General features: G+C 37.9%; 1 protein-coding gene across 1 annotated transcript; it reads left to right on the forward strand.

Annotated features, from left to right (window-relative positions):
- The first annotated feature begins 21,431 nt into the window (after window positions 1-21,431).
- Window positions 21,432-26,083, forward strand: LRRN1 (leucine rich repeat neuronal 1). Its single transcript, XM_007076619.3, has 2 exons — window positions 21,432-21,462; window positions 23,495-26,083. The coding sequence occupies exon 2, from the start codon at window positions 23,772-23,774 to the stop codon at window positions 25,920-25,922; it is 2,151 nt and encodes a 716-aa protein (XP_007076681.1). The 5' UTR covers window positions 21,432-21,462; window positions 23,495-23,771; the 3' UTR covers window positions 25,923-26,083.
- The last annotated feature ends 46,006 nt before the right edge of the window (window positions 26,084-72,089 follow it).

A 72,089-nucleotide genomic window follows, 5' to 3' on the forward strand; every position in this document is an offset into this window, starting at 1 on the left:
TGAAGTTGGGCCTGTCTGACTCTGAACCTGCACTGTTAAAGCACTGGGCTGTGTTTCTTCATCTTTATTTGCAACTATAAAACAAAAGGATTGGATTGGACTAGCTCTCATAGCCCATTTGGCCCTAAAAAGTCTGTAATTCCATTATTAAAGTAGAGTTTCTATAAAATAAAACATGATGTATTTTATTATTTAAGTTTCTTTTTAATTTTTTTTTTACATTTATTTATTTTTGAGAGACATAGAGACAGAGCACAAGTGGGGGAGGGGCAGAGAGAGAAGGAGACACAGAATCCAAAGCAGGCTCCAGTCTCTGAGCTGTCAGTATAGAGCCCTGACGCAGGGCTCAAACTCACAAACCGTGAGATCATGACCTGAGCCGAGACGTTCAACCAACTGAGCCACCCAGGTGCCCCCATTTTATTATTTAAGTTTTGAGTCAACTTTGGTATTTTTCTTTGGCCAATCACTGAATTATTCTTTAAAATTATATTGGTGTTATTAACAGCATATTTTAAAGTCATATTTAAGGTAAAAAAAAAATTTAATGAGCCGAAATACCTAAAGATTGCATTCTCCTAACCATTACCATCACATTGCGTATTGTTATATAATCAGTGTCTGAATTTAGAGGGTTTCTGAAAACCGAAAAGCATCTTTTTGTTACACGGAAAAAAGACAGAAGTAAAATGATTAATTTTGAGGAAAGTTACTGTCTTGGATATTTGCAGATTGCTGAATCTTATGAAAAGTATTGAATGATTTTTTACAAGAGCTTAAAACTGCTAGCAATAATGAAAACTATTTAAGATTTGCTTCTAAAGAGTGTTTTGCTTTAAGGGATCTTTCTGACATGCAGGTGATACATCAGAACAATGTGAGTCACTACCATAAGGGTTATAGGATGTATAGCCCAAAGCAGGGCAAAGAGAGTGGATAACTAGACAGAACTTAGAGTTGAGAGGAATTACTTCCAAAACTGCATCTTAGCTCTGTGGTCTGGAGTCATTTCAGTGAACCTCAGTATCTTCATCTGTAAAATGGAAATAATAACAGACCCTGCCTTACAGAATCACTGGACTTATTCAATGAAATCATGCATATATAGCCTTTTGCACAGTTCCTGGACCCCAAGGTAAGTAAACAGTAGTAATGGGTAGGAGTGGTATTATATTGAAATCTAACATTTCTGACTAAATGGTGTAGGCATTCCAAGGATCCTTACTCAGAGGCAAGTGAACGGACTTTAAGAGACAACAAGATTCAGACCAGATGTTTGGAAAGTCAGTAGTTCATAAGTAGTCTACCTTTGTGGTAGACCCCAAGAGAGATTTACATTTGCCCAGACATTCAAGAAATCTTATATCAGCTTATGTGCTTTAGAAGAAAAGGCAGACAGATGAATACATTAGAGACTTTTTTGTTTGTTTCCAAATTATGTTCTATATCCACTCTCTTTTCTCACTTTGAAAATATTATAATGCCCCAAAGTCATAATTCATATAATCACATTTTCTAACCAGAAAGAACAGATTCAGTTCAGAGCTACCATTCTCCAAAGAGGAACTGAATTCAAGACATTGCCAGAACTAACAGACCCATAAGCTTCAACTCTGCAGGATCCAGTGTTATATGATAGTGTTGGGGGCACATAAAACTCTTAAAACAATGGCTAGCATCTTGTAAGTGCTCGATAAATCATGCTGCTACCATTGATATTATTGATTTTTGGTATCATCATCTACATAACATCACTTTCTTGCTTCTTGACCAAACTGCAAGGCTCCTGTTTGGGACAAGATGAGAACCCAATGCGGCATAACCAAGAGTCCTCTTGGCTGCTGGGTTAGTACAAAGCAAGAAAAAATCACCAGGCAAGCCAAATCAGGTAACCCTTAAGGAGACCCCTGGTAGGCTGACAACAGGGACAGGTTGCTATGACTTAGCCTCTACCCTGTTACAGCTAGCAAATTGTCATATGCACTTGAAGGACAAAGTTGAGAGTATGCATTAACTGCCTCATTATTCTTTGAATGCTTTGGGAGCTGGAAATAATAATTTTAACAAAGAACCTCACGTTCACTGTCTTGTTTAACCTTCCTCATCAAAGTTTCCCAATTGATAGGTGACTGCATTTAGGGGTAACTGAAGATATCTGTACTCTTACTTCTGGGGGATAGCTAGAACCACCACCTCACTAGTTACCTCCGGCAACCCTTGTATGCCAATAAATAGCATGTTTTTAGTGTGCTTAGAGGAGTACACAGCAACTCTGGGAGGTATTATCCCCACTTTAAAAGAGAAAAACAAACAAAAAAACCCTGAGACAAGGAATTGACCCAATACCTTAAAACTAGAAAGTATATAGGACCAGGTACTCACTCTGGTTTTCCCCCAGGCTAAGTTCGTCACACTGGCCTTGATTTTCACACGTTTGCTTGTCCTCACTTCAAGTATATACTTTAGGATTATTTATTTTCACTCTTTAATAACACCATCAACAGCAGCTCCTTGAGGGAAAAGACTCTGACTTACTTAGACTTGGATCCCTGGCACCTATAAGAGCACTTGGCACATGGAAAATGCACTTAGCAAATAGTCCATGAATGAAAGAGGAAAGGGATTTCCATATATCTATTTCACTTTGTCATACTGCTTTTTCTAAAAATTTTTTACAAAATTACTTCCTATGCAGTTTGGTAGAAACGAGTAGACTATAAACCAGTATTCTATCAGAGATGTACTGCCTTACTATTTTAGAGAGGTTATTACTGAAAGTTGAACTCATTTGGGGATGCTTTTATGATATTAATGCCAAGGAAGTGTTATTAATCAAAAAGTATTCATTAAATGCATGTAGAATATCAAGTGCTATTAGAAGGGTGATGTGGGGGATGAAAAAAAAATGTACATGGTGTTAACTTCCATCCCAAGTGAGTTTTGAGACTCACTGGGGAGAGAGAATGAATAGAAACAAGACAGAAAATGATTAAGTGATCATCTGTGAAAATTCCACAATAAAACAGAGCTTAGATGAGATGGTTCCAGGTATGAATCTCAACTCTATCACATACTGGCTGTGCGATCTTGGTTAAAGGACTCAAATTTATTTGACCCCCAAGCTCTCTCATCTACACCATGGAGGAATAATATGAATCCACAGGGTTGCTATAAGAATGTGTGGGAAAGCTTGTTACAGTGCTTAGAACATGACGGTTACTCACTTCAGTCATTTGGCAAATATCAACAGCACCACCTCTGTGCAGGTCTTCTGTGAGCTGGTGATACAGTTGTGAGCAAGACAGATGAAATGTGGTCCATTCCCACGTGGGGCTTGCCATCTGATAGAGGTAACAGCATTAATCCATTAATCCACAAGTACCTGTGGGAGTATGGCTGTATTAAGTTCAGTGAAAGAGAAGTGCACAAGGCCAAAAGCGAATATTACATGGAGGATTCTAAGAGAAGTCCTTCGTAAAGAAGTGACATTTCAACCAAAATCTCAAGGGTGAGTGAAAGTTATGGAGGCACAGGGAGTGCAAGGGAAGAGCTTTGGAAGCCAAAGCCCAGAGGTTTGAAGGACCTTGATGGGTTTGAGGGACAGAGAAAACCAGTGTGGCTTAGAAAAGAAAAAAAGGGGGGGAGATCATAAATCTCAAACTTTCATTTGCCCATTCCTCCAAAGTACACTTGGAGTTTAGAGAAAACAGAATTACTAGTTAATATGAAGTTTGACAAAAGGAGACTGTGCATTATGCACGGAAGGGATGAGATGTGTTGAATTTAGTCAAGGAAGGGGGATGATGACAGAAGGCTTTGAATATCTGGAGAGAAATCACATAAGCAGGGATTCAGGAGTGGCTGAATTGAATGGCGTGCTAGTGCATGGCATGTTTGGACTGGCACACACCAAGCTCCAAGAGCTAAAGGGCACACAGGAAGAAAGTCTCTACTTCATTTCTGTGTGACTCTTGGTTAAAGATATAATGTATGTGAAAGTGGCACATAATGTCTCGTAATTTAGTTTACCTTCTTTTATTTTCTGCTTTCTATTGCTTATTTTTCCCTTGTAATACAATCCCCTTTTATTATAGATGAACTCTTGATTAGGGCACTAGCTAATTGATAGCACATCACCTGTGTTGCCCACAGATGGAATTTTTTTTTAATACTAGTGTGGGGATGCCTTTAAAAATCCCTCTTGCTTGGAATGCAAATGCTTCATGTATGAAATATTTTTGTTCATGATCTCCATTATGTACAGCCACATCTGGCTGGTGTTAACATGAAAGAGGTGACGGATGTTGAGTGTTCAAGATCCTCCAAGAGATTTAGATGGTAAGTAATTTCATTAGTGCATAATGACCATAAAACCTAGTTGTTATTGATTTGTCCTCCATGGAGAGATCTACTTTTCTGCCTCATCTCAATCATTATGGTTCATAATGCAGAGATCATTTCAACACTGAGTTGCTAATGCATGCCCTTATAATAATTTGTGTTAGTTCCATCTTTGTATTGACATATAACTAAATTCAGACACTATCACCGAGTAGTTATCAAGGAGATAATAGTGGAGATAGTCACTTATTTTTCAGTAAGATGCAGAGTTAACCTTCCATTTGTACTGTGTTTTATGGTAGTACATCTCTGGCTCCACTGAGCCCTTTCATTTCATTTTTGTCTCTATGCCTCTTGAGATCTTAAGTCTTCTATACTAGACCTTTATGAGACAAACATCCAACTTCTCTCTGGTTATAACTTTACTCCCAAACTCCAAATGCCTGCTGGCTATTTTCACCCTAAAAATCACATCCCAGAAAGCTAAAAGGGAGGCACTGGTTTTTAGGATACAGAATGAGCTGTGGCTGTATGAGAGTATCCCATAGCCTTGTGCAGAGGAACAAAGCCTCCACAAACTGGCCCAGCAGAGAGAGAACTGGTAGAGAGTGCTCTCACCTTTCTCTTCCCACCCAATCACATAAATGGAGAAAGTCAACCCACTTTCAAAGTGAGGTCTTGCTCTTGCATGCCCCTGTCTTACTTTGGCAATCACTAGCATCAGAGTCAAACAGGCTCAGTGCCTTGATACTATTTTTAACTCTTCCTCCCCCATTTTTACATCTAGTCAGCTGTATATCTAATAGTTACCTCTCCACTTGTCAGTCTCTATTGTTTCCTAAACATGGCCCTTCTCTGTTCTTACCACCATGATCGCAGTTCCATTGCCTCTTTAGCTTAATGCGAGTGCTTCTTAATGGGTTTCCCTACATCCATTATGTACCCTCTCCAGTCTGTCTTACACACAGCTGATGGATCAGTGTTTCTGAATTATAGACATGATTCCCTAGTTCCCATTACAAGACATTTAGTGGTACCCACTTGCTGTGGGATTGTGCTGGATATTTTCTATACCCTTCCAGATCCACCCTACCCTTCTCCACTTTGCTTTGTACTCTGGGAATCAGACTCAGATGGACTGCATCAATGGGTCCTTTGCCATCTGGCTTCTTGTTGGCTTTTGCTTCTTGCAGCAGCTAGCCGAGGGGTGTGAGTCGGTACCTTAACCTTATCCATACCCTGTAAATGGTCCCTTTTCAAAACTCCCTTTTCAAAAACTCCTTTTTGAATGCACCATCTGTTTTCTGCTAGGTCTTAAACAAGGATAAGAAATGAAAGAAAACTCCTTAGTGAAGCATGAAAGGCCCTCCATATCTAGGTACCATCCAACCTTTCTATTTTGGTTTCTTTTCCTAGCTTGGCAGACCTTAAATCCCATTCAAAATGAAATAGTTCCCATTCCACGTCCTATTCAAGCTCTGCTGCTTTGGTGCCTTTACATCCAGGGTGTGCTTGTAAAAGTTTGACAGCCAGCTTTCCAAAAAGATAAGTTCTGATTTGTAGTGTTCACCAATTCCTGTGGTGTAAATACACCCAACCAGGACCAGTTTTTAAGTGACTAACACGATGTTTCTGAACGTGGATTTGGAAAAAAATGCTCACAATTGACTCAGGACACCACTGCTTTGCACACACCTTCCCCTTCAGCAAGGATGCCCTGTTTCCTACCCCATGACCCCCCAGGCCTTACATAGAATTGCTGCTCAGTAAGCCATTCTGGTTGATTTCTGTCACTCCTGTGGGCATTTGGAATGGTACTGAATCATGAGCCATGCTGATGGTAATAATTCTTAATCTTGAGGGCTGACATGGGTGCTAGTTAGATTTTTGAGACTTAAAAGCCCTGAAGCAAAAATAAGCTGTATATTTTATGCCAAGTTGTCAAAGCTTACTACTTAAAGTTGCTTAATACTCCAAGAAATTGATTCTCATTTGCTGGTCTTGTTTTCAAATGTGGTCTTCATTATCCTCATTTAAATATAATTTGAAGTAATAAACCACCATTTAAATAGATTTCCTTTCTATTATAACAATTTGAACATTACACAATTTAAATTGTGTCCTCTTAAAGCTAAAACTCTACAGAAAACTTTTAAGGTGCATGTTAGTCCTAGATGGAAAAGATTGCACTGCAATTTATTGAAACTGTATTTTCTTAAGAAATAGGCTTTTTGTGAAATCTACCTTTCTAAGAGATAACTTTAATTTTATTTCATTAACAAGATGATTCCTGTAGTTAAAGTTTTAAAAAAATAACTGCAATTTCTATTAGAAAACTAGGAGGTAAAATAATAAAGATGATCTTTTAATATGTGTTATGTTAATCATTTATGTTTTAATGGTTATAAATGCCAATATGGATATTCAAAAATCATTCTATTTTTACTTTCAATTTAACAAAACACGTGAATTGAAGAAAGACTATAGAAAGCGTTATGATTTATAATGCCTGCTGGCATTTTAATGTTCTCAGCTGTTCTTTTGCACCATTTGATTACACAAAGCCTAAACTGTGTAATTAAGGACCATCCCACTAATGTGCTCTGGTGGATTTATGGCGTCCAGGTCATGAACGATCTGAGCACTTTGAGTATTGGACCATTAGTTTCAAATGCATACTAACATAGGGGAACATGCTGGCATCAAGAAGAACCTATAATAAGAAGCAATTTCAAATTCAGGGAGGTAGCTTTCACCTGATTTTCATTTACCAAAACAATTGAAAAACCTTGATTACCAGAAATTCTAATTAACTGGAATTTTTTCCTCTGGAGTGCACTTCTAGGAGAAAAGGGAAAATTGTAAGAAAATAAGTTAATAATCAAGACTTTACACTTGGGGGAAAAAAAAAGGATTTCCAATAGGAGTTCATTATCAGGGTTTAAAGGAAAATGCCTTAAAGAAACCTAAAGCACAACTACCTTTATCAAAGACAAGAAAATGGATACTAAAGATTGAAACTAAAAGATTTCTAGGAAACCTTCAGCTACCCAGAAAATTAAATGTGCAAATTCCCTGAGCTTAATCTTCCAGCTAACCCAGGTTTTACTCTTCAGGTTAGTTTTCTTGTGTGTACTTAAGAGAATGCTGTATGCACTCACAGTCTTTCTGGAGATCCAATAAAACAATTGAAGCAGGTAGTATCACAGAAAAGGCTCTGACTTCAGCACACGACAAACTGACATTTAATCTCTGCTCTTTGACCAATTAGCTGTGGGAATTTTGATAGGTCACTTAATCTCTGAGCCCTGAAGTCATGTGTAAAATCAGAATATTCACATCTACCTCCATTGGGTGCTGTGAGGACATAAAGCACTTTGCCTGGCACTGCCCCTTTTGTTAGTATCCTCTCTCTATCCCTGTCTTTTGGCAATTGTGACACTCCCGCAGAGAACGACTGCAGCCCCAAGCTTTCAGAGAGAAGGTTTAAATAGGCAGGCACACTTTTTACTATATTCATTCTCTCCCGATGATGAAAAAAAAATCAAGTTCTTTAACTCCTTTATTAGAACAGTCATATAAAAAGAATTGAGAGAAGCAACTTGACACCAAGTTTATTTTCAGAGTTCAGGGACAGATGGCTTTATTTTCCTTCTTTAAAAGAGATGACATTCAGTAGAGATACAACATACTTGAGGTCTATCAAGTCTAAGGGCAAATACTGTCATTTACCCGAACAGGGCTGTCTTTAACCTTGAGTAGCAAGAACTTTAAAGCTAAATATATGTACATTTCCATGTATCAGTCTCCACATTTTAAAAGAACATTTTAATGTGGAAGGAATATGTTTTTGACATTTTCTTAGTCTAATGCTTGAAGAGTGCTTAGTCTCCTAATTGGCAAATACTAAGCAGTCAGACTCTTCAGAGAAATACCAATAGATCAGAGCTAAAAGTATAGCCTCCCATCTTAAGGACACTGGATATTTTATTTTTTTAAGTAAAAATTACATTAAAATATCAGATAGTTAATAAAGATTATTAGTGGATTAAAAAATATAACAAAAGATGGTATAGAACTCTTTCTGAGCAAAGAAAAACCATAAATATTCTGAAAATGATGTGAACATGTTTGCCATTTTCTTGATGAGAAGTTATTTTCAGTATTATGAACTAAACTTTAATTTGGTCTGGAAGCAAAAGCAAATCTAGTATAATTTAATGGAACTGCTTTGCTGGGTTAGCATCCAAAACTCTTTGGTATTGGTATTAGCAGGCTACGGATTGGCACTTTGAGTACCAACTAGGACAAGTCTGGTTTTTCACGGGTCTATCTGTAGTTCTGAATGTATAATCAAGAACCATTGTAGCAACTGGCTCCTTATGACACGTTTATTAACGTGGCATGGTGAAATCTATGTCTGCAATGAAAATACTAAGCAATATACTGTGAAGTACTTAAAAAGAAGTAATGAAACTGAGCCTTCTAGGCATATTAAGGCTGCCAAACTGAAGATTTTACATTTATTTAACATTTAATCATGTCGGTAATTACAAAGCAATTACTTCATATAGACCTATTATGGGAGGAGAATTAAAATAATTTGTAAAAAGAATAAAAGTAATTGATTTCATGGTAGTTTTTATATCACTACACTTGCTGGTACTAAAAAGGAGCAATAAAAATAGCCCAGTTGTTCATTCATGTTTTGTTCTGTTTAGCCTTCTGTCACTTTCTCAGTTCAATAATGTTAAATTGCTGCTTTACGATTCCAGCTATGCAAATAGCAAATTTCTTACAAAGAAAGAAAACGATTCAAACTTTCTTGATCCTACAAGTGATTTGAACACAAAACAAAATTTTTCTCCTGGTCCTACTTTGCCTGTCATAGAATCTCAGGTATGTTTTGTTTTATTTTATTTTATTTTATTTTATTTTATTTTATTTTATTTTATTTTATTTCGTTTCATTTATTTCATTTCATCTCATTTCATTTCATTTATTTTTTGAATCTTGGGTTTTTTAAAAGGGATTTGAAAGACCATAGGTTCAAGAATCTTTTAAACTGTATCTGGTGCATGACTTTTTTAATGTTTATTTATTTTTGAGAGAGAGAGAGAGACAGAGAGAAAGAAAACATGAGTGGGGAGGGGCAGAGAGAGAGGGAGAAAGAGGATCTTTGACAGTAGAGAGCCCAATGAGGGACTCACACTATGAACCGCAAGATCATGACTTGAGCCAAAGTTGGTCGCTTAACTGACTGAGCCACCGAGGCACTCCAGGTGTGTATGACTTTTAAAATATTGAAGGAAAAATTATTTTGGCAAAGAGCTGAGACAGTTCATAAAAAGTATTAGTCTTGCTTGCTACGTCCTAAAAGAAGAAGCTGCAAAGATCATTAACTGCTTTTAAAATTAAGAAAAGCGTATGTTACTATCCATAAGATTACAGGCAATGGTAGAAAACATCTCCTTTCATAATCAATTCTTACGTGTAGTAGGTATGCAGTAAGGAGAAAGAGGATGAGGAGAGTCAGCACCTTAAGTATTTAATACAATAAGCATTCAAATAAAAAATAATTGCAGTAGTTGATACACACAGAGCACTGTATTGCTTTCCTAGAAGTACTGCAACAAAGTACTAAAAATTGGTTGGCTTAAACAACAGAAATATATTGTTTCACGGCCCAAAAGTTTTAAATTCCATTTCTGATTCACACCAGCCACATGTCAAGTACTCAGTTGCTTCAGTAACTACCCTGTAGGGCGATGTCAACACAGAACATTTCTGTCTTCGCAGTGTTGTAGTGGCAAATGCTGATGGAGCCAGCTCAGGTTGGCAACTCTCTGCTCTTCTTCCCAAGGATCCACACATCTGCTCACTCACCCCTCCCTTTTGACATGTACCTTCCTTTATGGAGTTGCTTGGGTAGTTGTCTTCTTGTCTCCCTATAGGATTATAAACTCTTCAGTGACAGGGTCTGGTCTTTCTGGCCCTGTGACACCGTAAACACGCAATCAGTATTTAATTACTCTAATTAAATTAGGCACTAGTTTATGGGATCTATTTTGCATTTAGTCTGAATCTAGATTTCATCAGAGTGTGGAGAAAAGAATGAATGAGAGAGCAGGTTTTTCCTAAGGATGTATGGGGAGCAGATATGTTCTAAATGGTAAGGGTTTTGGTTTTGTTTTATTTTTGTCTTGTTTTGTTTTGTATCACCCCGGATATAGAAGAGACCCAGTAGGACTTTATTTGCAAGCTTAAAATTACTGTTATGTTTAGGTACCTGGAAAGCACATTTTCACTGATTCAGTTATTTTATTTATTTATTTATTTATTGAGTGCCTGCGAGGTAGATGCCAAGCCAGTGCCTGGCCCTGGATGACTCATTGTGAACAAAACAGAAACAGGGCCTGCCCTGTGATACTTATTCTAGTTCTAGCAGATTAACATTTTGGCAAGGACTCCCCCTGCCCAGACAGGCTGGGATGGGAGGAGTATGATCTAGGCTCTGGCCTCAGATGCCTGCCATCACATAGAACCTCCACCACTCTTCTGGCTCAAAGACCTTCATTATTCATTATTCCTACGTCTCCATCTCATCATTGGGGAAAATAGGGGGGAAATGGTTCCCACCTCGTGGGGTTGTGAGCATTAAGTAATTCATGTGAAGTGCTCCATGCCTTGCACATTGCATAGTAAGAGCTAAGTGCTGTTAGTAAGTACTAACTGCTATTATTCTCATGACTACTACCCAGCCAGAATGACCCCGCAATGAACATTAAATGTAAAAGAGAGAGAGAGAGAGAGAGAGAGAGAAGTGTTTATATGGCTAGAAAATACTTCATTATTTGGAAAGGATGTTTCCTGTCTTTCTTGGCCTAACAATATAATTCCCTTTGCTTACTATTTATATTTTGTACCCAGAGTAACTAAGATTGAAATGTGTTGCTAAATGCCCATTGTTTCTTGGTGAAAGATCTTATTCATTTGGGACACTTCTTTCCAAGACAATCAGGAACAGAAATGCTTTGGGGGTCATTCAACCTCTTAGAGAGGTATGCACTTTTTAACATAGTTGCAAAGGAGAATCCTTTAAAGAGGCTTACCATTAAACTGCAAAATTGAAATCCTAAGTAACTAGCATGCAAAGATTTAATTAGCATGGTCTCATTAAAATAAATGTGTGACTTTTCTCTTCCAAAAATGACATTGCCTTTGAAAATACTTCCTGGAAATGAGTTAGGAAAAGGGGGGATTAAAGTTTGAAGGCAGTCATGTGATACTTGGGGAGTTTGTAGTTACAGGTCTTTCTGAGCCCTGCCCATTGTTGCTGGAGGACACCTGCTTATGTACCTGAATATCATATTCAAACAAAATAAAATAAAAATCTTGGACCTACCAGATTCTCCCATAAAATTCAATGTAAACCAAACTGCAGAAATCTTCTTGGGATTTTGCTTTCTCATTTCTCATATTAAGGAAATCTATTCTATTATTACCTGAAGGATAGAGGATGTCTCAGTGGTAACCAAGCTATTTGACAGAGAGGAACCATCCCTAAATATTCACTATGATTTGTTAAACTCCAATCATTCGGGAAGACTCTGCATTGCTTTCAAGAGCTATAAATTCTCCCAGCCACACAGTCTATACTATACTTCTGATACTTTAATTGACAGTCCCATTTATCGATTCAAAATGGGGGGTTCTTTGGGAGCCTCGGTAACATGTGGGAGATAGTGTTTAGGGCACAGGCTTTAAAGCCAGGCTGTCTCTGAGTCCTGTTCCATCACTGTCTAGCTATATGTCTTGGGCAAGTTACTATTTCAATGCATGGTTTCCTCCGTATGGAAGGGACAAACAGCTTACCTCTCAGGGATGTTATGAGGAAAGCACCAAATGAGGGTTGGGTTTGGAAAGAAAGAAGGAAGGACAGAAGGAAGGAAGGACAGAAGGAAGGAAGGAAGGAAGGAAGGAAGGAAGGAAGGAAGGAAGGAAGGAAGGGAGGGAGGGAGGGAGGAAGGGAGGGAGGAAGGGAGGAAGGGAGGGGCAAATGGAGTGAGAGAGAGAAAGGGAGGAAAGAAGGAAGGAAAGAGAAGGAAAGGTTGGGGGTAAAAAGAGAAAGAATGGAAGGGAGGAAGGAAAGAAAGTATGATGGAAGGAAGGGAGGTAAGGAAATCTGTTCCAGATAGTTCTCAAGAAAACCATTAATTTCCTTGTTGGAAGAGCAAACATTAACTTACATTTTTAGCACATGACTCTAGTTTTCTAAGTTGAGAACTCCAAAGGAAATTTATGATTGTTGAGATTCTACTATGTATCAGCTGCAGCTCAAGACTTGTACTCTCATCTAATCTGCACAGCACCCACATGAGGCAGGTATATAACCATGTCCTTCTAACAGATGAGGAAACCAAGACTCCGAGGGGTGGACAGTTTATCCAAGGCACCATAGGTAGTACCAGGATATGGACTTAGCTCTGTCTGCCTCTTGAGACCATAACTTTTCTTAAAAAAAAAAAAAAAAACTAAACATAGAATTTTTTTTTAAGCCGTGATCAAGTGTCTTGCTCTCAACCATAAGGAGTGCTGCCTACATGGGCGCCTTTAAAAGTAGAAACCCAGAAAAGAATCATCAAATGCCTAAAATCCTGGAGCTGGAGAAGCCCTAAGACATCATCTAGATTTAGCCCAACCTCAACACTTACAGGTAGGGAAGATAGACAGCATGATCTGAGTTGGTGGGAAATGAGGACCCCCTAACTCTTGGTTCATTACTTCAGTCTCTCTACCATATTGCTCCTCAAACTACCTGACAATCAGATAGGGGTTCTGAGCTAGATAGCTTTAGGGCATGAGCCCTATGTCCTTGACTTGCTATCTTATTCAAGATCTTGGAACAAAGTGAAAAGCAGGTATGATACACTTTACACCATACACATATAGTCACTCACTATAGCTATTAATACATAGTAAATCTTTCATTAAGTAAGTCTGTAACTAAAGTTAGCTACACTTATACTCATGAGGCCTCTTTTATCTTGAATGCCCATTTCAAATTCCTACTAATTGTTCAAATACACTTTACATTTCCTACACTTGAATTTCTCTGCCCTTACAAAGTGTGCAAAACATTATCCATTATCAAATTAAGAGAAGCTTAATATATGCATTCTAAAAATTATACTTGTGATTTGGCCATGCTTATGTAGAATAGGTCAACTATGATCAATTCACTGCCACTTTAAAAAAAAAGATCAATGAACATGATTAAGCTGACCTGACTTAATTTTTTGAAATAAGTTAGGCATCAGCATGATTGATTGAGCTATCCCTGATCTACCTAATCAAAGGTCAAGATGGAGGTTATTAAACAAGCTATTTCACTCTCCCTAAATTGAATGATGTTTTCTTATGCTTCTAATAAATGATAATTGATTATGGAGTAGTAGAGGCTAACATCCTTCAAAGAGGTTTAGTTCCTGCCCAAGTGATCAAGAATATAAATTTCAACTAATCCTACACTAAGTGAAGCAGTATGGGGTTCTGTAGTGTAAAGGATTGTGCATTTGGAGAGTAGAAATGGAGTCAAGTTGGCTTCGGAATATGTGACCTCACCTCTCTGAGGTACCTTCTATAAAATGAGAAGTTGTTTTAGATGTGCTAGGTGATCTCTAAGGCCTTTTCTAACTTTCACAGCTTGTATTTCTCTTATTTCACAGGGAGGCTAGCTTGTTTGCCTTTGATCAGTTGAAGCCAATTAAGAATCTGGAGTAGATGTTCTTCCCAAGGGTTCTTCCACAAGCACCTTTCCTCACCATGCCAAGCCACCAACTTGGATTTGGATTCATGCCTGCTGGCTGTGTCTGGGCTTTTGGCTTTTTAATTTCCTTCCTTCCTCCCTTCCTTCCTTCCTTCCTTCCTTCCTTCCTTCCTTCCTTCCTCTCTTCCTTCCTTCCTTTCCTTTCCTTTCTTTTCATTTCCTTTCCTCCCTCCCTCCCTTCCTCCCTCCCTCCTTTCTTTCTCTCTTTTCTTTCTTTCTTTCTTTCTTTCTTTCTTTCTTTCTTTCTTGTCTCTCTTCCTTTCCTTTCCTCCCTCCTTTCTCTCTCTCTCTTTTCTTTTTCTTTCTTTCTTTCTTTCCTTCCTTCCTTCTAAACTTTCTTTTGTAATTTTTCAGTCCATCTAGTCCAGCCTTGCTCTGTTTACCGTGCCTGGCCAAACCTCCTGCAAGGGCTAATGTGCTGTCCATGCCTAGTCCTCTTAGGAGCTGAATGAATTGTGACCCCAGCTTCAATGCTTAGCTTGGAGACCAGCTGCGCCTTTGGGTTTTTCCCAGAGATGTTGGCCGACACTGCACCTGCAGTGTGATGGATTTGCCCTGGCCCAAAAGAGGAAAGAAAATGAGGGGGAATCAAAAGATCACTTGTGTACATCCTCTTCTTTGCACAGTAGTGCATTTGTACCACCCAAGTGTACCAGAGAATTTTTGAGACTTTATTAAGTAATAATAATAATAAATACAAGAAAGGAAAGAAAAAGAAAATAAAATAAACTAGAGAAAGGACAATCAAACTTTTCTCTGGGAACCAGGAAAACCATAAATATTTACAGTGGTCAGATTAGGAAATGCTGAATTAGGGATCAAGGGGTTTGGGTTTTATTTTGTTTCTCTGCCAATTAACTAGGTCATCTTGGATCACTTAGGGGACCTTTAAGGTTCTGCCTTCCTTTAAAAGTAGGTCTTCCAAAAGAAAGGAGTATAAAATGAATTTTTCTAAATGCCATCCTTTTTTTTTAACTGCTCAAGTTTTCTTCAGAGCAAAGATTCACACTGTAATACAGTGAATCTCTAATTATAGGCTTTCACATGTGGAGTATTTGCCAGTAATATTTTAAAGTTGATATTTAATCATCTACTTATCAAATACTCCCATTAGCTTAGCATTATAACTGATATGATGCTTATTACATTTATATGTATTTCAGAGGTTGCAAACTGGCCACAGGCCACAAAAGGCCTTGGAAAGCAGATGGTTTTTGTTTGGCCTGCATAGTTAACATTTTTGGATGCCTTTGGAGTGCAGGCACACTCCAGCTTTTTACATGACTGTGTTAGATTCAGTTGACTTCACCTACCTAGCCCCTGAAAGCACTGGAGTTTGAGAGCCTTGGCATAATCAAACTTGCTGCATCTCAGAAAATGGCTAGAAGGAATTTTCCATGACACCAGGAGAATGGGTTGGTAAGATGACTTCTTGAGGTGTTTCTTAGCCTGGGAAGCTGTGACTTCCTTTCCTCTCAACCTACTTACTGTAAGATAAATAAAATAGAACACAAAGTTACTAGACTCTTTCAAGGTCACCTAGGAAATTGGTGGTGAAGCCAAAATTAAGAATCTCTTCCCTGGTGTCCTCATTCTGTTGCTTGGCCCACTCAGACATGCTGCTGCACTGCTTGCTGATGAATAATGTGGACTCTCAGGAACAGTTCCTTATGCAAAAGAGCTTCACCAAGCTCCATTATGTCCTTGCAAGGGGATAGACTTTATTGTTTCCTTAATGCATTATGGAGACTATTATAGCTCTTCCTCCCATACGAACCCTCCATCTGTGATCACTAACACACACTACAGGGTGTTTTGCTTGGGATAATGTGTGAACAAGGAACATGATTTTGGGAAATGGTTGGAGAAAGGAATCTAAGATTCAGAAAGGGCCAGGGACAAAAGTCCAGGAAACTAATGTCTTTAAAAATAGTTCATGCAGGGATGCCTGGCTGGCTTAGTCAGTAGAGCACACAGCTCTTGATCTCGGACTCATGTGTTCAAGCCCCATGCTGGGTGTAGAGATTACTTTTAAAAAATGATTAAAAAAATTAAAAATAGTCCATGCAGTTTCAATATTCAGAATGTATTTGCGATGCCTTATTTCCTTCCCAAGGAAGATGAAATATACCCTCCATAAAGAATTTGCTGTGATCATTCTGTCTCTCTTTCTCTCTCTCTCTCTCTCTCTCTCTCCCTCTCTCTCTCTCTCTCTTTCTCTCTCTTTCTCTTTCTCTTTCTCTCTCTCTCTTTCTCTCTGTCTCTGGCCAGGCTGTTTTCAGAACTCGTAGTTGCTGATGTTACAAAAGGTACCCTCTATTGATTTCAACTACCTACTCCTTTCTTTCATACTCAAACCCATTAAAAAGACTCAGATCCAATGAGACATCAAACCTGTAAATAGTAATGTGTAACATCTATCAGGCACTCGCTATGTGGCAGGCCCTCTGCCAAAAGCTTTACATTTAACTTGTCATTCTAATTCTCTCACCACCCTTGCAAAGTAGGTTTTATGATCTTCATTTTCTAAAAAAAAAAGTTAACTGAGACTCAGAAAGAAAGCTTCAATAACTTGCCCAAGGTCACAGAACTGAATTTGAAACCAGGTTTGTCTCCAGAAGCCACACTCTTAACTCTATTGCTAAACTCCTCTTTCAAAAAGCTAATATAGCCTTTTGAGCCTAACAATCAGCCATGTGCACCTGAAGCAAAGTCATGCTGGCCTTCCACACAGGGAAATTACCTTTGGGAGGTCAATCCAGTGAATGGAGTCTACCTAGCTCTACCTTGCTCCCCTCCCCCCACAAGAGTGGCTACAGGGAGAATTTATAAGGAGACAATGTATTTTTTAACCAGAAGGAAAGCTTCATTGAACAAAAATCCCATTGTCCTATTATTAAGCCATGCCCAAAAGAAGCTAAGCAAATTTGAATGCTGCATTAGCTCTGGATCTATTTGGGGACCAATAGAGCTAAAAAATGATTTCTTTAAACATTACATATATAGGGTGAATTTGACCACCAAAAAAAGTATACATAAATGCACATGTCCTAAGAGGGCATTTTCATTTTCTAGGGGATCAAAAATTTAGCTTTTTATTGCTGTGACTACTGTCTATAAAAGGATGTTAATTTCTAGGTTGGAGGTTTGTATTTCATAATTTGCTTGCTTACATAGGGTTTTAATTTAGCACAGGGCCATATTTGGTCTCTGAATTTCTAACACTTAATTCCAATAATACTGGTTGAAAATGTAACAGAAATGGTAAAAAGAAACAATGACTTTTTTCCAAACACCTGTCATGCCCAAAGGTCTTAAAGAGATTTGCTTATTCATTACCTCCCAATACCCCTGCAGAGTGAGAATGAAATTTAATGGCAAACTTGATGAGGTTCCAGAGATTCAAATAAGTATCTGAGGGCTCACTTTGTGCTGGACTCTTTCCCAGGCTCTTTAGTTATCATAATTTTCATATATGAAGTATGTATAATTAGCCTTAATTTAGGCATAGAAAGTGAGACAGAATTCTCATAGTTGACACAGGGTAATACATCTAATAAGTGAATAAGTCAGAATCTGAATACAGATCACTGGATCCCCCAACACAGAATTATTTCTACAAACAGAGCTATCTGGGTTTTAGTATAACTAGAATTAACTTAATCATCATGTTATTGTGATTGCTTATTTCTTTCACCCAACTTTGTAAGAATTTAATGCATAAGGAACCAAACCCAAGTTATACTAAATACTGTGATTTTGTTAAACTGACATCCCATCTCATATGATTCTATGGGAAAATAGGGATCAGTGCCAAATTCACTTGATGGTTATGACCATGCTGTCCATTTCCCTTGGAATTTTATATTCAGTGCAGAGTGTCCCAAACATATCTTATTGGAAAAAGAAGTATCAAATGTAATTATGTAATTGTTTGTTTGAAATGCATCCCTTGCCAATACTGGGCCTTTAAAACCATGGTTTCTCACTTAAGGAATTGTTTCTTTAAACTGCCAGACTTCTTTGTGGAACATCATTCTGGTAATTAGTAGGACATTTTCTTCTCACATTTGACCGACTTAGTCCAGTAAGCCCTAGAACAAAACAATTCCACTAAAAAAATCTATACTGGCCATTTTTCAATTTGTTGCAGAATTTAAGATAATTAATTGGTATATATGTGACAAAGTAGGCCTGAAGTATAATGGTTTTACATTTTTTAATGATAAAAAATGACATTAAATTTGCCATCTTCCATTTTTAAGTATACAGTTCAGTAGTGCTAAATATATTCACATTGTTGTTTAGCAAAGTTGTCAAGCTTTTTCATCTTATAAAACTTAAATACCCAGTAAATACAAATACCCCCACTCCTTCCCACAACCCTCGGCAACCACATTCTACTTTTTGTTTCTATAATTTTGACTACTTTAGATACTTCATATGAGTGGAATCATATGGTATTGGTCTTTTTGTGATGGACTTATTTCATCCAGGATACTGTCCTTGAAGTTCACCCACATCATAGACGTGATAAAATTTCCTTCTTTTTTTAAGGTTGCATGATATTCCATTTTGTGTATATGTCACATTTTCTTTTTCCATACATCCACCAGTAGACATATGGATTGCTTCCATCTCTTTGCTATTGTGAACAGTGCTGCATTGAATGTTGGTGTGTGAATATCTCTTAAGATCTTGCTTTGAATTCCTTTGGATATATACCCAGAAGTGGGGTTGTTGGATCATATGGTAATTATATTTTTAATTTATTGCAGAACAGCCATTCTACATTCTATAGTGGATGCATCATTTTACTTGTTATTTTCTGTTCTTTTAATGGTAGTCATCCTCATGGGTATGAAGTGATACATCACTGTAGTTTTGATTTGTATTTCTCTTATGATTAGTGATGTTAAGCGTCTTTTCATGTGCTTATTGTCCACTTGGATATCTTTGGAGAATTGTCTGTTGTTACAGAGTTATAGGAGTTCCTTATGTATTCTGGACATTAGTCCCTTATCAGATATATGATTTGCAGATATTTTCTCCTATTTTGTTGATTGCCTTTTCACTCTGTTGATTTTTTCCTATGATGTGCAGAAGTTTTTAAGTTTGATTTAGTCACATTTGCTATTTTTGCTTTTATTGCTTGTTTTTGGTGTTTAAGAAATCAGTGTTCTGAAGCTTTTCCCCTCTGTCTTTTCCTAGGCATTTTCCAGTTTTAGGTCTCACATTTAGGTCTTTAATTCATTTTGAGTTACTTTTTGTATATGATGGAGGGTAAGGGTCCAACTTCATTCTTTTGCATATGGATATCCAATAACAGTTGGCGAAAGTATCCTTACCTCATTGTGTAGGCTTGGCACAAAATTCCAAGGTCATTTGATCATGTCCAGGAGAATTTATTTCTGTGCTCTCTTCTATATGTCTGCCTTTATGCCAGTACCATGCCATCTTGATTACTGTTGATTTATTGTATGTTTTGAACTCATGAAGGATGAGGCCTCCAACTTTGTTCTTTTTCAGGACTGTTTTGGCTCTTTTCAGGTTCTCATGAATTTCCATATGAATTTTAAGACTTTTTTTTTCTATTTCTGCCAAAACTGCTGTTGGGCTTTTAACACAGCTTACATTCAATCTGTAGATCACTTTAGGTAGGATAGACATATTAACAATATTAAGTCTTCCAATCCATGAACATGGGATATATTTCTATTCATTTCTATGTTTTATTCTTTTATGCTTTGTAGTTTTCAGTGCACAAATCATCCCCTTGGTTAAATTTATTCCCAAGTGTTTTATTCTTTTTGATGCTATTGTAGGTTGGATTATTAATTTCCTTTTTGGATTGGTCATTAATAGTATACAAAAACACAACTGATTTTTATGTATTTATTTTGTGTCCTGCAACTTCACTGAAATTGTTTATTATAACAGTTTAGGGGGGTTTTGTGACATCTTTAGGATTTTCTTCATGTGAAATCATACCATCTGCAGACAATTTTACTTCTTCATTTCCAATTTGGATGCTTTATTTTTTTTTCTTGCTTAATTGTTTTGACTCAAACTTCCAATACTAAGTTGAATAGAAATGGTTAAAGTGGTCATCCTTACTTTGTTCTTGATCTTGGAGGAAAAGCTTATACTCTTTCAACATTGAATATGATTTTAACTGTGGGCTTTTAATATATGCTTTTAGTATATTGAGGCAGTTTTCTTTCATTCCTAGTTTGTTGAGTGTTTTCACCATGAAAGGGTGTTGAATTTTGCCAAATGCATTTTCTGCCTCAACTGAGATGATCATGTGGGTTTTGTCATTCATTATATTAATATGGTCTATTACTTTGAATTATTTTCATATATTGAACCATGCTTACATTCTGGGTATAAATCCAACTTAGTCATGGTGTATAAACCTTTTAATATACTGTTGAATTCAATCTGCTAGTATTGTTGATGAGTTTTGCATCAATATTCATCAGGAACATTGGTCTGTAGTTTTCTTCTCTTGTTGTGATAATGGATTACTTTTAAACACCATTAGTGAATAATTCCTGAGACATGCCTTATGTTTTAAACATATAAAATGGTTTAAGCATTCTTTTAAGCTTTGTTCTCTGGCTAAAAATGTCATGTTCAAAAATTAGGCTGGAAAATATGTTAAAAAGAATTCAGAATGGTACACAACTAGAAACATCTTAAAACACCTCCTTTTATGTCAAGGAAGTTTCATTCTCCACTCTCAAAGAAGCCAAATGCAGGTTTGGGGAAGGAAAAAGTCTTCCCTCTATGTTTGATATGGTATTTAACATTCTCAACTTGTGTGGTTTGTTTATTTACTTGTTTGTTTGTTTAAAGAGGTATGTGTATGTCAAACAGATTTGAGTACTGCAATGCAATTACTTCAAACCATATAATTTAAACTAAAATGGAGACATTACTTGTGACAATAATCGAAGTACAGCCCCATTAAAGATATTTTTCAGTAGCAACAGATGGTTTTGGGAGACTCACACAACTTCAGCACATATTTACTTTTAGCTATGTTTCCTTAAGTTCAGTCAAAACATAAATATTAATTGAAATTCCATCTCAGAGTTATGAAAAGTAGATTTATTCTTTGGGTTTTCTATTTTGAATTAAGATTAAGCAATAACATGTGGCAGAAATTTACTTAACAGAAAACTTACTGTGGTCATTGTACCTCTTTTAGGATTACTCTGAATGGAAACAAAAAGAGGAATAAATTTGTGGAGGCAATGATATTTGGAAAATTATTGCTCTCTGAGGTATGTTTTTATTTTATGGATTTTCCTGATAAAAGTCAGAATCAGGTAATTTTATAATGTTGAAAAGTTTTGTACATATATAATATATGGTAAAGGAACCAGATTAGGGTGAGGGGAATGCCAGTGTTGCCTCTCCACACGGAAGAGAAAGTATCCAGCATCGGCATTATGCAACACATCCATTTCCTTCTCCTACCTCCAAATGCCAAATATGGATCAGGTGATTTTTTTTCTAAATACCATCTTGTTAGACCAGTAACTTGGTTTGCATATTTTCTAAAACAACAACAAAAATATAGCACTTTTCTTTCTTTCTACTAAAATATGACAAATAACAGAACTTTTAGGACTGGCTATTTGTATCAGTTTGCCTCTTGGTCAATCACAAAGAAAACTGTATTTTGCAAAGTTCAAAGATAATAGCACCAAATACAAACCGAAAGCTTGCTATGTGTTGGACACCAGGCTTCAAGTACATTATGTGCTGTATTTTATTGAATCCTTACAGTAATTTTAGGAGGCTAAAGAAAACACCAGCCACTAAAGTACTTCAATACTTAAAGCTGAAGTTCAATATAGAAAAACAAATGTAAGGAAACATGTAACTGTACATTTAATATCTTAGTAAGTAACTGCCTAGTTTTGAGAAAGCAAGATAGACCATGGATCCACAGTGGCTTTTTATACCTGATTGGAATCCAGAAAACTAGAACCATTAACTGCTAATATTATCTTTTATAAGCAGGTAAGCAATACATACTTGACCTCAGAAGACCTCATTCAAACCATTAGATTGTGACAGAATAAGTCAAATGTCCCAAGCTTTCCTTCATTTACCTATTCTCCAACAACCACTAGTTAGCTAGAACTAATATGGATAAGAGATATAGTAAGATGTCAATAAATATAATTAACTTCTGTGAACATTTAATATCTGTCAAGCACTACACTAAGAGCTTTATATCAATTCCTTGAATTCTCTCAATAATCCTAATGACCAAACCCATTTTATATAAAGAAGCTGAGGCTTCAATGTATTAAAGAACATATCCCCTCCACTAAAAGAAACATATCCAGTATATCCATGCTTTATAACTCCTAAGTGGCTAGTGACATTCCCATGAGATTGGTGAAATTAAATGTGTAAATACATTTGTGTTTTTCATGAAGACCAGTGGTAATAGTGGGGTAAAGTCCTTTGACTGTTTTATTCAGTCCAAGATTAGCTGTGACCATTAGAATATAAGAAAAACTGACATTTTCTTTTTTTTATGTTTATTTATTTTTGAGAGAGAGAGAGAGACAGAGTGTGAGTGAGGGTGGGGCAGAGAAGGAGGGAGACACAGATTCCAAAGCTGACTCCAGGCTCTGTACTATTAGCACAGAGCCTGATGTGGGACTCGAACCCAAGAGGTGTGAAATCATAATCTGAGCCGAAGTTGGACACTTAACCAACTGAGCCACCCAGGTGCCCCTGATATTTTCTTTTTGTAGTTGAGTTAGATTAATTTTTTGCATAAGAATAATTGAGCTAGAATAGCATTGACTGATAGGTCTTCAGAGTATACAATTTGGAAAAGAAAAACTTCTGAAAACAAATAAAAACAACTATTAAAATATAAAAAACTAAAAATGAATTTTGAGTGTTTTATAAACTGCCTTTCATGTTTTGCATTTGACCTTTTGATTCTTCTTGGAGGCTTAAATAGGCAATTTCTCAAGTCAACTTTGTCTTTAAAGAAATGATATCTGTGTGTTTTTCTGAGTGTCCCTGGTGTGTGTGTGTGTGTGTGTGTGTGTGTGTGTGTGTGTGTGTTTGAGGGTTTTACCCAATTAAATTGTAAAAGTGGTAACTAATTTTAGTGTAAGAAGGAAAATATAGGAAAGTATACTGTAATTTAAAAGCTTGTGTAGTTGTTTTCAACATTCTGTTAATAGATTTGTGATTATGCCTTTTTAGTAGACAAAAGAAAGGCTGTAATGTAGCAAGTATATGGAAAAAACATAACATCTGTCCTAATCTAATTTTCAGGCACATCTCCAGACTTTGATTTGGCTGAAGTAACTTCTACCACAGAGCTGTGGGCATGCCTGGGATTGAGAAACACAGTTAAAAGACTCCCAGTTGCTTCTTGCCTTTTGAAAACTTCTGAAAACCATCCCTTCAGACTCCAGAATTGTACCCATCTCAACCAAGACTTTGCTTGAATGTTTACATTTTCTGCTTCCTATTCTACCTATCACTATTTAGCATTCACCTTTTGTTAAAATTTAGGAGTGTCAGGATTGAGCTTGCTCAGCAAGCCAGCATGGCTAGAATGAGCTTTGTGTTAGCAGCTTGCCAATTGGTGCTGGGCTTGCTAATGACTTCATTAACTGGGTACTCCCTACAAAATAGTGAATGTCCACAACTTTGTGTATGTGAAATTAGGCCCTGGTTCACCCCGCAATCCACATACAGAGAAGCCACCACTGTTGATTGCAATGATCTCCGCTTAACAAGGATTCCCAGCAACCTTTCTAGTGATACTCAAGTGCTTCTCTTACAGAGCAATAACATTGCAAAGACCGTGGATGAGCTCCAGCAGCTTTTCAACTTGACTGAGCTAGATTTCTCCCAAAACAACTTCACAAATATTAAGGAGGTTGGGCTAGCAAACCTGACCCAGCTCACTACTCTACATTTGGAGGAAAATCAGATTACGGAAATGACTGATTACTGTCTGCAGGACCTCAGCAACCTTCAAGAACTCTATATCAACCATAACCAGATTAGCACTATTTCTGCTAATGCTTTTTCAGGCTTAAAAAATCTTTTAAGGCTCCACTTGAACTCCAATAAATTGAAAATTATTGATAGCCGCTGGTTTGATTCAACACCCAACCTGGAAATTCTCATGATTGGGGAAAACCCTGTGATTGGAATTCTGGATATGAACTTTAAACCCCTCTCAAATTTGAGAAGCCTGGTTTTGGCAGGAATGTATCTCACCGATATTCCTGGAAATGCCTTGGTGGGCTTGGATAGCCTTGAAAGCCTGTCTTTTTATGATAACAAACTGGTCAAGGTCCCCCAACTTGCCCTGCAAAAGGTTCCAAATTTAAAATTCTTAGACCTCAACAAAAACCCCATCCACAAAATCCAAGAAGGGGACTTCAAAAATATGCTTCGGCTAAAAGAACTAGGAATCAACAATATGGGGGAACTTGTTTCTGTGGATCGCTATGCCCTTGATAACTTGCCTGAACTCACAAAGTTAGAAGCCACCAATAACCCCAAATTATCTTATATCCACCGCTTGGCTTTTCGAAGTGTTCCTGCCCTGGAAAGCTTGATGTTGAACAACAATGCCTTGAATGCTGTTTACCAAAAGACAGTAGAATCCCTTCCCAATCTTCGTGAGATCAGTATCCATAGCAACCCCCTGAGGTGTGACTGTGTCATCCACTGGATTAACTCCAACAAAACAAACATCCGCTTCATGGAGCCTTTGTCCATGTTCTGTGCCATGCCACCTGAATATAGAGGGCAGCAGGTAAAGGAAGTTTTAATCCAAGATTCAAGTGAACAGTGCCTCCCAATGATAGCTCATGACACATTCCCAAATCATTTAAACATGGATATTGGCACAACAGTTTTCCTAGATTGTCGGGCCATGGCTGAGCCAGAACCCGAAATTTATTGGGTCACTCCTCTTGGAAATAAGATAACTGTGGATACACTTTCAGATAAATACAAGCTAAGTAGCGAAGGTACTTTAGAAATATCTAACATACAAATTGAAGACTCAGGAAGATATACTTGTGTCGCCCAGAATGTTGAAGGGGCTGACACACGTGTAGTGACAATTAAGGTTAATGGAACCCTTCTGGATGGTACCCAGGTGCTGAAAATATATGTCAAGCAGACAGAATCTCATTCCATCTTAGTGTCCTGGAAAGTCAATTCCAATGTCATGACATCAAACTTAAAATGGTCATCTGCCACCATGAAGATTGACAATCCTCACATAACCTATACTGCCAGGGTCCCGGTAGATGTTCATGAATACAACCTAACACATCTGCAGCCTTCTACAGATTATGAAGTGTGTCTCACAGTGTCTAATATTCATCAGCAGACTCAGAAGTCATGTGTGAATGTCACAACTAAAAATGCCGCCTTTGCACTGGACATTTCTGATCAAGAAACAAGTACAGCCCTTGCTGCAGTAATGGGGTCCATGTTTGCCGTCATTAGCCTTGCATCTATTGCTGTGTACATTGCCAAAAGGTTTAAGAGAAAAAACTACCACCACTCATTAAAAAAGTATATGCAAAAAACTTCTTCAATCCCACTAAATGAGCTGTACCCACCACTCATTAATCTCTGGGAAGGTGACAGTGAGAAAGACAAAGATGGTTCTGCAGACACCAAGCCAACCCAGGTTGACACATCCAGAAGCTATTACATGTGGTAACTCAGTGGATATTTTGCTTCTGGTAGTAAGGAGCACAAAGACGTTTTTGCTTTATTCTGCAAAAGTAACAAGTTGAAGACTTTTGTATTTTTGACTTTGCTAGTTTGTGGCAGAGTGGAGAGGACGGGTGGATATTTCAAATTTTTTTAGTATAGCGTATCGCAAGGGTTTGACACGGCTGGCAGCATCTCTAGGCTTCCAGTTTGTGTTTGGTTTTTATTCTTATCATTATTATGATTATTATTATATTATTATTATATTATTATTATTATTTTGTTTTAGTTGTTGTGCTAAACTCAATAATGCTGTTCTAACTACAATGCTCAATAAAATGATTAATGACAGGTTGGGGTTCCCTGTGCTTTTACCAATAGCATGACCCCTTCTGAAGCCATCAGTAGAAAGTACAAAGTCCTCCAAAAAGCTAACACAGTTGTGAAGCAGCATTGAACCTTTTGTAGCAATCTGGTCTACAGACTTTTTAACTCAAGAAGCTAAGGCTAGACTTGTTACCTTCGTTGAATGATGTTAGTTGACTGTACTGTAATGTTGTATCAACTGAATTGAATGTTTGCCTTTGAACAATGACTTTTCCTTTTTTGTAATAGTTAAAGAGGCTTAGAACAAGCTAACAGGCAATAGAAATATGTATATCAGATTTTTTATGTAACAATCTACATGTTAATTGTTACCTTATTCTTTTTATCTTTAGTAGACACTTTTAAAAGAAAAGACAATTTTGTTGTGTTTAACTCACCAACATGTGGTGTATAATGAAGACAGAACTATAATAAATTAGTTTTGTTCTGATTTTTTTAGAACACTTGCAATAATATATCATTTATAGTTCTTGCTAGTGGCAGTGGTGATTATTTTTCACATCCCTAATACAAACAACCAAAATAAATCAACTATAGTGTGATGCTTTTTAAAACTAGGCCCTAAAAGTTTTGAATTCTTTTTCTAAGGGAAGAAATATCTATTTTAGTGAAGATATTTTAATGAAAAGGATTTCTATATCTTGAATATTACTGATCAGAACTAATGGAGGGAAGCATTCTTATGAACAAAAAGGCATATTACTGTATCCAATACGTAACTAAACGTGATTTGAAAAAAAAGAGATATACACACTGATGAAGTGATAGATATGTCACATTTTTTTGGTAAGGGTTTTGTTAAAATCCAAATTTTTTTACTGGTTTCCATGCTCTCCATCAAAGTCTAAAATATGCAGCTATGCAGTATTTCAAAATGTATTACATGCTATTCCTTTTTTCATGGCTATCTATATGCTTAGACCCATATTAAAACCCATATATCCATGTGGAAAAATCTGCTGAGACAAGTAAATGATTACTAGAAAACAGAACAATTTCTGTACATTTGGCATTTTTCAGCCAACTAACATAGACAGTTTGGCAGAATTAAGTGTATCTGGAAAACGTGTGTGTGAAATTTAGGACAGAAAAAGCTAGATTTAGGTAAAAGGTCAGTTCCACAAAGTGTGTGTGTTGGAGGCGGGGGCGGGGGGCGGGAATTGAAGGTATAGTTAGAGAAAGAAACCATTTGAGAATGCAGATTAATAATGCAGAGAAATAAAGAGAAGCTTCTCCAGATGGCACCTGCTTCCAGGACACGCCATCACACCAGGAATGATAAGATTGTAAAAAGGGACAGAGAGCCAGCAGGTGCCAGCTGAGCAAAAGCAAGAAGAAGGGAGCAGAAAAATACACGCAAGTGAAGCAAGCTGAAAGGATTTCTTTCTTTGTACCATTCCTTGTTTCATGAATCATTTAGAAAAAAAGATCATCATTTTTTCCCCCATTTCTAAGGGGGGGGGGGGACTTTTTCATATGCTGTAGCAAGTGAGCTGTAGCAGAAAAACGAGTGTCTGAGCTACAAGCATCTCTTCCCACGGCCTTTGCTTCTTGGTGAGAAAAATCTATGCCCACAGAACTGTAACTTGCCCTGGTCAGACTCTCCTGCCCCCTGAGAACTCTACTGCTCTGGGTCCAGCAGCTTTCCAGATTCCTCTGCAGAGCTCATCGCTTACAGTTCTCAACAACCTCTGGTGCTATATGGCTTCAAAAATGCACTATATCCTCAAGTTCTCATTTACTCAGGACAAAATTCAGCACAAGGGCAGAACCGGGAGGTCCAGAAAGCTTCTACATTGTTGTTATTACCAAGTACACGTAGGAGACAGAGAAGCGAAGTTGCCGGGGATGCAACCAAAGTTGGGGAGTTTCCTGTTGGGGGAATCTTGTTTTTAAATATCTATAGAGAGTAGTACACCATCTAACAAATTCTCCGGTACTTCTGCAAACAATGAAGGGAGAGGCACTAAAGCATTAGGCCTAGAGCAGGGAGGAAAGAGGAGGCATAATTGGTACTATAAAGCAATGATTTGAACCTGGCACGTAATCAGTACTCAAATATTAGTGGAATATATGAAGGAAAACAACCATGTCTCTACTCTGAATATATACCAAGCACCAGGGAATCCAAGTGTTTTGGTCAACTATGTTTGCCAGGCCAGCTTGGGGGAAATAATCCCTTTTAACTTTTCCTCCTCCAATAAAATATTTTTGAGCTTATTTTTCCTTGTCTGTGCTAATTGGGTTGGTTTTCAGATGAGAAAAAGCAAAATGGCATGGTACTTTTTTCCCTAGCCAAGTATTTCTTCATTTGTGCTTAATTTAATTTGATAAGTTAGACAGCCGGTGAAATTAGGCATCCAAGTAGTTCCTAATTGATAATGGAGGTTATATCACCTCCAGTGAAGTGACTATTACAGGTCACTTTCTAATTTCATATTTTCCTTTTTGCTTCCTGTTGCCCTCAGGACATTTAATATATCTCTAACCTGATTTTACAAGGTTATTTTCGGAGTTTCTTAAAACAGACATTCTCAAATTTGCCTGTTTAATTAATGACAAATGGAACTGATGCCATGAATATAAAAACAAATGCAATGTTTGAATATCAGTTTTTCTAATTTGGCTGTGTGTTTAGCAAAAAGGAATCCTCTCCATCCATTTTTTAGCAAAACGAATACTACCAAGGACCATTATTTTCTCATGTGGTTTTCTATTTATTCATTTATTCATTTGCTAAAAACACCACAATCAACTGTACTTGCTGCTTGCTTTCTATCTCTGCATTCATCTTCCAAAGCATTTTCTTTGCTTCATTACTGTTTTTATTAGTGGGGGGACAAAAACATTTTTTATCTGCAGGAAAACCATACTTTCTGCCTTACTCGCCATTGAAAAGGGGAATTTACTTCTGACGCATCCTAACTATAAGTGACAACGCTTTCTCCACCTCAATTCTTTCACCTCCTACCCAGGTTGCAAATATTAACTTTATTAACTAGGATTAACTGGAGGGAAAATGTTTCTTTAAAGATGAATTTTAGGATCACCCTCCAGAGCTGTGGGATGATCTTGGCCAAAAATCTCTGCTTTCATCTGAGATGGGCAGGGTTTCTCTGTCCTTTCCTCCTGCCCCCCATATGCACTGGTCAACTCCTCTCTGAATTGTAAGTCGGGAACTTAGGACCTATGGTAAAAATACGGAGATGCTAATGGAACTCATTATTTTTGTACTTGCTGGTTCAGCATTACCCAGCACAGGTTAACAGAACTAAATGGGGTTTTTTGTATTGTAGAATTCCTCGGAGACTTGATGGCACTAATATAAAGTACATAGCATTTCCCACAGCCATTTACCACTGGCATATCTCAGGGTACTATTCTGTCCTAAAGACCCTGAGAAGTTGAGGATTTAACTTAATCCCCAAAATCATTCAAGTGAATTGGGTATTATTCTTTCCAATTTACAGATGAGGAAACTAAGGCCCCCTGGCATAGTCATTTGTGTGACACCATAAAGTGGATGATCATGATGGGGCTCTTCGCTTCTTGTTTCCTCTTCCCCTGTCCAACCCCCTTCTAAAGTGGGGAGAGAAGCATCTGAAAGGGCAGAGACCAGAGGTCACAGGGCACACTGTGAGTAAGGCAGAGAAAGAAAACAAAGGAGAGCTAATGAGAGAGGACACTGAAAGCTTTATGTCTTAAAGTGCTTCTCTCTGCTTCCTGCTTCCTTCCTTGTCCCTTCTCCCTTAACAAGCTTTATGTGCTGGAGATCTGTGAACTACACATCAAAACTGTTTGCAGCAGGCTAAATTTTAATTCTAATCTTCATTTCTCCCTATACTCTCCTCTCTGTTACCTGTGCACATAATTAAAGTTTTAAACATTTTTGTACAGGAGATTCAAAGCTCATTCCTTAGCAGTAAACCATAGAAGGCTAATGTAAAATCAACGACAAATTCATTGTTTAGCTCAAAAGCTCATGTGGGGAAATGTAAAGTTCATGTAATTGGGCAGTTGTAAGGGTGGTGTCTGACATACCTAGAAACACATGGCTTTTGTATAATCCCCAAGTTTCTGGAATTTGTAAGATATTTATATCCAGGAAACTTCCCTCAAATAGTCCATCTGGAAACTATAAAGCCTTAAAAAGTTGTCTTTTCCATTTCTTGTTTTAATAAATGCAATAGCCTCCCCAACATGTCCCATTGTTCGTTATATACTACTTTTTTATGAACCAAAACCAGTCTCATGCTCCTCACTAAAGTAGCTCTGGGCACAAGATGGGTCAGACATCGCCACTTTTCTCCTTTCTTCCTTGGCCTCATTCTCCCAGAGGATTAAAATGACAAGGTAAATTTCATCCTGGGCCCTGAGAGAATGGTCATGAGTTCCCAATAAGGGGGATGTCCTGAATTAAGTACTATTTTAATGCATCAGTCTTCATGTTAGCATGTCTCACTGATATAAACAGAAAACAGGATACTCATAAGGAAAGGAAAACAAACCATTTACAATAGTGACTTATGAAGGAATAAGGAGAAAAATCACTGTGTATATAGGTCTCCTTTAAGAACTTCACATAGATCATTTACTTTTAATCCTCTTATTTGGTCCAGGAGGTGAGTACTATTGTCCTTAGAGATGATAAAAATGTATACTCAACCTTAGAGACACAAGCAACTTACCTGAAATCAGCTGGTATGAAGCAGAATTTAAATTCCAGGTCTTTATGACTAAAACTTGTGGAATTTCACTTATAAAATGGTCTGCAAGCTAAATATGGATCAGGAGTGTAGAAGAGAGCCCCAAAGTCAATTTGGCCTTGAGACAGAAGGGAAAAAAGGAGCAAAGGGAGGTAATGCCCAGCAGTGAGGCCTCAGAGTCCCAGGGGTCTAATTTAAGGCCCAAACCTGAGATCAATACATGGAAATAACAGCAAGCCAAAGAAAGGAAAAGATAAAGGACAACTATTTAAAGTGTGTGACAATATGTGCATAAAAATGGTGGAGTGGGTTAGAAGTGTGAGTAGGTATCATAAGTTGCTACCATAAGTGTTACACACTTGGTATGTTCCACATAGGCTAAGCACTTGACCTATATCATCTCATGTAACATTTAATAACTTTATGAGTAGGTATATTTTTCATGTAGAGAAACAGCCTCAGTTCATCACTCATTAGTGATGAAGTCAAGGTTTCAACCCTGGCTGTCAGATTCCAAGGCCCCAGATTAAACACTAGACTACTGTCTAGTTAATAGGCACTCAAACTACTAGGCTGGTCATCTCATTTGCTTTATTGATGTATTTCTTCTAGGAGAGTTAGGAGCAAGAAGAAGCTCCTGACCTGTCTAGGAGCTTTCATGGACCTTCCTACAAAACATGTTTTGTTTTTTGGGTTTTTTTTTTTTCTTAAAATGTTTGTTAACATAGAATTAATGCCACAGAGTTAGGTAAGAGGTAAAATCCTTACTCAATCCTTTTCCTTTGTAACCTGTAAAGTTAGTCACATTTTAATCATCTCTCTGATCTGTTTTTTAAAGCTATAGCACAGTGTTCAGAGCAAAGACTTGTTCTGACGCCCAGGGTTATCTAATCTTAACTTTCCTGTAAATCATTCCAGGGCATGGGGTGCAGGGAGAATACCCTCCCTAGAGAACTGTTAAAGTGACGAGCTTTACACCTAATCCCATATTTTTGTGATCTTTATAGCCCTTAATTACAAAATATATTACTCTCTGGGGCTCCTGGGTGGCTCAGTCAGTTAAGCCTCTGACTTCAGCTCAGGTCATGATCTCATGGTTTGTGGGTTCAAGCCCTGCATCAGGCCCAGTGCTGACAGCTCGAGCCTGGACCCTGCTTCAGATTCTGTGTCTCCTTCTCTCTCTGTCCCTCCCCCACTCACACTCTGTCTCTCTCTCTCTCTCAAAAATAAATAAAAATTTTTAAAAACTAAAAAAAAAAGAAAATATATTACTCTCTATCTTCTAAGAGGCAAACTGTTTTAAATGTCCCCATTCTATTGATGAAATTGTGCCAAGAAGGCCACTGTGACTATTAACTAAAAAACATGCTCCCATGTTATTTTTCTTCTTGTTAAAACATCACACACTTAAAACAATGCTTGATTTCACCTAATTTTATTTTAACCGGGTTAGGTGTATTCCCCTCCTCCACATCAGAAAATAGGTCCTATCTGCCATTCATTTTGAAATGGTAGTTTTCTACTCTAATTATAAGGGTAATATATGTTCACTATAGAGAATCTGGAGAAAAATATGTATGAAAAAACCAGCATATAATTCCATAATTCCAAACAAAACAAGTGAGATTTTGGTGTACTTTCTTCTACTCTTTTACCCATCTGCACATATATTCATATATGAATACATACCTATAATTATAAATATACCCATCTTTATGAATATAGAATTAGAATCGTGATATATATAATTTGTATACTGGGTTCTTTTTCTATCACACAAAGAAGTAAACATTTTTCCATATTATTAAAATTTTCTGGAAAGCATGATGTTAGAATCTATGTAATGATCTATTATATAGCTATCCAGTAATTGAACAATTCCTTCTTTTGGGGGGCATTTCACCTCTTCTATGTCAAGCCCCAGAGGCACGAAAATGAGCCTACTGTGCTCTTGCTTCCCAAGGCACAGTCACAGAGGAAGATGGACATCTCTATAAATGACTACCCAGGATGAGGACTACCACCAAAAGGATGAAATGATGGCACAAAAGCACAAGGAAGAAGAGCCTCGGTCAGGCTGGGAACTCAAACGTCAAATCTCACAATTTATGCTCAAACTTAGAAGATGAGGTGAGTGTTTAACAAGCCATCCTGCAAAGGGAGGGCATCTCAGGCAGAGGGGGCAGATCTCCCTGACTGCAGAGTGTCCGAGGACCTGGCAGAAAGCTTCCAGAAAAACTGGGGATTCTGAAAGCATTCTAATGATGGGGAAGAGCCTACCAAAAACTTAGAGTAACTAAATAGGATGCTGAGGTAGGAGAGAAGAGATAGCAAGGTTTTGTGCAAAGGTGAGAGGGAGAGGCTGAGTAATACAAGGATGCTATGGGCCCCAGAAAGAGCTTTGTTTCTGATTTAATTTTTTGTAGCCATTCCATGTCATCCCTGGGGAGGTACTTTCCTGGTGAGATAAAAGAAACTTATAAGAGCAGCTAGATAAACCTCCCATGACCTGGGGCCTCAATGTGGAATTGAGCTGTGGTAATATGTAAAACCCAAGTTTTAAACAAATGAGAGATAGCACAAATTTCTTACCTCGATCCCAGTCAGTGGCCTGCAGTCAGTACAGGTTTCCTTTGGTGTCTGTGGTGTCAAAGAAATAGGAAGTGTGTGGTTAGAAAATGGAAACTGATTATGTGGGGTTTTAAAGTACAAATTAATCCTCTGTTTAACTTGCTCCTTGCCCACTAAATACAGATATTTCTGGTTCACTTGCTTAGAAAAAAAAATCTGAGTTTTTAGTGTTATAACAAGATCTCATGCTGGGAATAGCAATAAAGGACAAGCCATAGTTTGATACATCTACTCCCAAATTCACACACCTCACCCTCTTTGTTCCCAAAAGTAAACAAGGTGAGAGACATTGTAGTGTAACCTAACACAAAATAGTTATGAATGTAGAATCTATTCCTACAGGATTTCCTTTGGATTCTTAATTTAGTTAACTCCTGAGAATAGAAATTCATGATAACAAGAAGGATTAGCACAAATGTTTCTTTTCCCTAATTCTGCTTTTAACAAGTATATTTGTGGACACAATATTTAATGGTGTTTTTATCATTGGGAGATTTGTCCAGGCTGCTTTCAGAATCCATCAACCCACCCTGTGAATTATTGGTCTCTCTCTGGACAAAGATTCAAATAACCAGTCTACAGATAGCTTCATTCCATTCCTTTTCCCCAGACAGACAATGTAAGTTATAGTTAGCTTCCCATTAGAAGCATATATTGAGACAAGCAGTGTTGTAGACAATGAAAAACACTGGACAATCCAAAAGTCAATAGAGGTTTATTGAATGAATGAAGTCATTCATAACTTTGACTGTGGAGTGAATAACAAGTTTTTGCTAGAAGCAGATTCATCTTCGTAGTTAGATTTTGTTTTGTCTAGTAATAGATTCTTAGACTGCTGCAGACAGCAAGCTGGCATTTGGTTGATTTGGGAAACAGATAGCATTTCTTTCTTTCTTTCTTTTTTTTTTTTTTCTTCTGTATCGAGGCCTGGGAATTTTTCCCCTAACGTCATTCCAAATTTGTGGAAATCATGCAACTGAAGGACATCTGCTTACGCTGAGCTACTTGTGGTGACCCAGGATTGTTGGGATTTGTGTTTAGCCCCCAAGCTGCCATCCTGAACACACAACAAAACAGCTCACATTCTTCTGGGTATATAACAATTGTCATTGGGTTTAGTAGCTTCAAATACTCCCTATGCAGATGCGTACGTGTTCTTTATAGTTTAGTGAAATATACTTTCCCAATCCCTTTGGATTGGGAAACTCTGAAACCTTTATTCAAAACAGCACAGCCATCCTTTTTGTTTTATTTTTTTCCAGAAAAACTTGCAAGAAGAACTTGCACTCCCTCATGTTCCATAACTACCAATGACTCCACTGAGGAGGTGTTTGGGAAAGAGTATTGACACTTTTTTCCAAAAGAGGAATCAAAAAAAAAAAAAAGTCACACAGCCATCACAGAAATGCTAGACACTGGGGACAGTATAGACTGAAAACCGCTTAGGTGCAGAGTGCACAGACATCTGCCTCCCTCCCTAAAAGCTCTCTACCATGTAACCATGGCAGGAGTGGAGAAAGGACAAATCAAAGTTTGCTAAAAGAAGAACCTTTTAAACTGATCTTTTCCCTTTCCATTTCTCATTTCCTCTAAGCAAAGCTTCTGACACTGCTGCAATTACTCCAAACCTGTCTCATTTGGGTTCCCTTCCTCACAGGCAACACATATTCTGGGGAGTCAAGAGAACTCCAGGTTAGACCTAGAAGAGTGGAGGCAGGTTTTCTTTTAAGTTGTCCCAGTCAGTTCCCCGGGGAATATGAAAAGGAAAATTCAGAGCAAAAGTTCTTTCCATGAATTCAAAAAAATTGCACATGGTTGGCGTAGGTATCCCTTGGCTATTCCTCTCAGAGATCAGAAAATGAATGACAGGGTCTAGTATAGCCCGCAGTCACAGCCAAATGGGTTGAATGATTCAATCCCACCCCTAGTCTTGTGATGCTTCCTCTATGAAAAGCATTAAGTTCTTATGTTTTCTAACTCACAACCTTCAATTTTTACATCCTTGCTTCCTCTCAGCACTGTGGCCACACTACAATGCTTTTCAGATCCTTGATCATACCTTTCCACCTTCCCTTCCCTAGAACACCTCCTCTTCTTTCCTTACCTAATCCTCACTCTCTCCTTGCAGCTTCCTTAGAAAAGGCTCCCCCAAACCCTCAGATTAAGTTAGTTCAGCCTGTTATACCTTCTCTCATAAGCCTGTTTTTCCCTTCTTAGCAATTGTGAAGGCTGTTGACCTCAACCACCAAGAGAAAATACCAGGAGAGGAACCATATCCTTATTCACTAATGCATCTCCAGAATCTTAACTGTTATTTTCTCCTTTCCTCCCCAACCAAATAATGAGTAAATATATGTCCAACTTTTGCCCCAAGGACTGAGCACTTAGGAAACAAAATTTTATGAGTAGCCTTTCAAACTCTTTCCACTTATTCCAGTTCTTCTAAAATTCTGCCCCCACCCCACCCCCTAATAGGATTTCTATTTTTCTTTAGAGAGCACAGAGAGTCTTTGTACTAGTTTTCCATGAAAGACATAACAAAGGACCACAGACTGGGTGGCTTCAGCAGAAATTTATTTCCACAAAGGTCTGGAGACTAGACATCTGAGGTAAGGTGTCAGCAAGGTTGGTTTCCTGTGAGGCTTCTCTCCTTGGCTTGTAGATGGCTGTCTTTTCCCTGTGTCTTTTTCATGGTCTTCCCTCTGTGTCTGTGTCCCAAATCCCTCTTTTCATATGGACACCAGTCATACTTGGCTTAGGGCTCACCCTAAATTACCTCTTTAGAGGCCCTAAGTCCAAATACAGCCACATTTTGAGGGACTGGGGGTTAGGTTCCAATATTCGAATTTGGGGGATATACAATTCAGCCCACAACAGTCCTCCTTGGGAGGCTTGCTTGGATGGATAAATACAATTAGCCAGCTGTCACTGTGAACTCTAGGTAGAGCACATTCTTCACACTGACATACAAAGTGAGTTTTGCTTTCCTCATTCATCAGGTGGGTGCCTCTGACCTGATGGCATCTCCTAGAGGCTTAGTGAGAAATGAACGTTGGAGGAACCTTCACAGATCATTTAGCTTAACACTCTTACAGATGGATAAACTGAAAAAGATATCAACCTGGCCAAGATCTCCCAAGCAGTGAGTGTAGAAACTGAAACTGACTTTCAGAAATAGGAAAACTTAAGCTTTGCCCCCAGACTTTCCTACCTTGCATTACCAGGATAATTGCCTCAGGTTTATTTCATTTAGTCTGTTGAGGATGAATAATCTGTGGTCCTATTTAGTTCTGATTATGAAAATCTTACTTTTAGCTCCTATAATTATGTGGAAAATTCCTTTCTGTTTTTATCCCCCAACATCTTACCCAAATACAGTATGTGGAGAAAAAACACAGGGAGCACCTCCCCAAGGCCATATCTATTCTTCTTAAAAAGAGACATTTATTCAAAATATAGGAACTTAATTTTTTTCTGCCATCTTGTGAAGCAAAACAATGGCAAGACAGAAATAATCCATCATAATCTTTTCAAATACCAAAACCCTCTGCTTCCCATGCAGTCATTTTTAACCTGGGCCATGACTGGAAATGATAGCTGTCATAGAGAAAAGAACTATTAATCCAAAAAGACTCAGCTCTTACATATAGAATCCCCAAAATCAACTTAAATTCATGAATCATAAAATGTATCTAACATGTCACCAAATATTCCCAGGCTCAAGGCTCCAAGGCTCTTAGAATCTCACTATAAACACTTCCTGAGAAATTTCAATTTAGGCTGAAACAAGGTCTTCTCATAGAGTGACATAGGTGGTCGTCACGGTAAGTTCCTTTCACCTCCTAAGATCCTTTCCCTGAACAAATACTGAGCATCTGCAGTACGTTGTCCATGGTCACAGAGTGGTTGTGTTTATTAGTTAGGGTCAGGTAGCATGCGACAGAGGATTGATATTACCTCATTCCAGAGATGCATGAAAAGGAAGAAATTTGCTCCAGATCTCAACTACCTAAGTGAGAGTCCAGAAGAGCATCCTTGAGTCAAGTGGCTGCCTCTTTCACACTCAGAAAAAAATGTCAAGGGAATTTAAAGAAAGGAGAGATCACTTAAAACTGCGTAGAGCAGGAAAGTAGGAATTACTTCTATGGAAGCATTTAGAGATGAGACAACAACACTGTGACAGGGCATCAGAGAATGAAGAACACTTGAACTTGGGAAAGCGGGGAAGGAGTAAGAAAAAGCACAGACAAAAGACATCTGAAAGAAAATGTAAATTATGGGGTACTGACAATACTGTTTGCGACAGTAATTAGTTCAGTTGCTGGATCAGGAGAGAGAGGTGGTAAAAATAACTTTTTATTGAGCCTTTGTAGTGTTCTAGGCACAAAAGTGAACATTCTATGTGCATAATTTAATTTAATCTTCAAAACAACCCCAGGAGCTAGATTCCATTATTTTCTCCATGAGAAAATGGGAAGGCTTAGAAAGGTTAAGCAATGTGCTCAAGGTCCCCCAAGAGGCAGAATCAAGATATTTAATTCCAGAATCTATGCTCATAACCACAATACTATCCTAGAATTTGATTAGGAGGAAAACTGAGTGCCAGAATAAAAGCCTGAGATCTTATTCTGTGAGTGTTGGGGAGCCAGTGAAAGGTTTTGAATGATGAGAATGACATAATCAACATCATTCTTCAGGAATGCAAAGGGATCTATGGTCATAGATCATGTGTCCAAAATATACACAAAAATTTATATAGAATTTATATAGAGAGTAGAATTTATATAGAGAGTAAAAAAAAGAAGCACAGCTTTCAAGAACAAAGGCTATTTCCTAATCTCAACTACCATTAAGGAATTGATGAAGTCCTTCCTCACCCCCATTTCATGCATGGCTTCAGGTCATCAAGCTTTGGTCACCAGAAGAAAGAAAGCTATGGGGACAGATGACTCAGATCCTCACAGGTGGTTGTTGAAAGGTTAAATACACAAACTGCCTCATCTTTTAAAGCCGTATAGAAACAAAAATCAGTCACGCATAGAAAAACAATACAGGTTTGGAATTATCCAGGGCAAGTGATTAAACCCAATGTGTATCCCTACCGCTCTCTCACCACCTTTCTGCTTTTAGTGGTATTAGTTATTTAGCTTTTCAAAACTAACATAAAACTGATGTACTTTTTACAGCAACTTAACAAAATAAAATGTGAGAGGTTCTTCACCAGAAAAATAAAAAAAAATACAAATTACTTTCCAAACAAAAAAAGAATCCACATTCTGAATTATCTATTTCACTGCTACCAGGTATATAGGCTTAGGCTCCTTAAGAAGTGCCCATTGATATAGGAGAGACCCACATAGTAGGTATCATGTGTCACCTTGTTGATTTGTTGTCCACAGCTGGTATCTTTAAAACCACATAAATGGGAAACTGCCTATTTGGTTATTGGAATTTGAAACCTCAAATCTGGTCATACAGAAATAGAGAGATCAAATCATGAATTACATAATTCTTTCATTTACCACTAAATAAGACTTTATTGAGCCTCTACTATTTGTCAGGCACCATGCTGGGTACTGGGGACACAAGGAGAACAAAGCCAACTGGAATCAATAAGTTAAAGAATTAGCTACTTGATTATACCTACGATAAGTGCAATAAAGAAAATAAAAGTACTGAGATAAGAATAACTGGTGTGGAGAGAGGGCAGCCCATTCCTTGTCCCCTGCATGGCTATCTACAATATATTCTAGATCATGCTAATATGAAAAATCTCTTGGCGTTGGCTTTGTAGTGAGACCTAACTATATTCTGATGAGGATGCCTTGTTACTTAAATATCTCCCTAGCAGAGGACTCATAGCAGTTTGCAAATGGCATGCTCATTCATCACTGCAGCACTCCTGAGAGCCAAGGAGAGGTTCAAGCCTCATTACCTCTATTTGAGAAAGAGGAAGGGCAATGACTAGAGAATTACCCCCAGCCAAATATCAAGGAGCAAAGCAACTGTGGGGTTGATGCTGTAGCTGAGCTCAGATCCCCCTGTTCCTAGATTTTTCCACTAGACCATTCATTCTATCTTTCAGCATAAATTGGCAACTCATGCTTGCCTGGAGGTTCTGGAAGCAAATTGGCTTAATCCCAACTCAGCAAAACGGCTTATTTGTTACACCAAGAAAATTGTTCCCAATAGTCATTAATATGAAGGTTGCTTACCTAAACTTATAAAATTTCCTACCTGCGAGAAATCTAGTATATGGAATCACAAACTGAATACTTTTGTTGAGTGTTTCAGCTAGCTTTATCCTCTTTGCAACAAACAAATAACCCTACGTTGGAAATTTCTTTCATGGAAATTCTAGTAGTCACATCAAGTGGAACTTATTTTAAGAGTCATCATGAACCACATCCAGAAGAATACATTCAGTTACTTAAATAATCAAAGGACATGAGACAATCATAAATGATTGTTCTGGAAGAGATGAAGAAGAATCACTTAATTCAAACCTTTACCATTCCAGATGTGGTTTAAAGCCAAGAAAATTAAAATGACTTTTCTAAGGTCTCACAACTTCTGAGCCAGAACTCAAATTACAGTTTCTTGATCCTAAATCCAGTGCTCTGCTAAAGTATCAGAAACTCTACTCAGTAGTCAACACATCCTTGGGACACAGGAAAGACATGGACATTGTGGCTTCAGAATGGTAAGGACAGGGGCACCAGGGTGATTCAGTCAGTTGAGTGTCTGACTTGTGGTTTCCAGCTTGGGTCATGGTCTAGTGGTTTCTGGGTTCAAGCCCTGCATCGAGCTCTACACTGACAATGCAGAGCCTGCTTGGGATTCCCTCTCTCTCTACCCCTCCCCCATTCTCTCTCTCTCTCTCTCTCTCTCTCTCTCTCAAAATGAATAAATAAACTTTAAAAAATATATTTAAAAAAAAGAATGCTAAGGACATTTTACTTATAATGACAAGATAGCACCCTGCAGGCAAGCAGGATAATAACTCAAGGATTTAAATCACTTACGCTTTTTTACATTTTAAAAATTCTGTCACGATTAAGGCATACATGAAAGTTGCAAGAATACTACAGAGCATTCCCAGACACTTTATCCAGATTCTCCAAATGATAACATTTTATTATATATGCTTTATATCCCAGTCCCCTTTTTTTGAACTGTTTTAAGAATAAGTTTCAGATGTGATGTCCTTTTATCCTTAAATAATTCAGTATGTGTTTCCTAAAAACAAGAATATTCTTTTAGGTATTCTAAACATAGAAAAATAAGAATATTCTTATACATGACATTAGTACAATTTACAGAATCAAGATAATTTAATATTGATAAAATACTATCATATATTCTGTAGCTCTTACTCAGATTTTTCCAATTGCCCTAATAATGTTATTCAGAGGAAAACAAAAATACAAGACCACGTGCTCACATGTTTCATTTAGGTTTTCCTATCTTTAATCTGGAATAGCTCTTTAATCTTTCCTTGTATTTCATGACACAGACATTTTTAAAGAAAACAGGCCAGTTATTTTATAAAACATGCCTCACTTTGGTTTTGCCACACTTCTTTTCAAGATTAGATCCAAGTTATACACTTTGGGCTGGAATACCATAGAAGTGATGTTGAGCTCTTCTCTATATCATATCAGAAGGCATATGCTATGAATACATCCCATCAACCAATTAGGTCATTTGGATAAGGTAATGTCTATCAGGTTTTTCCACTGTAAAGTTACTCATTTACCCTTTGTAATGATCTTGTAGGAAAATACTTTGAGATTATGTTAATTCCTGTTATTCTCACTTTCACTTCCTGGTTTCAGCAAGGAAATTGCTGAATTGACTATTCTTGACTGGATCAGTTATACTATGTTTTCCAAATAATGATTTATGATTCCATCCTCCCTCCTACATTTATTTATTAGTTGGGTTTTGACTGTAACAAAGAGCTTCCACTTCTTGTTTGTTGTTATTGTTTTTATGTATTAATGGACTCCTGGATTCTTACTTTAGCCAATAGGTTATAATACTTTGTGCTCATTATTTATTTTGATGCTCCAATTGTCCCTGATTTGATCAGTAAGAGTTCCTTCAAGCTGGCTCTTCTGTCCTTTAACCTGTTTCCATCATTCTTGGAGAACTCAAAGAAACTCACTCTTCTAAGGGCTGGCAGAAGTTAAACTATTCAGTTACAAGAAGCAGACTTGAATGCAAGTATTTGAATTTGGGAGATTATTCCAGGAAATAGGGGAGCAGTAAAACAAGAACGGGAAGGAAACCAGAAAAGGGTTTGTCATCAAACTAGTAACCGATGTGGATAGCTAGAGCTAAATCTCACTGGGAATACCTGGGCACTGTGTAGAACATATGCTCAGAGTTCTCACACTCAAAAAGTGAAGGAACTGGGGTGTATACACACTGAGGTAAACAATGACCTCCAAAGACATCCACATACTAATTCCCAGAGTCTGTATACCTTGCAAGGCAAATGGGACTTTGCTGTTGTGATTAGATTAAGGATATTGAGATGGGGAGATTATCCTGGGTTATAGGCAGACCCAAAGTAACCATTAGGGCATTATCAGAGGGAAGCAGGGGGATCAGAGTTAGAGAAGAAAATGTGACCTTAGGAGCAGAAGTCAAAGTGATATAGCACCACAGCCAAACAATCTCAGAAGCTGGAAAAACCAAGGGCACAGATTTTCCCTTAGATCCTCTAGAAGGAACATTGCTTTACTGATACCTTAACTTTAGCCCCATGGGACCAGTGTTGAACTTATGATGTCCAGAAGTATAAAATAATAAATCTGTGTTGTTTTAACTGCTGAGTTTGTAGTAATTTGTTATAGCGGCAAGAGGAAACTAATACACAACACCAACTCTTATCAGTCATTGGTTAGGGACTGTTCCTTAAGTGTTAACTCTCTGGTATTTCTGGCCTGCAGTGTACTAAGGTAGGAAAAGCCTCAGGCAAAGAGACACAGGTGTAGGCATCTACACCTTGGGCTGGTGTGCATCTAACAACATAAGGACAGAATACTGACGGCCTCTACTATATCTCCAAACTGCAACCTATTTCCTAATCTCCTCCCAGAGCAGCAAACACCCTCTATTCTGCCAAAGCAATTCAATCATTTAAATAAGCAATGAGGAGTATTATTGAAAGAGACAAAGTCATACCTTGACATGTCTCTGTGAATCTCATCTTAGAATGTTACTTTCTTGCTATGGATTCTTGGCAATTTGGGAACATAGCCCTGTCTATTATCACTGAAAAGGCCCCCCAGATAAAGACAGAGGCTTATAATACAGTGGTGTCATTGGTAAAACTTAGCTTCACGATATCTTCTTGCAATGTTTAATATCCAAGAATCATAGATAAGACAAAAGGTCAATTTACAAACATCTACGGGGCAAGCCGAAGAAAAGCAAAGAATCTCAATTTATACTGTAACCCAGAAGAAGTCTACCAAAGTATTCTTAAAAAATCTTTGGAGAATGTTATTATATTGCACTATCTATAGAAGGGAATGTAGGATATAAGCAATATATAAGGAAATAACCCAAAGAGAAATGAAGGACAAGGTGAGTTTGAAATATCCACTGTCACCCTCTGATAATTAAATGCTCAGTATGTATCCCTCAAGTTCCTTTTGAGCATCTTCCACTAATTAGTCCATGCTGCCTCTTTCTACATTTCTACTTCATATATGTGCCTGTATGTAGGGCAGTATTATAGTGAGATTCTGGTGTTTGTGCCCAATGGAGAACGACTGCACATGAAGAAAGGATAAATTAATAACAAGTGTTACAAAGAATATGGACAAAGGGAAGCTTTGTATATTGCCGGTGGAAACGTAAGATGATACAGATGATGTGTAAAATTGTTCCTCGAAAGGTTAAACACAGAGTTACCATATGATCCTGGAATTCTACCCTTAGGCATAGACCCAAGGGAACTGAAAACATAAGTCCACACAAAAACTTATACACAGATGTGATGTTATTCATAATAGCCAAAAAGTGAAAACAACTCAAATTTCCATTAATTGAAGGGTGGATGGGGCACCTGGGTGGCTCAGTCGAAGCATCCGACTTTGGCTCAGGTCATGATCTCGCAGTTCATGAGTTTGAGCTCCGCACTGGGCTCTGTGCTGACAGTTTAGAGCCTGGAGCCTGCTTCGGATTCTGTGTTTCCCTCTCTCTCTGCACCTCCGCTGCTTGCACTCTGTCTCTCTTCCTCTCAAAAATAAATACACATTAATTTTTTTTTTAGTTGATGAGTGGATAAACAAAATGTGGTATGTGTGGGTATACATACATAGATGCATGCATACATACATACACGGGTGGCCCTTGAACAATGCAGGTTAGGGGCACTGACCCCTCCCACAGTAAGAAATTCATGTATAACTTTTGGTACTCCAAAACTTAACCACTGATAGCTTGATGTTGACTGGAAGCTTTACTGATAACATAAACATTAACAAAATTTTGTATGTTACATGTATTATATACTGTATTCTTTTCAAAAAATAAGCTAGAAAAGAGAAAATGTTATTACAAAAATCGTAAGAAAAAATACATTTAGTGCCATACTGTAAAAAAAAGGATGGATAAGCACACTCACACAGTTCAAACTTACGTTGTTTGGGGGTCAGCTACATATACACACACAAACACACACACACACACACACACACACACACACAAGCACAAGTGAATATTATTCTGCCATAAAAAGGAATGAATTACTGATACATGCTCCTACATGGCTGGACCTTGACACATTAATGCTAAGTGAATGAAGCCATTCACCAAGACTACATATTGTGTAATTCTATTTATATGAAGGTCCAGAATAAGCTAACTTTTAGAAAAAAGTCCACAGACTTTTAGTGATAGTCAGGAGATAGAAAGAGGGAGCAGAGAATAGGAAGGGATGGCTAAATGGGTACAGGGTTTCTTTTGGGGTGAATAAATGTTCTGGAATTAGTGGTGATGTATGCACAGCTTTATGAATATAGCAAAATAAGAACAAATGAAGTATACAGTTTAAAAGGGTGAATTTTATGGTATTGAATTACATCTCAATAAAAACATGTAAAAAAAATAAGAGACAGAATATATGGGCTATGCCTTTATTTTATTTAGTTTATTTTTTTATATATTTAATTTTGAGAGAGAAAGTGCTAGCAGAGGAGGTGCAGAGAGAGAGGGAGGACAGAGGATCTGAAATGGGCTCTGTGCCAACAGCAGAGAATCTGATGTAGGGATCGAACTCGCAAACTGTGAAATCATGACCTGAGGCTGAAGTAGGATGCTCAACGGACTGAGCCACCCAGGTACCCCTTAAAGGCTGTGACTTTTACAGCAACTACCACATGTATAAAGCATTATAGTTGTCCAACACACTGCTAAATTTTAATGAAGTATGCAATTTTCCAGAAATTCTTGAAAGCCCATATGTGATTGAAAACTTATCACTGAATCTAATATCTGTTTTAAGTTAATTGGCCACCTCAATACATTATACTTCTTTAAAAAAGCTAATTGGTCTCATGGTTTTTTTTTAAGTTTATTTATTTCTTTTGAAATGGTGGGGAGGGTTAGAGAGAAAGAAATAGAGAGACTCCCAAGTAGGCTCTGCACTGTTAGCACAGAGGCTGATGTGGGGCTCAAACTCACGAACTGTGAGATCATGACTGGAGCCAAAATCAAGAGCTGGATGCTTAACCGACTGAGCCACCCAGGCATCCCAGCTTCATATTTTTATATTCCCAGCACCAACCTGACTCTGTGTGGGGGATTTCAGAAACAGTAGAGGGAATATTTATTACCTGATCATATTTTCCTGCTTAAAACCCGGCAGTAATTTGCCAAGAGGATAAAGGCTGTCCTTCAGGGTATACCATATTAAGCCCCTCACAGGTTGGCCCTTGTCCACAGTTCTCAGCCTCTTCATCCACCACTCCCCAAGCACCTGCCTCCTTCCAGGTGGCCCACTTCATCCTCACACCATCCTCTCAGGCAGCAGCCACTGTTAAAGCCCATCCCTCTGAAGTGTGCTCTTCACCTCCCACTGTACCTGGGAAACTCCTGCCCAGGGAGTCATCTGGGCACACAGAGAGGCCCTGGGAGCATTCTCTACACATCTCTGTTCCTGCTCACCACCTGTGAGGATGTGTTTTCAGAGAATTTTTTTGTCTCTATGCCTGAATTCTTTGTACCTTATTCTTTGTACCTCAATATCTACTGCATTCACAGCACATAGGAGGCATTCTATAAATGTCTGTTAGCTAAGTGCAATAATAAATATTGTCAGAGATGTTTAAAAATCCAATGTAAAGGGCAAGAGGCAGTTTGATCTGGTGGCTATACTCCTAATCTAAAAACAAGCAGACCAGCCTTCCAATTCTAGCCCTGTCACTTGCCTGCTTTGTGACCTTAGGCAAGTCATTTACATTCTCTGAGACTCTGGAAAATCTTAGAATTTTAGAACATTTTGCAGTTAAGAAACATCTACACAATACAAAGTCAAATACTAAATTGCATAATCTAGATTCCTACATGAGGAGTTCAAAGAAGGAGAGAATGGATGAGAAAATTTCTCAGAAAGGCAAAAAAAAAAATCAAGATCTATGACCCACTAAGATCTGCTCCATACCAAACTGCGCCCATAGAAATAGGCCCAGCCACACATCACTCGGTTTAATTACCCTATTCTTCTAGTTCCTCTTTCATACGTTGCTCTTTTTTCCTGACTCTCCAGAAACACAGAACTTCTGGGAGTTGAAAATTAAGTTTTCAAGAAGAGATTAAAACAAGTGACTTAATTTTGCCAATAGAAATAAAGTTGAGAGGCCGCAATAACTGTGCCATGTAAGAGAAGACAGCAGCCTTCTGTGCTATACGGTTTCGGCAAATCCTGTTCTTCACAAAAATGATGTGTAAAGTTGGCAGTTGAAACATGAACTTGAGATGCTCAAGACGAGAGTGCTGTATTTAAAACCCTTATTTTAATTGCAAAGTTCTCAGAAGTAGAGGCTCCAGAGTCAAACTGTCTAAGGTCAAATACAGGCTCTGCCACTTACTAACCGAGACCTTGGACAAGAACTTAACCTCTTCGAGTTTTTTCATTCATTTTTAAAATGAAGATAATAATAGTAATTACCCCCACAGGAAACTACTGTAAAAATGTAAAAAAAAAAAAAAAAAAAAGAAGAAATACATTTAAAATAGTCAACACAGAGCCTACTTGCAACCTATATACCTAGCAACTATTTCTCAGGCATATACTACTTTTGAATACTTTTGAGGCTGCAGTAGCCATTGGGAATATAATTATAACAAGATTCATCTTTGTCCATAAAGAACAATGAAAATGCTTATTCCCTGCCCCCCTCTATGATATGACATATGGTTAATATAAGCCTAACTGCATGTTCAGAATACCTTGGAGAGAGAAAGTAAGGAGTGAACAACTTTTAATAAAGACAGTGGAGAATGTTTCAAAATGAAGATTAATCCTATGACTACCATTTCTTGTTCTAAATACCATAGTCCCCACCTTTACCCATTATTTAATTAGGAAATTCTTTAATTTTTTCTTCCATTAGGGACTGCACAATTTCAACATAAATTCTTTAACTGTGATAGTTGCAATAAAATAACAAGCCAATCTCTTAACGATTCTGAGCAACAATCAGGCCCCACAATTTGGATCTGATGACATTTGTCTTATTTCTTCCTGCCCGTTGCTTTCCTCTCCAGGGGCAGTGAGTGTTTGTCTATAAATTTGAAGAGGTCAATGTACCAAGTTTCCCTTCAAAGAAATTCTAAAGAATAGAAGATGTTTTAATATCTTTGCTTTATAAAGTTTCAAATAAACATGTTTGTTAGATATTTAGTTCTTTGGTTTTAATTTTCATTCCCCACTTAGTGGAATAATCAATAATCCTGAAAGACTAACCTGCTAACCACATAGAGATATTATTTTACACCTCATTTCCCTCTGTAGCTTTTTGTATACAATGGAAACTATACATAGTTTTTGTTGCTGTTGTTAAGTCTTGAAGTGTCTGAATAAATCCATCTCATTCCATAATACATAAAAAAATGTTATTTTGTGATTGGTCCTTGAAGCAAAGTAGAATTTTGCCATTTGGAAAAGCAGGGGTAAAATTCCAGTTGACAGAGCAATGTAAGCAAAGTACAGAAGTGTAAAAGTAAATGATATGTTCTTGGAAATGCAAATAGTCTGGCCTGACAAGAGCATGAATTTGCAAATGAGGAACAGTTAGAAAGGAGGCAGGCTGAAAGGAGGTAGGTTTTCTTCAAGTACTGACCAAATGACTGACTGGTTTAGTGACTGATCGATTTAACAAATATTTATTAAGTACCTACTATGTGTCAGATATTATGCTGAGCACTAAGAATAAAATGAGGAATAAGACAGACATTGTCTCTGTTGTCATGGCACTTGCCTTCTAGTGAACTGTTAGTTACAAGGTTGCCATCAGAGATTTTGTCTATTTGAGATCTCTTTCACAAGAGAAAACTTTCACAAGAGGACAAGGGCAAAATTTGATGAGCCCAAGTTAGAAAAACATGAGTTTAGGTAGATATTTGGGGGGAAATTCATGAAAAATGAGTGAAAAACTAGTGTTAGTAATAAGAGTAACACAAAGCTTTTATAATTACATAAACAATATGGTTTACATTGTAATTCACACTTGTTATTTGTTTCTTCATATGACCCTGTATCAGGTAAAAGAAATGTTATTACCTCAATTTACAGACACAAAGACTAAGGTACAGTAGATTAAGTGGTTTGGTCAAAGTCACAAGTAAATTCTTGAATCTTGAATACAGGACATATAATCAGCTAGGCCAGCCTGGGGAGAAGGTCTATCTGGGAAATCTAACAGGACCTCACTTCCTCTGATGGCTATACTGCTTACTATTTCTCCTTGTTAAATGCTTCTACAAACCCCTAGGTAACTCTATTATTCTTGGAGACTTTAGGTCCTGACTCACTCGTCACTTTCTCCAATACAACTCCTCTCATAATTCCTGAAGACTTTAATATCCATGTAGATAACTCTTTCAATCGCATAGCATCTTAATTCCTTGACTTCCTTCCTCTCGTCCAATGCCTTTGTGCCCCACATGACCTCAGCCATTCACCCCCACAGGCATACTCTGGATCTTGTCATTCCTAACAATCTCCATCCTCTCAATTTCAAATATCCCTCTCCCCACCTACCACCTCTTATCATTCCAGCTCACTCTGATTATTCTTTGTCCACAACCAGGACAAGCAATCCATTAATCCTAATGCTGTTCTCCTATCCCCTACAGCTCCCATGTTGTCATTTCCTCCGTACCCAGTTTGCATTCATGATATATCATTACATTCTTTGAGGTACACACAACACCCATTTCCTTGTCCTTTCTTATTTTCATACTTTCTACCTAAACCCTACCCTAGCTAAGTCCAACTATTTACAACCTGAATTTATACCTGTGTAGCTGAACACATCTGGGGAAAAAACTAACTTGTAGAAATCCTCTGCCTTTAAGTTCATGACCACTGTCTGAACCAGACTAATACCATCTTGGACATACCCTCCCTGATGACCACTCTATGACCTAAAGCCTTCTTGAGCACACCCTGAAACCAACATTCTTTCTTTTGTTTAACCTCACCCTTAAGTACACCCTTGGGACATAATGTCCTTGATCTGCTCTGGATATATGACTGATTCTCAAACATTTCTTTGTGAATAGTTCCCTGAAATTTACTTCCCAGCATCTAGGGCTATAAAAGTAGGTCTAATGGGAGGTGAGGTCATGGAGATCTATTGGTCTTGCAGCCACCCAAGATACGTGTCTTTCTGGACATCACTTTAATAAGCCATTTCTTGTCAAGCTGGACTTGTCAGCTTTTTTCATCAGTCTGATGGCTCCATAGGACTTTGGAAGTCATTTGCATATTATACCTCCCTTTCACAGAAAAACTACTAATCTTAAAAAGGCCTTGGTGGTCATCTCTTTCCCCCACTCCCAAACAACAACAACAACAACTCCTCCTCCTTCTTCTTCTTCTTCTTCTTCTTCTTCTTCTTCTTCTTCTTCTTCTTCTTCTTCTTCTTTTCTCTCTCTCTCTCTCTCTCTCTCTCTCTCTCTCTCAGCTAATGTTCTTGCTCGCTATTTTGCTGGGATATCAGATCCAATCAGAAGAGAATCTCCATATGTTCTCATTACCACACCTACATATTCATCTGCATCTCTGTCCAGATGCCCTATTTTCTCTCCTATTTCTCCTGCTTGCTTCCTGGAATAACTGTCCTTGCTCCTACCTATATTCATTCCCCCTAACATACACTAGATCCCCTCTTGCCTACTTTTAGATATTTTCCTTGTAATTGCTCCCTCTTTTGTTCATGATGAGAATTCCCTCTCTACTGAATTATCATTGCTATAATTTCTTCCATCTCAACAAAATAAAACAATCTTGACCCACTTCTCCCCCTGAGAACCAACAGCCTCATTTCTGACTCAGCTGTCCTTTATAGCAAAACTCCTATCCACTTTCTCTCCTCTCATTCTCTTTGGAATCCACCTCCCTGAAATCAGTCCTGACAAAGACATCAATGGCCTCCATGCTGCTAAATCAGATGGTTGCTTTTAACACCTCATCTTACCTGAACGGTGAGAGGCATTTGACACAGTCGATCACTATCAGAATTCTGACAATAGGGACGCCATCTTTGGCCTGGTGCCACATGATGTCCACATGATGACCGCACGATGACCTCCCTTAGGACTACGTGTTCCTGCTCCCTTGGAGGTTAGTGTATGCCCTGACTGGAATGCAGGGTGGCTTGCTCTTAAGTCTTCCCTAAATTTGCTCAGATAACTAGTAGAGATAATGTAGTTTCTGCTTCTTGCCCTCCTGACACACAGATGCACTACAAGGTCCATAAGTGTGAGCTATTAATTAAGTGTATGAAGACCCTTTGACCTCACCACAACAACTTCCTGTACATCTTCTTGCTGGATAAAATCTGTAGACCAAGGTCTAGGCTTTGCAGAGAACAACTGCACAGCTGTCTGGATCATCATGTGCCTGACCCTCTCTGTCAGTAAGCTACCCTGAAAAGAACTGTGTAAACTGTATGGAGCTGCCTGCTTCATTTTTCTATCTCAAAATAGCTCCTCAGTTTGGAAGATTCTTTACAGTCCCTCTCCCTCCACCTTCTAATAGTCACCTCCTCTTCCTGGAAATCATTTCCTCCTTGGCTTCCATAGCACCAACCCTCTTGGTTTTCCACAAGTCCCCAGGTCCTTCTCAGTCTCTCCTGATGGTGTCTCCTTATCTCCCTGACCTCTTCACAGTAGACTTCCCAACGGCTCATTTCTCACACCCCTTTACGTCCCCACTCCAGTCTCAGGGCTTAAATTGACATCTGCATGTTCATGGCTATAAAATTTCATCTCCTGTTCAGACCTCTGTCCTGAATTCCAGTCTTTAAGATGCAACTATTTACTTGACATCTTTATACTGATGCCTAACAGGCATTTTAAAGTTAACTTGTTCAAAACTGAACTCTTGATCTTTCCCCTAAACATGGTGTACCCCAAATCCTCTCCATATCAGTTCAGAGCAACTCCATCTTCCATTCATTCAAACCTCAAAACTTCAATCACCCCAAACTCCTCTTTTCCTCTCACACCACTTACATGTTCTACTGGAAAATCCTGTCGGTTTTACCTTTAATATAAAATCAGAATGCAATTACTTTTGCTACCTCTAATAATACAAACCCAATCCACATCACCATCACCTCTCACATGAATTATTGGTGAGTCCTATGAGGTCTATCTTAAAGATATTTAAAGTCTGACTGGTTCTCACCTGAATCAAATAGCTATCATCTCTTCCTTGGTTGACTGCAAGAATCTGCCCATCAGCCTCCCTGCTCAAGAATTGCTCTAGCTATTCTTGAGAGAATAGCTAGAATGATCTCTGAAAATATAAAACTGAGCACCTAATTCCTTGGCTCCATTTCCTCCAATGGCTTCCTCAATTTCACTCAGAGTGAAAAGCTGACAATTACCATTAAGACTCAACATGAGCTCCTATCACTGCCAACTACCACCATGACCTCCCCCAACTCCTACACTCATACTCAATCTTCTGCTTCTGCCACACCAGTCTTTTTGCTTATGTTCAAACACTCCAGACCCTCTCTTTCTTCTGAAAGTCTATACACTCAAATGAATCCCTCTGTCTACCCAATAAAACTTTCTGTGACGATGGAAATGTTCTAAACCTCTGTTTTCCACTATGGTAGCCACTGGACAAATGTAGCTACTGAGCACTGGAGATGGGGCCAGGACAATTGAGAAACTGAGCTTTTAATTATATTTATTTTAATCAATTTAAATGTAAACAGCCACCTGTAGTTAGTGCCTACTTTTAGAGTTTGTCTAATGTGTTCTTCTCTGACATTCTCACATGGCTCCTTCCATTACCTCTTTCAGGTACCTGCCCAAATGTCACTTTATCAGTGAGGCCTCTTTGATCAAGATACTTAATATAGTCACTCCACATCCAGTTACCACCCCTCCCTTTCCTGCTTTGTTTTTCTTAATTTCTCCATTTTCAAAAATACTATGTTTCATATACTCATTTATTTGCTGTCTATCTCCTCAAATAAAATTTAAGGTCCATCAAGTTAGAGACTTCAGTCTGTTTTGTTTTCACTGTTATATCACTGGTGCCTAGAATAGTACCTGGTACATAGCAAAAGTTCAATAATTACTTAATCAATTCAACATTAACTTCTTGAGTGTCAGCCATTAACTTCTTGAGTGACCTAGAACAAGTCATGATCCATCTCTTGTGCTCAGGTTTTTTCTTCTTCCTAGTATTATCTTACACTGTTCTTGTTTGTTTTCTTCTTTGTAATTACAACAATTTATACATTCTTCATTTATTTGCTTGCTGCCTATCTCCTCACTAGACTAAAAACTCCCAAAGGTTAGAGCCTATGTCCATCTTATCAAATTAGCATCATGCTTGGAACATAGTTGCTGCTCAATAAATAGATAGCCTTTCTGAGTTATGACCAATTAAGTCTGACATTCAATAAAGTTTCAGTAAGTATATATTGAAGACTGCATTAGTTATTTAATCTTCAAAATTAATTGGAATGGTAGATCTCTTCAAACTTAGGCATTCTCAGTTCTTAAAAAAGGGTTCATATATGGATCCACATAACTGCACAGACATCAGATAAAGGCCAACTCTTGTGTGACTTGGTTTTGTAGGACTGTGGACCCTATGAGGCCCTGGGGGTGTTAGGGTGCTCAGGGAGAGCTGACATTATTCCTGCCTATCAGATGTGATAAGGACCTACCATCTGGTTCTTCTCCCCTCTTTCACTATCCTGAGAGGTTGTGGTGGTAGTTGTTTTGTTGTGGTGGTTTTGTGAAGAGGCTCTGGAGGCCCTTTTCACATTTTTAACACAGTCACCTTCATAACATCTGCCAACTCTGTTAAATGGCCATCCCTTCGCTCGGTCTCCTGCTTCACATCTCCAAGGGGGCAGTTCCTGTTAACAGGCCTTCTTTTCTTTACTATGTGCAGCTTTAGAAAATAACAGAGACAGGACACTATATCAGCAGTAAACTTGTCCATTCACCTTTAACATTTTGAGTCCATAAAGTATGCTTTACTACTAGCAGAGAGTGGGGACTTTTCCTCTTTGCTTGCCAGAATTGTTTACAGGGATTCAACATTTTCTAAAAGGCATTCACTAAGCTCCAAACAATTTTTAAATAAGATAAAACTGGATCCTAAGATTATTGTCTTCATTTAAAAATCCAACTTATTGGGATCAATAGTACTACTTGCTTTTTGTTTAAGAGAAATGTAAAGCCACCTCCAAATCATCTTACTATAGGAAAAATTATACAGGGTCTTATTTTCATATGTCCCAAAGTTACTTTTCTTCCTTATTTTTATCTTAATGCTACTAACAATAAGCAATAATTGAACACATATTTTTGATATGTTTTTGGTGTCAAAATCAAAGTTTACTTTATAAACCTTTAATTTGTTTCTAATTCTGAACTGAGGCTCTCACTTTCTATTGTTAAGTCAATCTATTAAAAGCTGGAAATTTCAGAGATCCTAAGCTGTGTCTTTAGTGCTCTACTGATGACTTGCAATGTAAGTCAGTTTTCGGAGACAATAGAAAAGGGCCATCACTTACATTACCCATTTTCAAAAGGCAATTTCTGCAACTGTCCCTTCTCACTCCAAAAGACTGCGTGATAGCCCATGACTTGGTTAACCAACCTCAGGGACTTCTAGTTGTTTACTGTCACTAGAGTGAAAGCCACCTTTAAAAACGTGTCCCTATAGTCCAAATAAGTTATCTGGGCTTCCAAGTCTCCTATTGGTCTCCCTTACAATTCCCCTCTGCTTTCTTATTTCTGACAAATCTTTGACAGCAATATACAAGTTAACTTTCTACTGGGGGAAAAAATAAAGAAATAAAAGCCCTTAGGGTGAAAACTTAGGATAATATTCCTGCCTCTCTACTAACTGCCAAGTGGCTTTAATCTATAGTGAACTCAGTAATACTAAAATAAATTCAATATTCTCTCTTGTTGGCAATAAACCTTACATGGTTCAAATCTTGATGGACAGAGTGAATTTGAAATGGAGAAATAAACTTACAGAGTGTAATGAATATTTGCGATATTCTTATTTTTAAGGATATTTAACTAATTGAAATTCTAACAGTACTGCCAAGCAGAATTATAGATCAAATCTCCACTAATTAAAACTGAAGAATTTTCTGTATTTATAAGTGGTTTTCTAGAAAATTATTTTCTTTTCCAAGCACAATACCCCTTACAAATTCTTTAATTTCTGGGGGAAAATGCCCAAGATTGTAACATACTTTGGGGCACCAGCATGGCTCAATCGGTTGAACGTCTGATTCTTGATTTTGGCTCGGGTCATGATCTCAGGGTTGTGGGATCAAGCCACACATCAGACTCTGTGCCGAGAGTGGAGCCTGCTTAAGATTCTCCCTCTATCCTTCTGCCCTCCTTCCACTTGCGTACATGCATGTGCATGCTCTCTCTCTCTCTCTCTCTCATAAAACAAAACAAAACAAAACATGTACCATACTGTACATTAACTTCCTGGTAACCTTCCTGATTGGACACTCAGGTGGCATTGCTGCTCCCTTTAGCCTGTCTCAAAAAAGAATACAGGTGGTTGGAATAGAAAATGTGGAAACTGAATGAGGTGAATTCTCATTTGGCAGACTTGTACCTACTTGCCATATCTCTCAAGTTTTTGTAGTTTATATTCACATAATATGTGAGGACAGGGTGGAGAAGTGGTGTCATGTGGTGAAAATCATCCTGGCTTGAGGTCAAGGGACCTTGATTCTAGCTCGTGACAACCTCCAACTACTACATGACTCTGTGCCAATGTCTGCCTGCCATTACCCTCTTCTACTAAATTGGGGGGGGGGGGGAGGGGGGCTGAAAAAGCTCTTCTCTAAAAGTCTGCTCTAACCCTAAAACTCTGTGACTTTTCTTCAATGAAATACAATGACTTACGTAAAAGTGCAGAAATAATTCATTCAATCAAGTCATATTGCCTTAACCTAAATGATTTTTGGTTGCAAAGTTCAAATGTAATTACAAAGAAATGGAAGGGACAGAAATGAGTTGCCAGTTAAAGTTAACAGACATCACAGGCAATAGCTCACTTTCCTGAAATGCACATTGACAATTAGCAATTAACATCTTCTGGAAACAAGCAAATGATCTGGAAGCCTTTTGGCAAAAGGGAGTCATAAAGTTTCATTGTACCACTTAACAGATATTTTATCACATGATAAATTAGGTACCTTTACATCCACTGAAATAATATATTTCCTAAAATAATTAAAGATGATTCAAAGCCTGATGCACTATGGCAGGGCCTGATCCTGAAGAAATTACTTGTTCAATAAGATTTTGGTAGGTTTGTGTGAAAAAAAAGAAGAGCCAAAGTTGCATATTATCTTTTGATAGAAGTAACAGAAAACTGAAACTCCAAAAGGGAAAACAGTAACTCAATTATCTGGTGAGTACAGGCTTAGGTCTGGCTTCAGGTGAGGCTAGGTTCAGGGAATAACACAATGTTATCTTTGCGCTATTTGCTCTGCCCAATGTTGGCTAATCCTCAGGTTCTCCAAGTCACAACATGGGTGACTGCCACCAACATGGGTGATTGCCAACCAAGTTCAATTTCAATGCTACTGAATACTTCTTTTCCCCTAAAAGTCAGAGTATAAGTCCCAAGCTTGGTTATTGCTAGCTTGAATTAAGTCACATAACAACATTTGAACCAAGCACCAACCCAAGGATGAAATGTGAAACCTGCCTAGTCTGGGTCATAAGCTGGTATCCTCCTCCACCAAACCCTGAAAACTATGCCAGGTATGAGTGGAAGTGAGAGTTTCTTCAAGGAAACTAGAGTAATATTAGCCAGAAACTGGGTTGATTGTGGCTAGATTACAAATTAACAGGTGTCAATTTCACACCTAAAATAACATGTGTTCTTACAGAAAAGTAATAAACTTGAAAAGCATCCTTACAGAAAAGTAATAAACTTGAAAAGCGTTCTAGTGATACCAATTTCATCTCTTCATTTAAGGCTGAGACTTAAACTGAAGTAAAACATAATGGTTATGCTCATAAGTGTTGGAATCAGACAATCCCTATTTGGAGTTCTGATTCTGTCACTTATTAGCTCTGTATCTCTCGGCAAAATACATCACTGAACTAAGCCTCATTTGAAAATAGGAATAGTCATGGTCCCACCTCACAGGGTTGATGTAAAGATTAAATGAAATAATGGATGTATAGTACCTCACAGAGTACCTAGCACTTAGTGTCCAATAAATGATGGTTGTTATTAATAGAGAGAAAAAAACACTTGCCCAAAGTCACACAGCTAATTAATGACAATGCTGGAATTAAAATTAAGTCTCTTGACTTATAGCTCAGCAGAACTCAACTCATAAGCAACTCAATTTAATGGCACACAAGTCAACTATATCTGAAGCATTATAGAATAAATCAGATTTTCTTCCCAAATTGCTACCTGGAAACTCACAGTTCCCATTTCACAGAGCAGCCATGTAACGTCAACATCACCAGACACTGCTGAGAAGAGGCTATTACAGGCCTGTCATAGTTTGCTCCATCAACTGTAACTAGGCATATTAGAGAAAGACACCATTGACATTATGGACACAATCTGAGACCCTTGAGTATCTTATGGCTACTTATCTCATCAGCCAAGTACTTGCTGAGCATTTTCTGCACATTCAGCAATGTGTGGAAGATTAAAAAAGAAAGCACATATTCTGCTATCCAAGGCCTTACTCTTATAGAGTGATGGATCAGTTGGGTGGTAGAGACAAAAAAAAAAAAAAAGTGTTAAAGGTGCTAAGGCAGAAGGGATCACTATAGGCAGGTTGGTCAACACATGACAGGCTGGGACAGAGTTGATTAAGGATAAAAGGAATAGGGAAAAGGGACTCCAGGTGATAGGTTCAGCATAAAAAAAGATGAAAAAAGAGAAGAGTATGATGTGGAAGAGTGGGAAGAAGAGCATGAAGGACAGAGTAAGAAGTAGGAAATTAAAACCAAGCAAGACAATGCCAGCCCTGGATTCAGGACTGAAGAGGCAGCATGTGAGTGGATTGAAGGCTCAGGAGCACAACCCAGCAAGGAATGATTCCCAGTCACTCAAGTATTCAAAACATTCATTGTGTCTCCAGTTCTTTAGCTTGACCCTCACAGTCTTACATGCTCTGATTCCATCCCCCACTTAGCTCTTTTTCCTCTTCTGATCATGGCCCACGTTTTTACTCAACCACAATGCTCAGTGTTGGCAAAACCTGCTCATCACATCCCTGTCCATACTCATTTCCACATGCTGTTTCTTAACACTTAGAATGCCTTTCTGCTCTCATCTCTGCCTGGCATAATTCTGCCCACTGTAATGCCCAAGTCACAACCTTACCCATAAATAATCACTCCTTAAAATTGATGATAGGAAGAATTAACTAAGGGCCTTCACATCCACTATCTTTTTTAACAACACTCTTCTGGAGCCTATCACATTCCAAATTACTTGTGACCCTCCCTCCTCTGAACCCCATTAAGGAACAGTAGCCAAAATAATAATAGTGACAGTAATGATGATAATACCATCATTTAATAAGTACTAAACACCTTATATGCATTATCTAATTTAACCTTTGTAAAAACTCCATGAATAATTTTGTGATTCTATTTCATAGATAAGAACAATGAGACTCGGGGTCCAACTTCGGCTTAGGCCATGGTCTCACAGTTTGTGGGTTCCAGCTCCGTGTCGGGCTCTGTGCTGACAGCCCAGAGCCTGAAGCATGCTTCAAATTCTGTGCCTTCCTCTCTCTCTGCCCCTCCCCTGCTCTCACTCTGTCTCTCTGTCTCTCAAAAATAAATAAACATTAAAAACAAAAAATTAAAAAGAAAAAAAAAGAACAATGAGACTCATGAAGGTATGTAAATTTTCCAAGGTCCTAGAGCTAATAAGCAGCAGAGCCAAGGTTGGACACCTAACTCATTGTGCTATCATGGAAGACTTCTTTTCTTTAATGGCATTCATCATGAACTGCTTTTGATATTTATCTGTGATATGGCTTAACTTCTTCATAAAGTTTAATACTCCTTGAGGAAACAGAACATGCATTTACTTATATTAATAACAGTAATCTGTTATCTGTAAAATAACATTTGTATAGTAACTGTGTAACTTAAAAAGCCCTTTAATATACTAGTGTGTGGAAGTCTTAGCACAATCTTGTGAAGCAAGATTCATTTCCAACTTGCACATGAGGCAATGAAGTTCAGATGACTTAAATGACATCATCAAGGACATACTACTAGTAAGTTGCACACTCTTCCCACCAGAAGCTCGCAACCAAAATCCAGTGGCAGTTGTTGGAGTTGTTATATAAATACCTAGTTCTCTCATCCTCCCCCAAGATAGCTTGGAGCTATGGGTTCTATACCAGTTGCAAGAGGTGCCCAGTGGGAATAAGCTCCAGTTACCCACAGTAGTGATTTACTTAATCATATAGCCTTTGTTGACTCCTTCCTGGTCTTACTTCCTCACACCTGGACTGGTATTTCCTGGGATTACCTCCCCCAAAAGAACTACTTGCACATAAATTATTTTCTCAGGGTCTGCTTCTAGGGAAACCAAAATTGAGACATTCTTCCTGAAACACTCTTTCTCTCCTAATGGGTTAAAGGGGTGAGGTTAGAAAGGTAAAATAATCAGAAACTTTAGACTATGTGATTTCCATTTTCAACTCTTTAAACAAAGGAGAGAGGGAGCTGTTATAAGAAGAGTCAGTCATTTAATAGCCCGCAGCCTGTTAAATTCATTGCAAGTCAAAACTTCTGCTTAAAGGGGCCCTGATATTAAATAGACAGTTGCCTTGGAATCTAAAATAGAATTGGTTAAAACAGAGTAGAGAAAGATTTTCTTCATTTCTCTGGTTATTTCCATTACAGACAGAAATATTCTGACACTGGCTCCTTTGCTCTGATTACAGCTGAAGGCAATTTCTGAAATTCTTAGATTGAACTGGAACCCCCATTTATACCAGGTAGCGAAACTCATTCTCAAAATCCCAAAGCCTTAGCATGAAATCAAGAATCTTGATGTGGTCAAGGGGAACTAAAAGAAAAACCAACAAACAAACATGAAAACAATTTAATTTAATGAAGGAGTGCCCAGGGAAACAGAGATAAAAATGCTCATGCATAAATACATGAACAGCAACACACAAAATCCACAGAATAACTAATGTTATTTGGAAGGAAATTTTTGGTCCAGGGGATTATCTTAATCCAGTGGTGCCCTCATTATTCTCATAAAATCTCTAGTCCTCACCCCAGAGGGGAAAACTGAAACAGAAACTTTAAGTCAAGGAACAGAGCTGGGCTGATGCCTTATTAGTTGGTTCATGAAGAATACTTCAAATTTGGAGAAAGCATATCCTCTAAATCTTAGCTTAATTTTCTGTCAATGAATGAGGAAATCTGTTTGTATTTAAAAAGATGCTACACAGGCATAAATAGTTTTATTTGATATGACTTATAAAATCATCTGTGTAGGTAGAATCCTATTCTAAATTGGATGTGGGAATTACTTAGAAGCTCTGCTTAAGACGTCAAAGATAATACCTACTTTAGAGATAGGAAAGGCCTGGTACAGAGCTGAGAAATGGTGTTCAGCTGGCCCTATGGCTGAACCAATGACAGAACTCAGAGTAAAACCTTTGTAGGTTCAAAAACCTCAGTGAGAGTGAGGAAATTTGGACTCTGTGACTAGGTATTAAAATTTTGAGCGTTATCTAGGTTCTTTGTTTAAAGGATTATCGTGACGCATAATGGAATAGCTTCATTTATTCTCAGGATATCCGTAATGGGTAAACTGTTAAAAGACACGGCTTTTCTCCACCAAGGAGGAAATACAGAAGGAGCACAAGAAAACTGTCATGGTCCTGAGTGGGTTTGTGAATGACAGTGGGCAGAGTTGTGAAGACCTTTTTTTCCCACTGATATTCCATGCCACCCAAACCAAATTCTTTTTTTTTTTCATGTTTGTTTTTGAGAAAGAGAGAGACAGAGCATGAGCAGGGGAGGGGCAGAGAGAGAGGGAGACACAGAATTGGAAGCAGGCTCCAGGTTCTAAGCTGTCAGCACTGTAGCCGACGTGGGGCTCAAACCCATGAACCATGAGATAATAACCTGAGCTGAAGTCAGATGCTCAACCAACTGAGCCTCCAGGCACTCCCCAAAATTCTTAATTCTGGAAAAATATATATATAAAATCAGGTACTTGAGTATCTAGTAAAGTGGATATCTGAGAAGATGTTTAAAAAATTTCTTCTCAATGCATTCTTAAGAAAGATAAAGGAAGTGAAAGCAAATTTCACTTGCTCCAATGAAGAGTTGAATAGGTCCAGTCAGTGTTCTGCTATGCTAAGATGGGCTTTGTTTATGATGCCATCATGAGCAGAGCAAAGGCTGTGTTCTAGGAAGTGTCAAAGGCATTCTCGTATGGACATCTGCTAATTACTCTCACCCAGTTATCCTAAACTGAATAGGTTACACAAAGGTGACCTTAAGGTTTTTCTGATCTCAGGCAATGTACTCTTGTCTTCCTCCATATCCTACAGAGCCCTGGGAGGCTGGGGCCAACACTTAAATAATATGTCTAAAAAGTTGCAAATAAAAGCTACTCTCATTATGAGAAAGCCCCAACAGAGTGCAGACATTTCACTCAAAGCCAGAATGGTTTCTCAGTCTGATCACTTATTGAACTTATGTTTATCACATGAAGTAGGCTGGTTAGGTTATATCACTTCTATTTTAGAGGAGATGAGGCTCTGGTTCATAGTAATGAAAAGAAACCAAGTAATTCTTCAGGTTTATTAGCATGTAACTATGTAGAAAATAGCATTTATTAGGGAAAAATGGCATTGTTTGTTTGGTTTGATTATATTTCCACCAGAGAAGTCAAAGGAATGGCCTAGATGTTTGACATTGATATTTCTGTTCTCATGGGCTGTGATGTTCTTTGAGTTACTGGTTTCTCCATTTATTTTCAAAGGTGCACTTGTAATTGTAATAGTAATTGCTAAAGTAATTCCTCTATTATTACTCTGCTCTTTGGGTGCCCTTTTCTTCAGCTAAAGGTTATTTCACCTACTAATCAGAAAAACGGGAAATGCCCTCAAAGGTCATTTCTGAAGCCTTGTCTTAAAGAGAAATCTCTTGCAACCTGTCAGGGTCTTTTGCTATTTTCCTCCCCCCACCTCCAAAAGTTTCATGGACATTGCTCTCATTTGCAGGAAGTTACCAATATTAATTGGAAAATTTGGGGGCGGGGAGGGATTAAGCTGAGAGTCAGGAGACCAGGGTTCTAGTTATGTCTGCCACTAATTGGCTATACGCTCTTGGACAAAGCATTAAATCATTCTAGGAACAAAAATTCCCATTTGCAAATATGAGAATTGGAATGAATGATCTCTGAGGTACATTCCAGCCTTAGAGCTATTGTAATTCCTTGACAAATATATTGTTATTTTTTTAAAAAGCAAAATATTTTACAGTGAACTCCAATGAAATGTTGGTATTGTACAAAGCAAAAATAAATAATTACTGTCTGTCTTGTGAGATAAAGGCTTTTTGTGGGGATCAGTTTTTAAACCACAGAAAAGAAGGACAGGAGAAGGAAAAGTTTGGGATTGGATAAAAGGAAAACTTAATTTACTCATTTTGGTTACTAACCCTTTGGTACTTCATTCACCCCTGAGATCTTTGACTAAAAGGTAATCATCTAGGGTCAAGCATAGATCATTTCTGGCATAAATCATGGGGTACTTTTGGAAATGATGTGCAGTTTTCAAAACAGCGAGATTTCTAGCCCTTTGTTAAAGCTAGATATCACATTTTTACCCTCACTAGCCAGAAGGAGATTAGAAGGTGGTAGTCTCAAAAAAATAAGAGTTTACAAAACTAATAAACCCAGGTCAGATACCTATGAAGACTTACACAACAGAACAAAATATATTAAAGAAGCCATCCAGCAAAGAGGAAATGAAGTGAAACAGTGATTGTTGTCTTATCAAGTTCATGCTTCTATTTGTGTAAGTGGGAAATATTTAACCCCCTGTGGGCCTTCTACCTCTAGAAACCAATGATTCCATGGCTATGATATTTCTAGGTTATTTAATAGATGAAAGGGGTAGAATTTAAAAGCAACGTCAATCTAATTCCTCTGTCTATTCAGACACAGTCCCTTTTTTGAAGACTTCTTCATCAGCCATAAATCACTAGAGTAACAAAACAATAGACCTAACTCAAGTACATTAATGTTCTGAATTTTCAGGTCATTCCCTATAAAATTGAAGCTATATGGAAGAGTTATCAGCCTAAGCTCAATTATCATATTTATCAACTTTAGTGATCCATTTTACAAACTATTGTTATCCATTGTTTTTATCTATTTATTTCATCCATTTGGTTTGGATAGTATTTTCCTTACTTAGTTAGAAATGCAGAATTACAGCTCAGACTAAAAGTTCATATTTCGTGATAATTTGCCTTTCCATAACCAAGTAGACAACTGTCCTTCAGATACTAATGAGCATGAACTCTGACCCAACTTTTATTTATTTGGCCCTAATGAAGTGAAGAGTTTCATCTTTTTGGCTTCCTTTGCTGTTTCTTTGATTAGCTAATACCTTTCTAAATAGGCTTTTAAGAATGTATTTCAGCAGTGTTTTAAATCTTTAAATGAAAAATATATGTAAGAATTTGCATTTGACAAGTTATTAGGCTAAGATAAAACTGGGTACTTGAGAAGCTTACTGTAAATTGCAAAGTACTTCACCAATGATAATTATAATAGTAATAAACATTTGAAGCAATGTAGGGTGGTGGTTAATAGCACAGGCTTTGAAGGCAAAGCAACGGGTTTGAGTCTTGCCTTACTTTCTACCAACTCTATGACTTTGGCAAGTTTCCTAACCTCTGAATGCCTCTGTTTATTGGTATATAAAATGCAAATAACATCAATACCTACCTTGCAGGGTCATCGTAAGTACTAAGTACATAGAGTATTATAAATATCTTACATAATGCCTATTCAATACATGTTAATTGTTAATTACATTAGCTCAATAAATATTTTTGATAGGAAGAAATATACTGATAAATTAATTGATTATTATAAGGAGTAAATGAGAATATGTATGCAAGGGACTTAGCACAAAGTCTAGACAATGCCTTATTTCATTATTTTTAAGACGTCACCTATTATAAGATGCACCATTATTGCACGTGCCTCCAAGAAGGAAAAAAATTTACCAATCATTTGTAAGACCCCATTAACCATGAGACATCCATATTGCAGAGAGATAAAATCCAGGGGGGAAAATGCACCTTAAAATTGATGACATATAATAGTTTCAAATAAATAGTACAATGATAAAATATGAGGGAGGGCTGCCTGGGTGGCTCAGTAGGTTGTGTCCAACTTCGGCTCAGGTCACAATCTCGTGGTTTGTGGGTTCGAGCCCTGCGTCAGGATCTGTGCTAACAGCTCAGAGCCTGGAGCCTGCTTTGGATTCTCTCTCTCTGCCCCTCCCCTTCTCACGCTCTCTCTCTCTAAAATAAATAAACATTTAAAAATTTTTAGAAAAAAGATGAGGGAGAAGAGGAAAAGGAAAAAAAGAAAATTCTCATTAAATTAATTTTTCAGGGACCTCAGACCTATCTGTGAATTTTTGATTGACTTACTGACTTACATACCCCAAATTATAATTCTTATTAGTGAGGAGGAAAATGAGGAATTTGCCAAAGAGAACCAATAAAGAATCATAAAATATCATCATGGTTAATCACCACCTATCTCCCACAATATTCACAGAGTCCTTGCAGGGAATGAAAACTACTTGGTCACTTTTCCCCTCTCCCACCCATCACAAGTATCTCTTTTAAAGCAACTCTGAAACGCACAGTTGTTGCATTTCATTCCAGAGCCCCTTTCAACAGGTCTTAGAGTTGCTCTTGTAGAAATGTAAATTCTCTTGCACAGGCTGACATTAGGGTAGGTGGATAAAGAGTGGCAGCATGTGGGGGTGTTCTAATCATCACTGCCAACCTTGACAGGAAGGTGGGTGACACTTACTAGTTCTAAGTGGCAAAGGGGGAAAGTAGCATTTGAAGTATAATTTAAGCAATATCTGGAAAATAAATGACAGAGAAGAGGAAGAAGAGCTCTCATTTATTTCAGAAAAGTTTCCAGCTGCTGCAATAGGTGGGAAAAGAGGAGAAGGAAGAAGACATTTGGGGAAAGCAAGTATGTGTTCAAGCAAAAACTGAGAGAAAACAATATAGTTGCTGCTATTTATAAGAAAACTCAGCAATTATTAAAGGATACAAACATTTTTACTCTACCAGTCAACATGTCAATCTTGAACAAATCATGATGGCCAATAAACTAATCCTAGGAGAACCTAAACTAGTTTTAGAAGGGAAAAAACATTAGAAAGTAGTTCCTGATCCTGGTGGTACAGTGGGATCACCTAGGAAGCTTTATAAACATGTCAATGCTTGAGCCTTCCCTCCTAAGGATTTTGACTTCTTTAGTCTTGGGTGGCGCCCAGGCGAGTGGTGATTTTTTTTTTAAAGCTTCCCAGGTGATTCTAATTTAGGCTGATAAGGGCTGATCAAATTGATCCTCTTCACTTTACAAATACAGAAACTAAGGCCCAGATAGGTATGGTGACTTATCCATGAATACACAGCCAAAATCTCAAAACAGAGCTTTGATTCTACGATAAATCCCATCACTGAACTCAATTCTTCACTACTCTATACTTGTATTGCACATCCACAACCTTGTTATGGCCTTGCAGCAAGAGAGTGTAATGCCTCTGTCCCTGGACTTTGGACTTGGCCATGAACCTTGCTTCACCCAACAAGATGTTCACAGACATGAAACCATCAGTGGCTTGAAATGTGCTTGCGTGGTTTGTTTGTTTGTTTGTTTGGGTTTGTCCTCTTATGCTTCTGGCTTTTGCCATGAGAAGAAAATACCATAGTCACTAGTAATAAGTTTCTGACCCAAGGAAAATGAGAAACTCATGGAGCAGATCTGAATCCAGCTAACCTAGACATGTGTAAATCAAAAATTAATGCTAATTATTGGAGCCACTGACTTTGGGGTGGCTTGTCATACTGCGCTGTTATAGCAATAGCTGCCTGAGACACCCAAATCCAAGTTTTCTAATGTGTGGTTCATCACTGGACTTCTGATAACTTACCACATGTAGGACAGAGGGTAGTGTTGATGACCTGCCAGGGCTTCATGGAAGACAAATTACATCCCTCACATGTACAGCACATCAAATCCAGACATATAGATATAGAAGTCAATGGTTCTTTGTGGTTATCTACTTAAACACAGACTTTTCCTCTACTGGGAACAATTCTTACTTGTATATTTCATTCATTCCTATATAATTACAACTAACAGTTTTTTAGCTCTTACTATATAGAAAATTTGACGCTAAGAAAAGAAAACCCCATTTTACAGATAAAGAAATCAAGGTCCTAAGAGATAAATAATGTACAAAGTCACATAACCAGAATGGGAACCACAGAGGCTATCCCCTTAACTACTATGCTATACTATACCTCCACCTTGACTTCATTTTTGTGATCAAGGCAAACTACTCATATTGGCTAATTTGGCAGAAATGTGCATCACTTATTCAAAGAAAATTGCTTTTTCTTCTAGTGTTAATTATCTCTATATCTTGATTGTCTTTATTCTTTCTTTACATTGTCTGACATTTAACTACAGAGTGTCTATAAAGTCTAAAAACATAAATTAATTTTATATTAATGATTCTGCACCCAATTCCACTGTGGGCTTTTCCCCACACCTAACAATTCTCCAACACCAGCTGGGTATCCCACAGTTGAGCTCAATTCTAACTATCCATCTGAAGACTGTGTCAGATCGCACAAGCTAAGGGCTCAGTCCTACAAGGTTCCCCGTACCCCAACCACTTCAGATGCAAGTGCAGGATGCTACCTGTGCTTCTAACTAACTAACTGGCTATAGACTGGAGGTTCCAACAACCCCTCCTCTGGTTGATTAATTTGTTAGAGTAGCTCTTAGAACTCATAGAAACATCTTACCTACTAGACTACCAATTTTTTGAAAAGGATATAACTCAGCAGGAGGCATATGAAAGAGATGCACAGGGTAAGGTATGGGAAAAAGGCAAGGAGATTCCCTGCCCTCTTCAGGCACACCACTATCCCTGAAAAGCCACATGCTCAAAAACCCAGAAGCTCTCTGAACCAAACCTTTTTGGATTTTTATGGACACTTCATTACATAGGCATTATTTATTACATCACTGGCCATTGGTGGCTGAACTCAGTCTCTAGCACCTCTTCCCTCCCCAGAGATCAGGGTGTGGGAAAGGTAAAGTGGAGAGGGTGGGACTGAAAGTGCCAACCCTCTAATCACCTGGTTGGTTCTCCCTGGCAATCAGCCCCCATTTTTAGGTCAGGGGCTTTCTAAAAAGTCACCTTATTAACAAAAGATACCTTTGTCGATATCCTCACTAGGGCACTGGGATGCAGCCTTGAGTCTGCCAATTAGATGCTGGTGCCAAAAGAGGTCTGTCCCTTTATATGAGAAAAGTGAAAGCTTTCCTGAAGAAGCCCCCATCTTAGCACACATCTATTATTTTCCATGGATGACAGCTGAGGCATATAGCCATCCATACCTGCAAAAATGCTAGAGATGTGAGAATTAACCTTTTTAGTCTGTGTGGTGGGATCTAGAAAGAGAGGATGTTGGGAATAGCTTTTGTGTAACACTTGAGCAGGAAGGTATTACTATTTCCAATACACACATTAGGAAACAGAGGCTCTGAAAAGAGAGATGGCTTGCCTAGGGTGACAGAGCTAATGAGTAGAAGAAACAGGATTTGAACCCAATGTCTCTCAGCTTTAAGAGTCCACATTCTTTCCACTATGCCATTATGGTGGCTTAAAAAATGTATTCGCAATTCTTTGTTTAGTTCTCACTCCTGAGAGGTGGAACTTAATTCCCCTTCTCTTGAGTTGGTGACTAATTTCTAACAGATAATGTAAAATGAAAGTTAGGGTGACAGATTAAACAAATAAAAATAGGATGCATCATATGGAAAGGGCAGGAATGGTCACCTTAAACTTCAAAAACATGGATACCTTCTTAAATTCCCTCATGAATTAAGGTAAAGAATAGGAACAAATAATTTTGAAAGAAACTAAATGAACGGCCCAGATATTTAAGTGAAAGCTAAATATGCTTTCACAAATGTTTAATAACTTTCATATAATCTTCCTGAGAAATAAAAATGTATTTATCAAATATGTATAGTCATTATCATGCCAAAATCTGAATTATTGTAAAAATTTTTGTGTATTGTTAAAATTGCAATTCTGAATTGTATTATAAAAGTAATACTGATATTGTTTTTATGCTACCCATAATGAAAACTGGGATACACACACATATAGACACACAAGTATGAACAATTCTATTTAAATTTTTAATCAATTTTTTTTTTTTTGGTGCCTCTAATTGGTCATTTTTTCCAGCTTTTATTCTGCTGACCTTTGAAATCTTTCTCTATATCCTATTAGTAAGAAAACTACCCTGGAACATTAGAAAACCCAACAAGAGACTTGTTTTCATCAGTTTATCAGATTTTGAGAAGTTATCAAAGGCACTGAAAGAAGTCATTGACTTTTAAAATCATCTCTTCTTTCTCTGTTTGAAAAAGCAAATTCTCTTTATTCAGTGAATCTGCAATTTGGAGTCTGGGAAGCTTAGGGACACTGTGAAATCAAATCTGGTATCCTATTTTTCTCCTGGCTTACTCTTTTTGAGGTTGATGGCCTATATGGCTAGTTTGACATGATTCTCAGAAAATCCCTTTTCAGGGGCCAAAAAAAACCAAAACCAAACCAAATAATACCCAGAGAAAAACCTTTCCTTCTTCCCATTTCCTGATGATGAGTAAGAAGTACTGACAACTTTTGGGGTCAGTGCCCCTATAAACTCTCCCTCTCTAATAATACAGCATTCCCATGAGAATGGTAAATGTAGTGGTTTGGATTCAGGCACAGCCCCAGCCTACTTGCAGCAGAGAAACAAACTGGTAGGTGGCAGCAGAAGAAAGAATTCCTCAGATTGATAGCTAATGATTTAGAATCTGCATAGGAGAAAAGCTAGAGTTTGACATACCAAGTGAAGCAAGGAGGGGCAAAAAATGGAAATAGTACTAAGATTCCTGGATTTTGACTCTAAATCGTTTTCTTTTTTGAAGCAACCAGTGATACTTTTTGCTTATTACCTCATTGACAGAGTGCAAAAGATAGATTTAGCTATATGTTTTTTCAAGTGGAGGACAGAAATACACAGAGCAAGGAAGGAATAGGTCTAATTCAATATGTTATCTAAAATAAAAGTACTATGAACTGGGGAAAAAATAAAGGATGCCCAGTAAATCTGAATTTTAGATAAATAACGAATTTTTTAGTATACATATATGACAAATGTTACATGGGCTATACTAAAACTTTTATTTGTTGTTTACCTGAAAATCACATCTTAATTTGAATTAATTTGAATTGTATTGTAGCTGGCAACACCAATGGAACTAGCAGTATGTGTGGTCTGAGAGACTAGGTCATAAAATGCATTGTTACTTCTTTCTCTTTTGTATCACTCTCTCTGGGAGTGCCAGTTGCCATTTTGTGAAGACCTTCAAACAACCTTAATTATGGGCCTATAAAGTGAAAAACCTGAGGCCTTTAGAAAACAACCAGCAAGGAAGGAATGCTTCCTGCGAACAGCCACATTCAAGCCTTTAGATGATTACTCTAACCCCAACTGACTTCTTGAGATCCTGAGCCAGAGCCACCCAACTAAGTAGAATTTCTGACCCAGAGATACTATGAGATGATATACATTTGTTGTATTAAGCTTCTAGGTTTGTACTAATTTGTTATGTAGCAAAGATAATTAATACAGTCATATCACTTAAGTAGATGTACATCTATTCAGAGTTCTGGACAATCGTTCTGGCATTTAGTGAATCCTTACGTTTAAAGGAAAATTTTCTTGTCTTTTGTTTGTAAGTATCCTATTTCTAATGAAATACACCTTAATAGCACTTTCCTGCCAAAAGCAGATCAAATATAGGACTGAGATCTTTAGGAAAAATTAGATCAATAATGTTTTTATAAACAATTTCAAGCAAAACAAACAAAAAAACTAAGTACATTGTCATATACAGATTTGCAATGTGGCATATATACTGCAAGTTTTCACATTGATTGTGTTATTTGATCAGTGAAATAAAAAGATTACGACTTGACTTTTATAGATTAAAAAAAAGGCTTTAAAAATTTCAATGATATACCCAAGGTTACACAGCTGGGATTCTGACATAGATTGTTTGAAACCCAGTTCCTTCTAAGCTGCCACCTCTCAAACTTGAACAGTGTTGCTGACACTGGTCATTGATCTTAAATGGTGTTCTGTTGCAGGTAGTTTTCAATATCAAAGATGTTAAAATACAGGGTGGAAAAATGGTCATCAATCATGCGAAGTCAAATTACAAAAGTGAGCTTCTCTTGACCTCTGACAAATGAGTTTTAATTTTCCTCATTAATTCAGCAGCCATGGCTGACAATGCCATTGGTGGTCAAGAGTTGACTCAATCATCTCGTGTCACACTGTTGAGAAACTATCCTGGATAACAACAACAAAAGGGGAGATATTGTGATAAATCTGTCACAGGCAGGAAATGTAGGACCAAAACCAAAAAAGAATTGCAAAAAGTGGAACTCTTATATTTCTACTCTTGGGAATCTCATGTATGACTCCTTAGCTCTCTGCCCAGGAATACTGGGTGCTGCCCAAAGCTAAACTGTGTTAATGTTGTTATTACATATCTCATCACCATTTGTTCAACTGCACTACCGAACCCCCATAAAGAGTCCAAATCAGAACCTTATTTTCAAAACTGATTCCAAGAAAACCTTTGTTTCTCTGTAGAAGTGTTACATATTGAGTGGACAATATTATCAATGGAGGGGGAACTAGTTATAGCAGGGGAGAGAAAAATATGAAAGCTGGTTAGTAAAAACAAAAAGTAAATAAATTCAGGTCACAAGCAAAAATTATGATGAAAAAAGGGAAATAATATAGTAAAGGAAATCAAGAGAAACTTTGAAATTGTTTGCATTCTTTTGAGTAAGGAGGAACCAAAAACATAGTAGGAAGTCAAACAAGTGGAAATGTGTCTTGCTAAATATTTCACTGTGGATATCTCACTGCTATTTGTCCTGGCACTAAAATAATAAAATTCACATATAGGTGAGTGTCTTAGTTCAGGCGGCTATAATAATGTACCATAGACTGCATGGTTTGTAAACAACAAATTTATTTTTCATAGTTCTGGAGTCCAAGATTAGAGTGCCAGCATCATTGGGTTTGGTCAGGGCTCTCTTCCAAGTTGCAGATTGCTGATTTCTTCTTGTACCCTTACATGATGGAGAGCGGAGAGAGAAAGCAAGCTCTCTCATGACTTTTATAAGGGTACTCATCCCATTCATGAGGGCTTTACCCTCATCTAATCTAATCACCTCCCCAAAGCCCTACCTCCTAATATCAGCACATTGTGGAGTAATGTTTCAACATATGAATTTTAGGGGAACACAAACATTCAGTCCATAACATGAAGCAACAAGTAATTAGAAGTGGAGCCACAAGTTATTTATTGCCTCCATCTTAAGAAAAGGTCTAGGAAGGATTTTGGGAGATAAACCAAACTTCAATATTAGGAAGGAGAAGACTTCAGTTAGGAACAAAAAAGTTAAGCTGAACTAGAACCATTAAGTGGATCTCTACATTCTATAGGCCTGCTGTTTCTATCACTGGTGCTATTTAGATCCTTGTGGCAAAAAATAACAGAGTTGCTTATTCAAATTCTCTGACCCATTCTACTTTTTAGCACGACTGCTTGAAACAAAGGCCCAGGAGCTCAGGATTGACTCTCCAGGCACCCTGAATGAGTTGGATGAAGTGGAACAACTGTACAGCCTAGTCTTACCATGTCCCAGGACTGGACAGTGTCTCTAACCCAGACATAGAGTAGAGGGTTAACACAGACTTATTCCTTTCTAACAAGGAGAGTGCATCAAATGGTCATGAAGCCTAAGAGTTTCTGCCAGTTACACTGGTTTCTTCTGAGAAAACTATTACTGGTAGATGCTTACCCAGAGGTTGGCATACTCTCTTCATTAGCCCAGGCCAAATTAGCCATGACTAGTTGAAATGGAGTTCTATATAGTGGGAAGTGATCTCTTGGGGTGACTTGACTTGAGAAATCTTCCTGATAGGGATTCTCCATATTGCCAATAACCAACTGTCCCAATCAGTTTTTCTTTCCTGGGAAATGGAGTGCAAGATATACATACAGAACTGGCAATCCACTCAATAAGGAAGTAGAAATAAACAGGGAAAGAAAAAATCTGAGTCATGAAGTCAGCTCACTTCAAGTTTGTTTTTAGGTCATTAAAACTGCTATTATGAACATTTGAGCTATGAGTGAGGCATGGATATACAGTTACTGACAGGATTTCTACTCTTTCCTTACCTTCTAGAATATTCTAATACTAAAGTCTTTATCA

The sequence above is a fragment of the Panthera tigris genome, chromosome A2, assembly GCF_018350195.1.
Source record: "Panthera tigris isolate Pti1 chromosome A2, P.tigris_Pti1_mat1.1, whole genome shotgun sequence".
Lineage (NCBI taxonomy): Eukaryota > Metazoa > Chordata > Mammalia > Carnivora > Felidae > Panthera > Panthera tigris.

Excerpts from the sequence above, each read along its gene's own strand:
- LRRN1 (XM_007076619.3), top strand. The coding sequence starts at position 23,772 with ATGGCTAGAATGAGCTTTGTGTTAGCAGCTTGCCAATTGGTGCTGGGC.